The sequence below is a fragment of the Melanotaenia boesemani genome, chromosome 3, assembly GCF_017639745.1.
Source record: "Melanotaenia boesemani isolate fMelBoe1 chromosome 3, fMelBoe1.pri, whole genome shotgun sequence".
NCBI lineage: Eukaryota > Metazoa > Chordata > Actinopteri > Atheriniformes > Melanotaeniidae > Melanotaenia > Melanotaenia boesemani.
Window position 1 is genome coordinate 30,290,016 of NC_055684.1, and position 64,256 is coordinate 30,354,271.

Sequence of the window (64,256 nt, forward strand, 5' to 3'; positions counted from 1 at the left end):
CAATGACCCTATACATACAGCTGTAGTCATAAAGAACTATCTTCAGCCTCGAGAAGAGCAGGAAGCACAGCGACAGATGGTCTGACCCAATAAAGCTCCCATCTTGTAGCATCATGGAGAAAACACTGAGACAGCCTAAATCTTCATATGAAGTGTGAAGAGTTCTTGAAAAATATTTGACCACAGGAGCAATACTAAACACAAACACAAAACAATCACATCAAATATTGAGTTAGTTAAGGTTTTTCCTATATGACACAAGTCAGAGGTGTCATGTTGTTTGAAAACATGCTTATGTGTGCAGGTGTATAAGTCAAATGTATCCTCCACGTCAATCAAGCTGGTTTCTAATTAAGAGTTGCTGTGTGAGGTTAGTGATAGTTGCTAGGGAAGGAAATCACTATCAGTCTCCCATTTTCATATGAATGAGCTCATTTAATTAAAATGAACAACTAATGAGAGCCTATATCAAAATAATAGAATGTTTTAACAGCTATGTAAGAAGTGAACAAAAAGCCCACAAGGATGACATATAGGACGAAAAAAGCTGAGGAGAGAGACAAATGGACTGAAAGGCACGGAGATTAACTGGTTCTAAGCAGGAAACAGATAGCTGTTGTCTTTGAACCTGTAACGTTATTTTAGCTCTGACAGAAGTTCAAAGAATCTGGAAGCCGAGATTCGGTTAGACTTTGGTGCACAAAAGGAACGAGGAGGAGGAAGACAGAGAATAAATGTCGACTTGCATGTTGTCTGGTATGTGTGCAAAAAAGCACAGAGGGAGATCTCAGATGAAAAGCAGTGAAAAACTCCCGTCCATTGTCAAGTGTGTGTATGTGCTTGTGTGTGTGCCTGCTATAATTTCTCCATTTGAAGGTTAATTAACGCTTGGAGTAAAAGCTACAGGACTGCAAATCAAAGACAGTAAACAGTCTTCCAACCGCCTCAGGGGATTATTAGAAAAATAAATGAAAGCTGCATAAAACAATTAAAATATTTGAAATATGAACTTTGAGAAGCTGCTTTTTCCCCTTGCGTGCCTTTGAAATAACTAAAAAGATTAATGACAAGTGAAATAAACTTACAGCAAAAGTATCATAAATACACTCAATGTGGATGCCACAGCGACAAGCTGACAGCCACGCTAAGATTTGAAAATAAATATTAACAAAACTTAATGTTTTCTGCAGACAATACCAAACAACATTCTCTCTTTAAGAAAAGGGTCATTTACAACATCTTACACAGCTGTATTAAAGTCATATTTTCCCAATGAGAACAAAGAACAGACAGTTGGCAAAACCAAGTGTAATTTGGGCCTCTAGATGCAGAGAAATTTGTGCATGTGATGTTAGTTAGAGTTTGCTGCCTGTATCAACACCCCCAGTCTGACAAACCAGAGGGATACCAGCTAATTAAGGGGACAGACAACTGAAGGGGTATAACAGAGGGAAGAAATCAAATTAAATGCTAGAGAGGATTAGAGAGAGGCAAAGTACTCATTACTTTTTCTAAAGTTTAGATAAACATTTTGAAAGAGAATGGGACTAACTGGAGCTGATCACAAAAAATAAAGGCAGAATCAACCAAAAAAGGCTATTTCTGAACAATCTTTGTATCCTATGAATCCCTCCATCTGTTTTGAAATGTTCCACTTACGTCTTTATCCATTTTACTTGTCATTTTCTCCCTTTGTCTGTCTCTGTCTCAGTTTTATTCTCTCAGAGGAGCTGTCCTTGTCCCAACCCCAGAGTTCTTATCTGATGGGCAGTGAGCCACTGTTTTCATAAACACAGTTTTTGGATGGCGAGCTAACATACATACATAAACAGCAGCGCCACAGGCTTCGGTGTCAGATCTCTTTTAAACCTCCGTCACTCACTCTGCTCCTTTAAAAGCCCCGTCAGCCAGTGTTTGGGCCAATGTGACAATGCTGGGCTTTCAGAGGGGTCTCAGAAACTAAACCATCATTAGGTCCCTTAGCAGATACAGGGACCCTCAGCCCAGGATTAACTCTGTATACATGCGGGTCCATTACATCACACAGTGCAGTCCTCAAGGCTCAAGTATGGTTTCATCTGATAACCCTGTATTAGATTAAAAAAGGAAGCCATTTAGAGATTTTTCTTTTTTGTGTGTGTGTGTGCATGTGTCTGTGTGCGTATGTTTGTGTGTGTGTGTGTGTGTGTGTGTGTGTGTGTAATATGCTGTCACGAGTGGCAGGCGTCAGAGGAGGTGAGGACCCAATTGCAGGCAGTCAGGCAGGAGGCAGATTCGGTGCAGGTAAAAAGGTTTATTTCCCAGGATCCAGAACAGGTAAAACATAACAAAAACCAGAGGGAACAGGCAAGGGTGAAATGATGATGAATGGTGAGGATCCGACCACGAACAACAGAAAACCAGGGGTACTTATACACTGAGGGAGTAACAAGACACAGGTGAAGTGGATGACTAATCAGACCAGGTGAACTAATGCGGCAGGAACAGAAAACCACAGCACACAAGGGAAAAACTGAACATGACCAGAAATCCATAAACATAAAGTCCATAACTGTGACAATATGCTACATTAGTTCATTATTCTATGAAAAGCTCCTAAATGGGTTTTAGCTGGGATACAACAATCAAATTTTCTTTATTTTCTTCAAGTTTTCTAAAGCACGTTTAAAAGTATTTTATAAACACCACAGCTGCAGTCCATGTAGCAGTTGTTGGAGTATCATTGTAACTGAAAGCAGTCACAAGGACCCAACCAGTTGAGCAGGAAACAGTCACTATGGCAACTTAAACATGTTAAAAACTAGTTATGTGCAATATAAGGAAAAACAGGCTATTGCAATGCCCCTGAAGAACAAATGTTTTATTGGATTCCATACACTTTCACACCAACACCAGTTTTTGTCTTTAATAGCAAAATGGTACAATTGCTGTTCAGTCTGAAGTCCACTGACTCTAGTTGAGAGTTTTTTATGGATTCCAGCTCCGATGGGTGCTGATGTTAGCATTATATGCTAAGTTCCTCTATGTAGGAGTTAGGGGTATCTGTTTTTTATAGATTATAGATTCCAAGCATCTGAATTTCCCTTTACTTTACCCTTCTATACTAAGAGCACACAGACTAAGGCTACCATCACATGAACAGTTTATCTTTTTAAAACCAAGATTTTCCCCCTTCTGCTCCCCCCACAAAAGTCATGTCCACCCAGCACTTTTTACAGGAAAATCTGTCCACACTGTAGAAGTCTGGGAACTGCTGGTACCATTGGAAGATGAATTCGTCCCATTCCTGCCTAATGATTCTTTGTTGTATTTTCTGCTTCCTGACACACCAAATGTCACCTGTTGTGCAGCTGTCTATATATATATATATATATATATATATATATATCTATATATATATATATATATATCTTATCCTTTATGGGGATACTAAACGAGAATTTTCCTTTTGCAATGAGAAGTCCTTCAGAACATGATTGAGTATACCAGTACAAAAAGATGTGTCACAGTTTCTGGATGATTTCCAAATATGCTGCTTGAGTATTTATTTCTTTTTTAAATTTAGCATGTACTAACTTGACTGGGTAATATTTATGAAGAATTTTGAATGACACTTCCTTGCCTTATTTATAATTAAATATTTATGGGAGATCATTCAGACTTTTTTTTTAGTATGACATTGCGCAAATACAACTGCTGATGCCTCTGGACACATCTTCAGTGATGTTTGTAAAATGTTTTGTGTGTTTTAGATCTTTCAACATAATACACCCTCATCCAGGTAACCCAGCTGAGGCTGATCAAACCTTTGCTTGTGTCCAGATGGCTACCTAGCTACCCTTTCTCCAAGGATCTCCTCTCTCCTCTTTCTCTCTCCCTCGATGCCCATATTGCTGAAGATTTTTGCAAAAAACGGGCCGAAAAACCTCTGCAACCCACCTTCACTGGAGGCACCTCACTCTCTATCCAGCCTGCTGATAGTCGCTAACCAGTCACACCAGCTTTTTCGCCAAGGCTTCTTCCAGGCGGACGTCTCATAGGACCATCAGCTCCAGCAGAAGACAGTCTTGGTGTGCTAAGGTTTGCAACTGCAACTTCCTTTTGGGATTAAGGAAGTATTTTTTATTCATTTTATGCAGACACAAGAACAATGTTTGGACACAGGGTGGTGGCCGCGATGAGGCTGGGGAACTTCTGCTGCCGCTTGAGGTCCACCAACAGCTGCCAGTCTCTTGTGGAGGTCAGGATGCCTACAGATGTTCTTCTAGCTGCAGGGGTTGCCTGCTCCCCATCTCTGACAAAGGCAATGACTCTCTTGGAGGCGGTACTGCTTTGCCCACTCAACCCCTGAGCTGATGGCTTCAGCGATGGTCTTAAGGACTTGGGCTGTGTCCGAATGTGCACCCTACCCCCTACATAATGCCCTATATAGGGGTCATGCCATTTTGTAGGGGTGTCCAAATGTCTAGAGCGAAAAAAGTAGGGCACTCAAAATTACCCACAATGCATCTTGAAAAGCAGTGAGCATCGATTGTCACTAGATGGGTCAATATAGACCACAATGCATTGCGGGCAGAAGCTCAACATGGCACAAGGAGGCAAAAAAACATTTGTATTGAATAGATATGCAAAAAAGAATAAAATACAACATAAGGAATTAAAATAAAAATATTTACACACAACTTTAGGTTGGATTTGGAATGACACCTTGATGCACGTTGCGGTTGCTGTGGTGATGACTGGTAGTCATGTGGTTTGTGGCGAGGAAAAAGTAGGCAGCTTCGTGTGCGAATCACCAAAAGAATGAGTGCACTATGTAGTGTGCTAAATAGTGCAGCCTTATGTAGTAAATGAGGGGTTAGGGAGTAGGGTGGACATTCGGACACAGACTTGGTCACACATCTAACAATCCCGTCCTTCTCCAAGTGCCATAGTGCAGCCGCTGACGATGCGCTCATGGTTCTTCACTTCATTAGATAACATCCGCAGCCACTCCTGAAACTGTCATGCAAGGTAAACTATTGATTGGTGTCAAATTTCCATTTTATTTTTGTATGTGGACACAAAAATAAAAACATACTAACGTAGAAGTCACCTCATGGGATGTCATTATTTTAAAACATTCAAAAAGTTTTAAATTTGCTTGGTAATTTAATGGAAGCAGAACAGAGAAGATCAACAACAACAACTATGGACAAACTTTCCAAAAGTTAATATTTAAATTTCTTGTTTGTTTCCTGTTAAGTTTATTTAAATTTGTCAAGTTGCATTTCCATAACAACTGGGATTCCAGGTTGACTTATGTTTGTTACACTAACTCATTAAATGTAAAGACTGTCAACTTCAATTTAGTTTGTGCAGCTCAACTATTATAAAATGATAGGATTTTGGTCTAAGATATGTGTCGGTACAAAAAATGTTTTCAGTAATCAGGTTAAACCAACACAGTAATGCATTTGGAGGAAAAGCCTGAAGCTGTTCCCTTTCCAGCATTTTGTTACTGCTAAAAGGACTTCAGGCTGGAGGGAGGGAGGTTTAAAATGGTGGGGGTCCAGCAGAAGAATTGAGGCTGATTGGGTCATGTGATGTGTAGGGTCATGTGAAAAGTCACTTACACTCTGGATAACCTTGTAAAAGATGTCAAAGACTTGTCAACTATTCTTGGATCTTCATGCTTGTTTTACAGTTTAATGAAATGTCTTTAGGGAGCCTGGATGAGTCAATCTGGCCTGCTGCAACCTAGAGGTAGATGCTATGCTTAGATTAGTCACCAAACATCAGAGTCCTAAATAGAATAACCCCATCCTAACTCACTCCTCATGTGCCAAGCAATTCATGTCACTAGGTTTGAGGAATGCACTTAACTAAAAGTTAAGTAAAAAATAAATGAGAAAGTTGTCAGATGTAGTAAATAGAATAAATTTTCATGGCCTTAAATCAAAGTAGCTGATGGGATAAAAAGGTTTGTACTTTCAACAACAGAATAATTCAACTCCAGAAAAGAAAAAGGAGAAAAAATGTCTATAGATATCTAGATAAAAGAGAGAGACAAGCTAATATGAATTGCATTTAAGGCTTTTGGTCCTGAAATTCTGAGATGCCACCTTTCAGTCCATATGGAAGCAAACTGTTGGAAAACATCTGCATATTTCTTAGATACTATTTGAACTTGTCTTTTTGATCACAAAGTAAATAAGAGTCTATTTTTTTTATGTACACAAAACCAGTGTGTTTAAATGGTTTAAAATAACCCAAACTGAAATAAAAAAGGGACACTGTAAAATATTTGTTCTATATTAGAATATAGAAATGTTCAATGTTAAAACTGACACATTTTAATATTTCATTAACAAAAAGACCTAATTTTAACATTTACAGCAAACGGATGTTTAAAAAAGTTAGGACATGACAACAAAAGGTTGGCAAAGTAAGTGGTACTAGAATAAAAATGATGGAGGAACATATCAGTATTTATTTACTTAGCAACATGTCAGTAACATGATCGGATACAAGGTTCAGCAGTCTGCAAAAAATATCTACAAATTTTAAAACAATTTCAGAATAATTTCTCTAATCATAAATTTCTTAAGACTTTGGATATTCCATCATCTACAGTATATAATATCACCAAAAAAGCTTCAGAATCTGGAGATACCTCTGTGTGAAAGGGTAAAGGTTGAAAATATCTTGTTTTTTTTGTTGTTGTTGTTGTTGTTGTTGTTTTTTTTTTGTTTGTTTGTTTGTATTTTTCTGGCCTTCTGGCAGAACTGAATAAAAAACAGACATGATTCTGACACTGAAATTATTGCATTGGCTTAGGAACATAATGAAGCTAGCCTAGAAATAATTATGCAAGGAGGTTGATGCTAACATCTTCCAGAAAAACAAATTGCATTTAAAATAAACCTTTTAATTCTGATAGCTGAAATTTTCATACAAACGTAAATTTACCTGTAAAATATGTTTCACTTTACTTTCCTAAAGACATAGAGCAATATGTACTGTCAATGGAAGGGTAAGTGTTGAAATTAGCTAATTATAATGTGTACAACAGCAATATAGTTATTATGGTAGTAATGTTTAATAATAATAATGGTAATAAAATGAGAAAAACTTTATTTGGATAACATCTATTCCTTTTGATGCAAGTGTTTCTATAGTTCACATATCAAATAAAGGGACATTTCATTTATATCCATAAAAAACAGCAATGCACAAGCAATGCCTTGGATAAATAAACATGCTAAGGTGGCTTCCACACAATGATGTTGTTGATATTTGTAGTTATTACATGTCTGTTTTTCCAGACTTGGTGAATCGTGCTCACATGTTGCTGCTGTGCTTTTTAAAATAGAGGCTGTAGTTCGGCTGTGTATTTCCACCATGACCTGCACAAGTCAACCATGTGAGTGGAACAACTTTTTCACAACAGGGGTGGAGCCGGCACTAATAAGAGACATCAAGTTTTATAGTGAACAGTCAGTCGCCTGTGTTGCTGCAAATGTCAGGAAACCATGAGGGACAAACACTATCTGTAAATTCACAGACGAGAAACATCGCACATTCCTTCAAAGTTTGGCCAAGAATAATACTGCGTCAGTGGCACTTTCTTTTTCAGAGAGACAGCTGATGTGTTTAGATGTCAGCAAGTCGCCCAACACAACCCAACCCAGTCTTATTTTATTCCCACTTCCTCTGACGCTGTCTTTTGTATGCACAGACCCTGACTTCTAACTTAAGAAATAATGTTTTTTGTTTTGCTCAAATCAGTATCTAGCAACACATCTTAGTCTGTTTTTGCTCTTTATATTTCAAATGCATAAAATATAATTCCCTTTCAAGTTATAAAAAATCATTTTAATGATATTCAAAATTAAAACACATTTATTATTAATGTAATGATTCATAAACCCTGGTACCAATAAAATCATAAAATAAAGACACTGCTGAATGAAATTCATTTCAATTCAGTTCAACTTTATTTTTATAGCACCAATTCACAATTTCATCTCAAAGCCTTCACAGACAGTTCAACTCATTGCAGTCCAATTATAATACAATCACAACAAATCTATTACAAAATACACATTAGTCCCATTTATAATATCTGTGTTCATATGAGCCTTTACTTAAAAAAATTGTTTAGCAAAGGAACCTACCAATTACAACAAATTTTCTCTTTGATTCAATTCCTTATCCTGGGAATTCACAGGGTAGCAAGTGACATGGGAAAGAAAAGAAAATCCCTTTAATAAAAAGGAAAAAGTAGAATCAGACTCAGGAGAGCCAACCATCTATTGTACTGGATGTATTTGGATATGCAGTATTATACATCCTAATGTGTTCAATTAATAAATAACCCAAAAAAGTGGAGTCAGATTTATAGGGTAGGGTTGCACCTGTTGCAATGACAATAAAGTTCATTCATTCATTCATTCATTCATTCATTCATTCATTCATTCATTCATTCATTCGATTTTGCATTCAGCAACATAATACAATTACTCCCAGTAAAGTCAAATTTTTTTCTTGTTTATTTTACTTCTTGTGTCTGATCCCAGCTCGTTTTTAGCCAAATCAAATAAAAACTAACATGGCACTGGTAGCCAGAACAGATAACTGGATAGCAGTCCTCACTGGATGGCCCAATCATCCCAGTATGCAACACAGTATAATGTATTATTATTATTAATAGCAATAATAATAAGATTTTTAATAACTTATCAACAGACAAGCATGTCAGTAAACAGGAAAAACTACAATTATGACTTTGTAGTTGTATGCATCTACCAACCAATCTGAAGTTTACAAATACTTCACACCAGAACAGATTTATAGGTAGTCGGTGGGATTCTATAATGTGGGAAATATTAAATATGATGATAATCTCTTCTCCTGCTCCTGAGTTATAGCACTGAAAGACGACTGAAAGATCTTTGAGTTTTTGAAAATGACATCTAGTCACTTCATCATGTGAAATTTGTTAAATATATTCAAATTAGTTCACCCTCTGCCTTCACTCGTCCCCTGAATCTCTGAGTTGCAGTTGTAGGTGTTTGTGTGTTCCCCACCTTCCCTGAGTATGTACAAAGGTATGATAGACAATGTTACATCGATAGGCCACAGAAAACTAGCTGGCATTTTTCAAGGTGAGGCTGCAGGTGACCTCTGACCTGGATGACTGGACTCTGCTGAGCTCAGCTGCGTAATGATCGACTGTTATTCTTCAGCCATCAGCCTCTGCCTTTCACTGGTCGTCCCCTCATCCTGAGGTGAAGAGGAAGGAGATGAGAGGATGACAGCACCACTAAAAACAGACTGCTTTTTGTGTTGTGTGCATGTGTGACTGCCACGGTATGGAAACAGTACATCAATACATTTCTTTATTGAGGTGCCAGCAGTAATTTGCATGTTTTTTTTTCTGTCTGTGTAAATGAGACAGGAAAAGATATGCAAACAAGTAAGTGATGATGGGAGAACAATGGATGTTTTAAAAGATTTTCTTTCATGCTGGTGTACTGCTTATGCTGTAAATTGTTCCACACGGACTGCCTAATGAACCGAATATGCAAAGGAAATAAATTTATAAGTGGTGTGAATTTTGGTCTCTTCTAAAATAAAATAGTATACTCCAATCTCACTTTTATATGTAAAAATGTGACACAAGATTTAACTTTTAAGTGACAAGCTGACCCTACAAATAATGCTTGAAGGGGAACTATCTGGAAACATTTCTATTCAAAAAACTCTGAACCCAAAGAAAAGATGGCTTTCTACAACCAGGAAAAGTTTTTTTTTGTTTTTTTTTTTTACTTGACAGGGACAAAATATTAAAACAAAGTTGGAGAAAATATGCAACCGTTGCTATGTATGTAGGACTTCTAGCCATGACTAAAAATCCTCACACAACCTTGACCAAACTGATTAAGAAATGTGTGAAATTATCAGAAAGATAAAAAAAAATAAAGAGTTTAAAAAGTCAGCTCAATACTGATCTGAAAAGAAATTAATCTTCTCTTTCTCCTTCGATGAGAAATTTTGAGTTAGAATACAAATGGTAAACAAAGCCACTGTGACGTCACCACCGGTGTGTAAACTGGAGATCTGGATGTCGAGCTCCCCTTTTTTTACTTTCTATCAATGTACTGACTTAAATATTTCATTAGAAAGGGCTGTTGGAGGCAGAGATGTTTTAGAACTCCCCCCTAAATTGGTTGATAGTGGTACTGCACATAAAGGTACTTCCTACGTACCAAATGAATTCATGGAAAACTTGCAAGAGATGCACTGAAATTGTGAAACTGGAGGTGAGACTGAGACATGACGACACCCTATTGCTGGATTTGATTCAACCTCCCTCAACTTCTCAGACATTTCATTGACATTTTATTGAGACCTCAGAAAAATTGTCTCACCTTGTGAAAAAAAGGCATAACATCTCCTTTAAAAACACATTATAATAACAACAATAACAGAATAGCTGTAACCATAAATGGGGCAGGAGTCCATAATCCCAAAAGGACATGAACTATGAAACCTTACTGGTCTTTGCACTTGTTCTTTAATATTTTAATATTATCGGTGGATGCAAACGATGATCTACTTCATGTGTTAACTGATCAAAGCTCATTCTAAATAAATTCCACACAGAAAGGAACTAACACTAATAAAAGTACACCTGGTATGAAACATTGTAATTTTACTTGAACATTAATCTATTTCACCGTTTTATTGTTGCCATTTTATTTCTTTAACATTCTGGGGTCATAAAAATGACACATTGCTTCGAATTGAGAACAGTTTTAGCCATATAATTTCATTTACGTGTAATATGTAGGTTCACACTCAGGTCCATAATTCACAAAGCCATTTGTCAAGAACAAAACATGTTGACAGACTTATGCAGCCGATGGGAGGATTTGTGATAAGCTGCACCGGAAATGGAAAAGTCGCTTTAGAATAGCTGCAAAGGTATTAATTAAACAATACCCCTTTTAATCAAAGGTAATTATATTTGCTTGCAAGGGCTGAGAAGACCGAGGGTGCTGAGGGTGATTATATCTCTGTCTGTGCTCATTAATACAATCGGATTGTCTGATGGCAAAGTAGGCCTTCTCATATTTAAAAAAAAAAGTAAAAAAGAAAGAGACACTGCAATAAATAGCACTTCTTTTTGTTAAAGCAGTAACTCTAAACAGGTTTATAAAACCAACACTTGAATGGAGTTGCTGAATAAAGACAGAAATATAAGAAAGTATGTCTGGAGTAGCTTCCTAGAAAATGTGCATTTAGACAGTAAAGACAAGGAATCATGTATTTCTGCAAATGAGAGCATGTTAGCAGTCTTACTACCTCCCTACTGGTTAAATTATTAATTAATGTTGCAACCATTTATCAGTAAAATAGCTGCTAATTAGTCTTTTCAAGCTCCCCTGCCTTGAACCATTTTTCGCCTGCACTCCTCCACCGCCTTGTCAATAATCCAGCCACCATACTCTTCTTTCCTCTGTTTCGTTCCGTGCCTGTTATCTGCGCTCATCAGCGATTGTTTCCCATCTATAAACATTCAGCAGCTCAGACGGTGACCCTCGACTCCGGGTTGACCTCGAGGTCACCAGCAAAAAAGGATGCGGTTATTGAAGAAAAAACCATCATGACTGCGTCTTATCTCTTTGAAGGAAGAGGGGGGATGTAGAGGGAGAAGTCTTATGGGAAACCATTGGGACATATATAAGAATGGGGCCTCGTATACAGGTTGATCACTTTTTTGTGCCCTGAGGTGAGAACCCAGTTTCAAACTGCTGTTCCATAGTCTTGCTCTGTTTCCTCCAGCCACAATTAGCTATACAAACCCCCCCACCTATAAGCAAGTTCTGTCTTAGTCTCACAAACAATAGGGTAGCCATTTATATTCATTTTAGAGAAGAAAATGTAGTATGCATACCCGTGTCTGTATCAAACAAGAGGATATGTATCAAAACAAGAAAGATGAAGCAGTCATCTCCTTTTACAGAATAATAAAAGACTGAATAATGATTTGAAATCAGTGCAGATTATTTTAAGTACATGCATGTGATGATACACATTAACTGTTATGGTTCTGGAAAACATAAACACGAGTAATTATATTCTAAAAAAAATATTCTTACATGCACCTCAAATTGAATACACTGCACCAGTCACCCAAATATCTGCACTGTCATGGTCTATCTGTCTTATTATAAGGAAAATACTAAAGATTAGTGTAATGATAGACAGAGAAAAGAGGTTTATATGTAACTAGAATGGAAAACAAATGAAAGAGGGGCTGGAGCCAGAAAGAGAAACTGGAAAGACACAAGGAGTAAAAAGCGACTGATATTTTTTCCTGGTCTGCTTTTCTATAAGAGGAACGAGGGGAGATAAGACTAAAAGGACTGTCACTCAGAGGAACAATCCTTCCAGTGTCCCCTCTTGCTCCTGCTGCTCCTCCCTCCTCGCTCTCTACAGTTTCCACAGATTCCTGCTGAGATAGAGTTGCCGTTCACAGGGACAGTTTGCTGACATCATCTCCACATACAGCATCCTGCATTCTCACTCCCACAACCTATGACACCTGATGGACAGAATTCAGAACAGTACAGCTCCCAGTCATCAGCTGACATGAAGCATCCATCACCAGCAATCAGCATGTTGATGAATTTTTCTTCTACTTCATTTATTTATACTTTTTAAAAAATTCAAAACAGACAATATTCAATTAAAAAACTAATATCAATATTAATGGCATGCTGATGTCCCCTGGTCCTTAGGTTCATTAATATAATTACAAGAGTGTGCTTGTGCTAATCAAGCAATAGAAATGCCACCTGTGTTCAAAGCAAAGTGTACCTAATAAAATGGCCGTTGACTGTATATTCAAGGTTGAATTCTGTTGTGCTTATTCATTTAAAACAAATGCTTACAGGGCTCTAGCTAACATTGTACTGTTTTATCAGCTTTATCTATGACTTAGGCTTTTGGACACCAACTTCTTATTTCATGTATCAAACAAAATCACAATGAAAATTCAGAGCAGACGTTTCACTTGGATTTATTCATCTTTTGGAAAAATCAGTAATCAGCTTAAATCCTGCAAACAACTCATTAAAAAAATCAATCACCAGACAAAGATAAATTATGTAGAAAAGAAAGAATTTTGATATACATACTAGAGAAAGAAAAGTTTTTTTTTTTATTATTATTCAGTTTTTTTTAATCAGCAAAAAAGAAGGAAAGTTCGGACTTTGAAAGATGAAGCGAATAAATGTAAAGCACACAGCAGAGCAGCTTCACTCTTGTGATGGAATAAACGGGATTAAGTTCAGCTCCTTAAAATGGAGATAAAACAATCACTGTTTCACATGGGTTCAACATTCCACAATCATTGCATTTAAATAAACTGTCTCCATGTCCAAGAAAAAAAAAAAAAAAAAGGCAATGAAACTTAAATGATAAGCAGGGCCAGTATTGCATTTGCCACCTCTGAACCTTCCCTCTCTCAACAGCCAGCACGCCAACATAGTATTAGTCGAAGAATTTTACAACAGAGGTCACGACTGAACCATCTTTTTATGGGGATCAAAGACATATCGCTTGAAATGCAAGTGAATGCTAACAGGTTGGGAATCTGCTTTTGGCTCCTCTTCATTTGCTGGTCCGCCTTTGCTCCCACTCTTCCCTTTCTTCTTTGAGGTGGAGGATAATAACTGCTTGGTCTCTGGGTGAAGACCCTCTGAGGAAAAAATCAACAGGTAAGTCAGGCTTATAAGAAATTATAAGAAAAAAAAATTATGAAGGTATGTTCCCTAAATCTAGATCACACTGTCTGCTGTATAGTATTTAGGTTTTTTTTAATCAGTGCAAGTATATCTAATGAGCAGTATGATATAGATCTTTTCTCTACCGTTACAGTATGTGTGTATAAGGTGATTTATCAGTGCTGAAGCCTGTTCAATGTGCTGACCTCAAGATCAACTGATGTTTTTTTTTCCTTGCGTAGGTCTTAGCAGTTCCTCGAGTCTCTGCCTTATGTTCACTGCTTTCGTCCTGACTCTTAACATGTAATGTATCTGATCCTCCAGTTTCCTGGACTTGGCATCTTTCTGAGGCATGCACTGAGAGCTCTCCATCATACATGCATTCTTTTCTCTTTGCGTTTTGTGGACAGAACTGGCTGCTGATTTGCTGCATGTTTTGCACATGAAAGGTAAGAAATGTTCTGAGTTCACTGCTTTATATGCTGGCTGTCTGACCTCCTGTACAACGGCGCCAGCATTCTCCTTGTTATCGTTATGCCAGGGTGAGGGTTGTTATGGTTGCAGCGCAGCCAGAAATCTCCATGTTATCTGTGATCAGCTGAAAATGTCAGTTTTCTACCACAATGCATGCTCGTACGCAGACATCCAGTTACAAACAACCTGAGATCAAATGACACATGAGGACTGGATTCCACATGTTTGTTCACACATGCATTTGACCATTTTTCTGTGTACAGATCAAAATCAAAAAACTGCATGGATTTAAAGGGTAATTGGAATCCATGTGAAGCATAACAGAGGTGTTACTCGAAGCATCTAAGAAGCTCCAATGGGGTCCACTTGATGCAAATGTCATCATCTGAGTGTGTGTGTGAGACTCTCTGCAGACCAGTCTTGTACCCAGTAATTTGTTGTGACAGCGAGCTAATTGTGTTATGCACACATACGGTATACCTTTGAGCTGACGTTCATCCACTATGGACACTATCACAAGAAGCTCTACTAGTCAGGGTTGAATGCAGTTTTCTTTGGACACATCCACAACATACTGCTGCTAAAGACCTTCTTTTTTAGTCTAATAAAGTACCAAATATACACACCATGAGCTTCAAATATGGGTAAAAAATGGCTTTTGTTGACAAATCACTTTGTTTTCTGTGCTTAGAACAGATAATATGATTAACAGAGATAATCTTGCTATCCTCCAACTACACTAAAAAACTGTAAAATTTATGTGAGAGAATCAATTCTGTAATATGACAGCAGAGGAGGTCAGTGACTGATGCATTTCACAGCTCTTAAGGGCTTATATCAGTGAAAAGCTACACAGACTTACAATACATGTGTGGTGGAGAAAAAAAAGGGAAATCAAAGTAACAAAGGAGGGGCTCAGTTGGGGCCCTGACCTAAATCCAAATAAGACTGTGGGTGACCTGAAAAGCGCTGCAGACAGGAGATACATTTTTTTAACTTTATTTTTGTTTTGTTTGTAATAAGGGAACAGGTGAGGGGCCATATACACAACAATATAGACATCATTGTATAAACGTAACTACAGAACGGGGATCAGAGAATAATAATGCAAATGTGCGAAAATGAGGACCATAACACAGACCCTACTGTATAGCAGATGTTTCAGATACAGAGTAATATTATAGGTCTTTGTATTTGTGACAATCCCAGTTTTCCCCAGAGTTCCCTCCATATTTATATAGTTGAATTGTCTCCATGTGGTGAATGAAATTGGTAATATTTATAAAGAACTCAAAGGCAGGAGCATTTAGTAAGTGTCTTTTTGCTTCCAGCCAAAAATTTCTTATATGTGTCACTGTTATTTAGTCCTTTAGGGAGATTACCAAGATACTGGCAGGTAAAAGAAAAATCTAATGCCATGTCAATGCTACTTCAAGGGTTTGGGCAGGACCAGAAGACATGGCAATAATCTGCAGAGACCACCCCACATTCCTTCCATCAAGAGAACTGGAAACCATTTAATCTTGATTTCTGTTTTGGAGTAATAAAAGATTGAATTTGATTCTTTCAGCAATAATCACTCCGTAATAGAGAATTTATATTGTGGGATGTATTTTTTCCGAAGTTGAACCCAAACTTCTTCTGAAATTGTCACGTTAGCTTCTTTTTCCCCATCGCTGTCTGCTGAATGCTTGCTCACATATGTAAAGTTTTTGTAAAGCTTGTGTATGATGCTTATTGTATTTTTAGAGAAATACATATCCACAAACACCTGTATAATATGTGCATTTACATCTAGGTTATTTCTTCTATAAAGAAGCTCCATACTGCAGTAAATGTCTTAACTGTCTACCTCAGAGATCCTACACAAATCATTAAAACTTATTAAATCCACAATTTTTTATTATTTTACAGAAAGATGCTATTCCTCATTTCGCCCATAGTTTGTATTTATGGTCTTGCAATGCTGGAAGGAAACATGGGTGGTATGCTGGCCAGCTCAACACTCCTATGTCCTTGTAGAGTTGAAATCTTTTGACCACCTCTGCCCACTTTCTCAAGAAAAAGCTTACACAGGTAAGCTTTTTCAGAAAACCTAATTCCTGTTACACCAGCACACAAGATACCTAATCTGAGCTGCCAGGTAATAATCTAAGAGGCAAGGCAGAGCCATACCTCCCTGCTCCCCAGGCAGTTGCAGAGGTGAGTATCTCTTTGACAAGTTTTAATTAAGGAGACTGGGGCCACATCCAGTCACGTTTTTAAGTTATTCATTTTTAGTTTTTTCCCCTCAACAGTTTCTGATTTTAATTGTGTGTGTGTGTTTTGCTAAATAAATGAGAAATCCCTTAACAAAAGAAAATGGAATCATTAGCAGCTGCTCTAGAAATATTGCCAGGTTGACACAGATGATTACAACAGAAAATATCTGTTGGTAAAGTCTTAAATAAGATGCACTTGTTTTTATTCATACACTTAATCTTTGAGATGTGTCATATGAAAATGGCACAGGAAAAATTCAAGACAAATTAAACACCTGGCAAGAAGCTCGCCAGTGCACCAATACACTTTAACCTGTCATGACATTCACAAAAAAAACTGCTGAATGTCGGCATTATGTTCATTGCTGAATATGTGTGTGTCAGTTATTCTGAGACTTTTGAGTATGCAGGAACAAGACAGCAAAGAGGATGTAGGTGAGGTTCTCTCTCTAAAATGTTTTTGTTTTCTCTTCCCTCCTGGTGTGGAGTCGTGGGTTTTGAGCAACAGAAGGTAAAATAAACACAGATCAGACTTCCACCGGAACACAGGCAATCCCCAGAGGAATTCTGGGAATGTGGCTCGGGATGTCAGGCCTGCCGTTCTTACCACATCCTGAAAACTGTCTTTCGAGCCCCAAAACTCAAGGAAAGCCATAGAAAGCGTTTTGGATTTGTGTGCTGATGATGACGGAAGCTCTAACCAACATGTGATGTGGGGACCTATTTAGGTAGAGTTTAGTACTGACAGATTACCGTGGTTATAAATCCTTACCTTGTATGCGAATTTTGAACTTTCCGCTCTGTCCAAACCCACCCTCAATAACACCATTCTCGCCTGTTGACAATGTGACTTTCAAACCCACAAAGAGCTGCAGGTTGGTCTCCTTCTTGAACAGGCTGCGGCCAATCACAGTGTAATCGTCTGTTACCTGAACACAGGACAGAGGGAAAGAGTCTTATAATCTGCAAGAGTGCAGTGAAAACAAAAAAGGGACAAACTTAAAATGCCTTGTTGTGTTGGTTAAATCGTGTGCATGTCTGATCTGATTGCAACAGAGAAAATATCAGTGTCTTTCTCCAATCTGTTGCTCCCGTGGATTGCCTGGATTTTATTCTGTCATTTTGATGCTTGAGGAGGAGTTGTGTCCTATCAATTGGCATTTAGCATCAGCCACATTCTTCAAGGCTCCCCGTCTGGCTGTCTCGCAATTTCTCTATCACCGTTCTGCATATTTTATGGTATATTTGTATTTCTTGCTTATCAACCATCACTAAGTCGATCTAACCCGCTACTAATCTGATAACAGGAGGGCACCGCTGTGTCTCCAACTTGCCCCCACCCCTAGCTCTTCCTCTCTCTTCTGCTTAACCCTCATTCATTCCTGAACATTTGACCCTGGTGTCCCTCAAGCGTGACTGATCTGCTGATAAAAAAAAACATACAGTTGCTGTACGCGTCTGACAGACCATATGAATTGTGACTGGACGAGGTCATCATATCTCAACAATGACAGTAATGTGCTCATTTTATGAAAGCAAATTCTTTGGTCTTGGAACAGAACTGTTTCTTTCTAGGAGATGTAACGTCACATGGCCAACATCTGACCTCGAGCACACGCTGTTCAACTCTTCATCAAGTGAGTGATGCTGTCAACAGCCTGAGGTGCTAAAGCAGGAAACTAGTTCACAAACTTGACCCCTGAACTCAATCTGACCCAGCATGAGGGTCCACACAGAGAAACTTAACTGTAACATAGCCATCATTATAAATATCTACAGTGAAAACATTACTGTGAAAAATTAAAGGGTGTTAACTCTGAAAGACTACCAAATCAAATGATCAGTTACGTGAATTGGACAACAATAAAGGTTTTAAATTAGATGTAAATCCTGGAGATCAGGATTTAGGACAGAGTGCACCAGCAAACACACAAGAATGAAAATCAAGACAGGGTATTTGATAGAAAGACAATGAACGTGAAAGACGTTCAGACCCAACAGAGAAACTCACAGTTATGTGGATATTCCTGTGCCACTCAGGTGTGTCCAAACAGCGCCAGCCTTTGACAGCTAGACAGGACTAGTGACTGGCGTCAGTCGGCCACCCACACACACCTCTGTCAGAGCACATGCAAAGACATGCGTACCACCCATGCCTCTAACACTGCTCACCAGGCCTGCATATGTATGATTGTTTGTGTGTACGTGTCTGTTTATGAATATACAATAGGGGCTCTGTTTGAAAGGCACGCTCCAGTGCCACCAGCAATGAGAAACATCCAAAGAACTAGAGCCAGAAAGAGGAGTATAAGGTGGTAATGAGGGCAGAGAAGCAGGGACACTCAAAGTTATGCTGAAGCTTCACAGATCTTTTAAATGACGAACAGGCTGTTGGACGTCCACTCACCCGCTCTACCTGTCCCTCCTTTTGTTTGGTCTTGTAGATGCGTAGACGAGGCAAAGCAGTCTCAGCATAGCTTTTATCTTCAAATCCCTGAAGCAGGCGGCCCTGGAAAGCCAGCCGGCATGTGTTGGTGTGGATGTCTGTGTCCAGCTTAGAACCAATTACCAGACAGAATGCAGGGCACGTGACAGGCCGCTCAAACTCCAATAAAGCCCACTGCTCTGGGTCAGGCCCCGAGCTCCCTTCTCTCTGGCCAGCAATATACTCATCCTGGTAGAAATACTCTCTATCTAAGGTGAAGGGTGTTTCTAGTGAAGAAGGCTCCGTTGGAGTTGGTTTGGTGTCAGATGAGGGCAGGCCAAAGAAGGTCACCTTCGCCATGACTGTCTCATGACCCACTGTGATGTGGAACTTAGCACGAGTGGCAAGAGAGCCCTTGAAGTAGCCTATTTTCCTCACAGAGATGAGAGCTGCAAACAGGGTGCGCAGGGATCCTGGAGTGCACACCACACCGCGCTCCAACAGTTTGGGGTCGAACTGCGTGACACACACACCCACACGATCCCCCTGCATGGCCCCAGACACTGGCTTCCGAAACATCTGCACCGACTTTATTTTCTTGGTCACCTGATGTCAGAGAGCATAAAGGTACAATAAATAAACACACTAAACACACACACTCACACAAACACTTTGCTGATATCAACCTGATCCTGAACTAGATAACAGCAGACAACAGAAAGCTATACAACTCAGAAACAAGGATTCTGTTGCTCATACTTCATAACTCAAATGCTATTTGCTCACAAAATGAAAGGAATGCTTAAGTGGTAATCCAAATATATTCAGGGATAAATACGCCTACATGAAAGCAAATAAGATATTAAATATGTACAATTTTAAGGTTTAGGTGTTTCTTTCTATAAAAGCTGAGTATCAAAATATTGCTTTACCCTGCACAAAGACATGAGTAAAGACAGTAAATGATCCACATTCTAGGTTTTCATTTACAAAGGCTTTAAAAAATAAAAGCCCCAGTAAAGTGTATACAAAAGCAGCCTGTGACTGCATTCCTCTGCCGAGGCTGAATAAAAAGCTGATGGTTCAAGATCCAAATTTAGATTGCCATCAAAAATCAGTCCTTTCCAGGTTGGGGCATGCCGTAATTCTGCCTAAAACTTTCCGAGCAAATCTATCCATGACATTCTGAATAATCCTGCTAACAAACAGACAAACAAACAAACTGAACCAACCATTAACAGACATACTGATGTCATATTCATTTAGAAAAGTCCATTTCAGAGATAAAACTCATAGTTATGTACATGAATAAAATGAAGCACTGATACATTAATATGAAGTGCTGTGTTTTGTCTGATTTAATAGAATATTTTAAAGAAAAAAAAATCACAGGTAATCTAAATAAGGTTTATCTATCTGACCACCTATCTATATGCAACTGGGACATCGCAGACTAGACTGCTTGTCTGACAATCTTCTTTTTGTTGTTTTTACACAATGACATAAATCACCATGTTAATCAGCCAGAAAACAAGTAAATATCAATTTAGCCATCTGCTGCCACCAAGAGGCGAACGTGATAACTGCAGACAAACCTGTGGAGCCTGGTTCAAAGTTTACATCTGGTCTGAATTACTCAACTTCTATCCTGCCAGCCTACCCGCAGCCCCCTCATCCTCCCTTTATGCTAAACTGGTCAATCTGTCCATACATTTACCCACAGCTGACTCAAATTCTGAACTATGTAGCATTTTCAAATGTAAGGAATGTTACCTGCTTCTAAGTTATTGGTTGTTAGAAATTACCTTTAGCACTGGGATTTCCACAGTATCGTTAATGGCCAGTGACCCCTGCAGGATGGTTCCAGTCATGACTGTTCCCTGGCCACGGATGGAAAAGCAGTGATCCACAGCCATTAGGAGGTCACCTCCAGGGTCTCTCTTTGGTAGGTATGTCTGTTTCTTTAAAAGCTGGAGGGAAGGGAAGCTAATGTGATGATACTGCAAGGAGATTAGGACGTTCATCTGGTGACTGCAAAGGCCACAATATATGACTGAGGATAATTTCCTACTGATCAAAACATTTATTGGTCCCACATTTAAACAGGAGAACAGGATTTAAACAAGAGAAAATGGTCAGAGCATCTGTGTATTCATCTGCACTACAGGGGCAAATGGAAACAAGGCCATAATATTCCCATAGTAAAGCAGAGGTCTGTCACCCTCAGCATTGGATTCAGTTATTCAGTTTTTGTTTTATTTTGTTCTTTTGTCACTCAAATGGGCAAAAATTAACAAGAAAACTGGGTGCAAAAACTATAGTCAGGTCAGGACAGTGTTGGTCCATCAGAAATACTGACCATGCCACACTTAATACGTAGTATCTTGGTCATGATCGTCTAAGATAACTGAAAACTAGATATGATCATCATATTTAACACTTTTCCCACATATGTCTTTCAACTCATGGACTAATGTCCTCCATTGAGCATTGGTGTCATATATGAAAGTGCAGACAGAAAAGGGCAAATGGACATCAATGAGCCTCTGGGTGACAAAATGGACTGTGTGTAAGGGCAAGCCGGTATAACAGAACTCGCCACTCTGACAAACGGTTCTTTCATCACTCTCTTAAATTTGCAACCCGTGTTTGGTGTGTATAAGTACACACCGGGGCTGAACTGCTTCAGATCGGTATGTGTGAATTACCAAGGAGCAGTGGTGGGTTAACGAGGGCGTCTCTTTGCAAGCTTCCAACACTTGTTCATATATGAGAACTCATGCACAGCTTTAAGCTTCATTAGTAACAATTATGGGGGACCAGTCTGGTTCTACACTTTACCTCAATTAACTGTGGCACTCCCTGTGGCTCCTCTGTGTCGGGGGCCTCCGGGCCCCCAGGCTTCGCTGCCACAGCAATCACTGGACATTCCTTAAATCTAGACACCAGAAAAACATTCATGCTGGAATTGTTTGAAGGCATGACAGTGAGATATTTTCAGGTAAAAAAAAAAGATAGGAGGCCTAACTGACAGACTCATAAATACACTGAAGAAGACAGAATTTGTAATAAGAGATGGAGCCTGGCCTGCTGAGGGTACATGCATGTCCTGAGTGAGTCTATTATCTTTCCAGGTCTACATTTCAAGGCTTCAACCTCTACATCTACTAGTTGCTTATTTAAAAAAAAAAAAAAGGCAGACCTGGTGCTCTCCAGCGTTTTGTGCAGTCTCTTGGTCATTTTCTCAATGGCACTTTGTCTCTTGTTGGGTGGCAGTAGGTCGATTTTATTCAGGACAACAACCATGCGAGGACAGGTCACCTCTCCTATCAGCAGACACTCTGCAGTCTGAGTCTGTACACCTTTTACCACATCCACAACCAGTATCATCAGATCAATGATTTGAGCACCTAGAAAAGTCAGATTTTACATAAGTGTAAGAGAAACAGAACAATATTGTGCTTTCATGTAAAAAACATTCCAGATTTCCTGTTTTTTTACAGCAGTTTTTACTGAAGAAATATGTAAAAAATGGAAAAATCTCAAGCATGAATCCGACAACAGCAATACAAACAGGATTTGGACACAGATGCCCAAAAATAACAGTACAATAAGGAGGAATTAGAGGAGGGTGGGGGTGCAGCAATTCAAAAAGAGAGTAAAGAGCTAGAGGGTTGAAACTAGAGCTGTAGCTCACTTGGTTGTCTTTCCTTCCAGTCTTTTCTTTTCCTGACTTTGGCAGTCTCTCTTTCCTGTGCTCCCCTTTTTTCTTTCCTTCTACTTGGCTCAAGTCTCTTTCCTGTGCGCTCCCCACTTGGGACTGGAGGGGAAGTTCAATATATACCCTAATCTACAGTCTTTTTTCCCTCTCTAATATACAGCATGTACCACCCCTGTGGCTCACAATTTTGATTCGCTATGCTCGGTACACACCGCAGTGTCAAGTGTTTGATGTGCCTCAAAAACACCAACACATTTATCACAATTTGTTTCTCTGTGCTGAACCCCATAGTGCGTTTTAGAGTGCAGAAATGCAACACCACTTTAACATGTTTTTTTTTTCCAATATTCCAAACCATCCAAGACTTCATGTTTCTTTCAACCAGAGAGAGAATGCACCCCCTGCTGGATAAGCCAAATCTGAGTTTGATTACAGAGGATGTAGCTCCCAGGATGATACTGCAGTGATGCAGGTAAAAAGCTTGGGCTGATATTGGGCCAGAATATTTTTATCTTTGCACCCTCCCCAAAGCTGCTAAATATACACTTAGTTAACCAGAGCTGAGTTTGTTGTGGTCAATGGTATGCAGCTAAACAGAGAACTCTTACATATCTTACAATGTTTGTCCACCGGTTCTGCATTGAGTGGACAGTCCGCTCTGTCACTTGAGCCATATTTCCCACGGGATATGCTTGTAGTGTCCTTTGTTTTATGAGGTGTTTCACCAGGATTAACCAGATGTAGTGAAAAAATCTTTTCTTTTTTTTTTTTAACAAGTAATATAGATTATATAATTTGGTCCCACTTTACAGTACAGCAACAAAAGAAATGAATATCAAGAATACTAGTAGGCTAAATTCATTTGTTTTTCCTCAAGAGTTTTGAAAAGAAAAAAAAACTTTAGGTAACTTACAATAGCTTCTGCTATTACTATAATTTAATTCACATGGAAATCTAAATTCTTCTCAGTGTGATTTGTGGTGGTTTTGAACCCCCAGATATTGAAACAGTTGTTTCTTAGTAATATTTTGATCATTTTCCGCTTGATTTGGATTATTTCACAGCTATTTTGGTTGCCTTTTGTCACCTCTTTTTGTCAAGCTGTCTTTTTGAATGAATTTAAAGTTGTTTTGGTTCACATATGGGTTGTTTGCATTTTTTTGGAACCATTGTTTCTCTTTGATATATTATTGTACCCCATTACAGCTGTTTTGGTACGAGTGTGGTCACTTTGGGGCCATTTTATACCTCATCAATGGCTCCTCTGCTGCTTTGTCAGCCTTGCTTGGATTTATGAAGGAATATAGTTTTGAAATCAGACAGGAACACCTGAGTCCGTGAGACCCTGTACATGTACCCACGTAATCAGTCAGTTTTGTTTGTTTTTGTTTTTTTTAGCATTCCTACTCAGATCTAGTACTTTTTGCTCAGCATTAGAGCTTACCTCCAATTATAGTCCTAATCAGAGAGGCGTGCCCCGGACAATCCACCAGGGTGAACTGAAGGCTGTCATATGGCTGTTGATCTCCACTGGCCCGCAGATGATCGGGAAGATCCACCGTGAAGGAAGAAAAGCCGAGATCTAACGTGATTCCTCTCTCACGGGATTGTGGGTTTTTGTCGAAAGCAGCCGTGGAGGCTGTGCTGCTCAGCGCTCTTGCGAGCGTAGTCTTCCCACTGTCGACATGTCCGAGCACCCCAACATTGAAGTTTAGCGTTCTTGTACGGCTGTCAGGAGTTTCAGACATTTTGTTGACTATCTGATTAAATGTTATACACCATGCGTGTTTTCCTTTACTCTGGGCTGGACCTTGAACTCAGCACGCTACGTTGTTTGCTTTTCACAAACTCTTCCGACGCTGGCGGAAGACAATGAGACCCTTTTAGTATGTAAGTTTCTGCCTTAAAAATTTTGTTAACTGGAAAAAGGACTTAACGTTTCATAGTTACTGCTGCGAGAAACGTCTTCCCTGGTGTCAGCGAACTTCATCCTCGGGGCAACAAGCTGTAACGGAACATCTTTTAGGATCTTAACAAAAGCAAAAAGGAAGTAAACCCTTTCCCCATTAATTACAGTTTGATAACAACATAAATATATAATATATAAAGACTATATATAGAAGCACGTCTGTGATTTTGCAGTAATCTATCGCTTTAGCTACACATTGGCAAGTCATTTGTTTCTACTACGACCAAATAAATGATACACAAACGGAAACAAGGGGCATGGTTGTTGCGTATAGAAATAAGATTGACATAAAAAATTAGCCAATCATATCTTTATGTGTTTTCATAAGGTCCAATAGCTTTTCACAAAAGCCCAAATAGGCGGTACTGTAGAGTATCACTTCCTCTGATTTTCCCTAGTAACCCACATGGAAACCGATTTCCCTGTGTTTTGAGTTGTGGCGCCCTTTGCGGCGGTAAAAAATTCTCGAACGTAAAATAGTCGTTTTATTAGTCTCACAGTCTTTACATCACTTATTTACCTAGTTTACACAGCTATGAAAATCGAGGAGGTAAAAAGCACCACAAAAACTCAGAGGATTGCCTCACACAGTCACGTCAAAGGACTCGGGCTAGACGAGGCCGGGAATGCTAAACAGACAGCATGTGGACTAGTGGGCCAAGAGGCTGCAAGAGAGGTAATATTTTAATATTTTAACCAAACTTTTACTATTCGTCTGTTCTTACAAATTAATGAATTAAAGTGATTTTATTTTTGAAAATGTGTTAGTTCACGGCAGAAAATTCCGTACACCATAAGCTAATTCATCTAGCATAGCTACGTTCCTGATTCAGTCTCAGGTCAGAGATAATCAAATGAAACATTCCTTATATAAACCGAATTTGATCATATTTTACTTGTTCTGTAGGATTAGTACCTTTTTTGAGAAAATTTGACCATTTTCCTCAGAAAGAGAACCGTAAAGAATTATAATAATGATTTTTAAATGGAACGTTTTTATCGTTTATTTATATATATATATATATATATATATATATATATATATATATATATATATATATAATGTGTGTGTGTGTATATATTGTTTTTTTCTTCTCACTTTTCAGGCTTGTGGCATCATTGTTGAACTGATCCGCTCAAAAAAGATGGCAGGAAGGGCAGTTTTATTGGCAGGACCACCTGGAACAGGAAAGGTGTGTATGTGTAAGGTGTTGAAATACTAGGTAAACTTAAACATGGCTTTAGTTGCTGCTGCAAATTGTCTTGTCTGCTATTTCTGCCTGCCTCCCTTCAGACTGCCCTCGCTTTGGCTGTAGCACAGGAGTTGGGAAACAAAGTGCCTTTTTGCCCAATGGTCGGCAGTGAGGTGTACTCATCTGAGATCAAGAAAACAGAAGTGCTAATGGAGAATTTTAGGAGGGCAATTGGTGAGTGTCACTTCAAGTTGTTTGCTTGTACCCAACATTTAACTGTGATAGAAATATGTTTCTGTTACTTGGTTAAAACCATAAGAGAAATTTAATTGGCCTTCCAGGATTTCCCTGAAGCCTAAATTTCAGGTAGTTTCAGAACATTAAATTTATACAGGAAACTCAGCAAGAATAAATACAAGGGTCAATGTTAAAAAAAATATATGAGGAATCAGGTAAACTGGAACAATAGCTGTTCTTGAGGTGCACTAAGAGTCAAATTGGACATTTTTGATGTGAAAGGATATTACATTTTCCATGGTCCCACATTAACAAGTCGTTGGACCTGAACAACAAGGTGTCCTGCTTGGCCTGTTGTTGTGAGTTGTAACATAACACTTGAAAGCAGACTTATGTGGATGATTGTTGAGAGGAGAGGAGAGGAGGAAGGGGGTTTGTCTGCCTGCTGATGGTTTCTGTCATACATGGAGGAAATTGAGCTTATGTAAAAGTAGAGGTGGTCATCAACACATTTGCTCCACCCCTAGAACAGAATCTGCAGGGAGGAGCACATTTCATCTGAAGTTTGTCATCACCTTGTCAGTAACAGTACTGCAACACAGTCCCAGCCTTAAGCACTGCTCTTGGACCCTCAGCTCTGAGGATCAGGCACCTGTCTGCTGCTCAGTGCTGAGGGTCCATTGACTTTGTTAAAAAAGTGTGATCATGTTACACTGACTGATGCCCTGGCATCTCACAGGCACACACACATGTTCTTTCCCATAATAGAATACATTATTCTGTAGTCTGAAAAATGTAGCGGTTAGCTATTACAGGAATATAAAGGCCCAATTGAATTCTCATTCTAAAGTGTGCACGTGTGTGTGCGTGTATCTAACTGTAGTGCTGCCCACTTTTAGGACTGCGCATCAAAGAAACAAAGGAGGTGTATGAAGGGGAGGTGACAGAGCTGACCCCCTGTGAGACTGAGAATCCTATGGGTGGCTATGGAAAAACCATCAGCCATGTCATCATTGGCCTGAAGACTGCCAAAGGAACAAAGCAGCTCAAGGTCAGACTGGGAGATTAAATCTTTAGTTTTCTGTAGTTCTTCCATCACTGGCTGTAAAGAAACTCAAGCAACATATTATTTTGTGCACAAACAGTGGGATACTAAATAAAAAGTGAGAAATGCTAATTCAATAAGAAACATCTTATTACAGGGCCTTTTTGGTAAAAGTTGTCAGAATTCTCTCCCTAGAATTTATAATAAGTGTAATATTGTTATGATCTCTGTTCATTTTGTCCCTAGTAATCAGGCTTACCGCCTCTTGTAAACAAGATGATTTCATAGATGGTGAAATGACCATTGCGTACCTAAAAGAAGCGGTTGTGTTTTCTTAGCTGGATCCCAGTATCTATGAGAGCCTACAGAAAGAGCGTGTAGAAGTTGGAGATGTCATCTACATAGAAGCTAACAGTGGAGCTGTGAAGGTAAGCTTTTTATGATTGTTGTTTCTTATTACAGTTGTTGTTGTCGGTGCAAGACTTAAAATCACATCAAATTAGTTCCATTTATAAAGCAGTTTTCCTACCAAAGGTAACACAAAAACCACATCCGTTATTGTCTGTCTCACACGCAGTCACACAGATATCCACACACACACATGCACAAACAGAGCAGTTAACCCCCCCCCCCCCCCCCCCCCCCCCCCCCCCCCCCTACACAAACCGTAACTCCCTAATTTCAGTCTCTTAGAATAAAGATATTAAAAGTAATAATTCTCTGGCTTGATGCTGTTGTTAGGAAAAAATGTCTTGGGGATCCGATCACAGCATGAGCCAGCCCACCCATTTCCACAAACGCCTACCTCTGCAACCACCCAAACAAGGGCAGGCCAGAGTCCACACCACAGCCATAGGGCTGCAGTGCAGGACCCTCAGCCACATGGTCAAGGGCGATCACAGTGGCAACAACCCCCATATTGAGCAGGCAAAGCTCCCGGTGCAAAGGATCTCCACGAGTAAAACACTGGAGTTAAATAAATAAATGAATAAATAAATAAATACACCTAAAGGATAAAAAAAAAATAATGTGCTAAAAAATAATAAGATGTAATCAAACGAAATAATATAAAAATAAAACCTGAATTAGATAAAGATAAAAATAAAATTCAGTTAAAAGCTAAGCTAAGCTAAAAAGGTGGGTCTTGAGCCTCTTTCAACATTCAGTTAACTTGACTACAAATCCATTCAGTCTCTATCCCTTCCTAGTATAGACTAAAAGTAAAAAGGAAAAAATACTTGTCTAGTGAAAAATAAAATGTATTTAGTGATTAAATTATTTGTACCTGTACCAAATTGGTTAATTGTTATGAATTTTTGTTGAGCAACAGGATTCACCAGCTGGAAAACCTTAAAGAGTAAAACATAAACAACCAACACTGAGACATTGTGTTAGAAATGGGATTGATTATTTATTCATTTGCTTTCACAGCAACAAAACATTTATAATTGTGAACATTCACATTTTTACTTGATCTGCTGGTGTTTTAGACTGGAAGTCTTCATTGTCACCTAAGCAGACACAACTGGTCCTGACTTCCCATTAGCTCATCTATGGATGGTTGCATGTTTTTGACCATTGTTTTATCGGGAGGTCCTGTGCTGCCTATGCTCAGATGCTTTCCTCCAGAATCTTGATGTGGCCTCATTCAAAGGTCATATAAGGATTTTTATCAGGGCCATACTGGAGAATCAGACTGATGATCCACAAGGCTGGCTTTTTGACAAATTCTGATTCCATTTATGTAAAACAGACAGACTAGGTTGTCTAATGTTTTTAAAAGCTCACCTGGACAAAAAGGAAAATAGATTCTGGAAGCTAATGAGACAAAAATATTTAGACACATGGATATTGCTTTTCTTTAAACAAATGCTAATGTATTTTACTACAAGAATATAATCATTACAGTGAAGCATGGTGGTTGGATTATAATAAGATTCTGAAGGGAAATGTCAGATAGTTGCACAAAAACCTGGCCTTAGGCAGCAAAGAACCATCCAACAGTAATCAGAAACATACAGCCAAAAAGAACAAAACAAGACAATCAGAGAGCAAGATAAACATTTTAAATGTCCCAGATAGGATCCACATCTAAATTCCATCCATTAACATCAATAAAACTAAAAACTACAGTGATGGAAAGGGAGTTTTCCAACCTGAAAGATCTGATGATCATTGCATAAGAGGAATGCTTGTGCATTCTTGCTTGTGTTGTTCTTACTCTCAAATGTAAGTCGCTTTGGATAAAAGCGTCTGCTAAATGACTATAAAATAGAATAGAATGTAGAATACAATGATTAACTGGAGATATTCAGAAAGGTTGGTAACCATTTAAAGAATCATTTAAAATAAATGCTGCCGTCTTTTAATGAAAAAAGTTGCCTGACGGTTTTTTTTTTTTTATTATTATAGTAGACGTCAGTAACACCATGTCTTTTGTCACAATCTGTATTTCCAAAAAAGAGAAATGTGTTGGCAGTAGTTATGAAAATTTACATTTAATTGTGTGTTTGGTATAAACTGGTTGGTTTTACAGTAGAAATATTGCATTTTCTGAAAAACAATTTCTCAGTTAGACAAACCTGTCATGTTTTCAGTCCTCCACGGTGGCGTTCTGCTTTCATCTCTCTCAGCCCTGCATGAAAGCTCTTCTGCATTTCTCCTGTACGCTGGAATGAACTTCCCTCATTCTTCTAGCTCTACTCTCGTCCTATCTTTACATCTCCCCAATACCTTTTTTTTCCAGCAGCAGGGCTTGTGGCCTGTGTTGACAGGCTGCGATGACGGGTCTTTTAATCGGTGCAGGTGGGCCGAGGGCTCAGGTCGGCTGTAGTCGAAGGTCAAAGGGGGAGGACGGGGTGACACATTTGTTACTGTTGACAGCAGTCTCATGACTTGCCTTCTGAAACTCTTTGATCCCCCAGCCAAATGCCCTCCTCTCTTCGATGGACTGGCAGCAGGATCACACAAACACCTGCTCTCCCTCCTCCTGTGTGTTGCCTTTGGTTTCACTGTAGGCTGCAGTAGTGATTTTCTTTTTCTTGTTTTTCTTTTTGTATTCAAAAAGTGCTTAATGTAGATGTTGTTTCAAACTATCTCTGCAGAGACAAGGTCGTTGTGACACCTTTGCAACAGAGTTTGACTTGGAGGCAGAGGAATATGTTCCACTGCCCAAAGGCGATGTCCATAAAAAGAAGGAGATAGTCCAAGATGTCACACTGCATGACCTGGATGTGGCAAATGCCAGACCACAGGTACATAACATGGTAACATCATCTGTTAATGAATACATTTGCTAACATGTAATAATCAAACATTGTTTCATCTCAGGGAGGTCAGGACATTCTCTCCATGATGGGTCAGCTGATGAAGCCCAAAAAGACAGAAATCACAGGTAGAGAAAACTTCACAGCTGATTAGATCTGAAAATCAGAGGGGGGCAGTAACTAACCGTCTGCTGTTTTTCTGCTTCCAGATAAACTTCGTGCTGAGATTAACAAGGTGGTTAACCGCTACATAGATCAGGGTGTGGCTGAGCTCGTACCGGGGGTGCTGTTTGTGGATGAGGTGCACATGCTCGATATAGAGTGCTTCACGTACCTCCATCGTGCACTGGAGAGCAGCATTGCTCCCATTGTTGTGTTTGCCTCGAACAGGGGAAACTGTTTAATCAGGTGAGAGGTGTAAAATCTGTTTAATAGAGAAAAACATGTTCTTTAAAGTAAAACGGAGCAATTTTTTGTTGTTGTTTTGAAGAATTTGTTGTTGTTGTTTACCAGGGGGACAGAAGACATCAGCTCTCCACATGGGATTCCTTTGGATTTGCTGGACCGAGTTATGATTATTCGCACCATGTTGTACACGCCGCAAGAAATGAAGCAGGTGAGTCTCATTATTAGTCTGCTGCATGAAAACATCTCCTTGTTTTACTAATAAGGCCATGGTTTGCAGATCATCAAGATCCGTGCTCAGACTGAGGGGATCAGTATCAGTGAGGAATCTCTCACACACCTGGCAGAGATTGGCACCAAGACCACCCTCAGGTACTTGCTTAAATTCTCTGTGTTCCCAAATCATAATTATGAGTGTATTCTGTAGTTGAAGTGTTTTAAGACATCAGCAGGTTTGAAGCAACAAAAATCAACATCTAAAAAGAACAAAGAATTTACAATAAAAAAAAAAAACTCTAAGTGGGAACAGAATCCGGTGCCAGAGCAAAAGGTGCAATAAAGCGTTTGATGGAAATACGTAATTGCTAGTTTTAGGGAACATTCACACCAGACTTTGTGATTCCAATATTAGTTTGTTTGCTCGGGAAGTCTGGTTCATTTGGGGAGGTGAGAATAACTTGAGTTTCAAGTTGTTTATTTGTCACATGCACATGTGAGATGGCAGTGAAATGCAGTAGTACATGCATCCGAGGCTGTGCACACCCATTTACCACTTGTAAAAAAATAAATAAATAAACAGTAATAAACTAAAAAGACAATAAATATAATGAGCCACAGTGCAATGATTGTGCAGTGATGTGCACGTTATACAGACTGACAACATACACGTACAATATTTATAATGTAAGTGGTAGTGCTAAATATAAACCTTGTTAAAGTGACACAAGTGATTGACAGTGTTTTTCAGCAGAAGGTAGGACACTGGCCGGTGTCGCTACAGGGTTAACATTTCTGACAGCCTAAGAGAAGAAGCTCCTCCTGAGTCTGTGTGAACCTTAGGCACTGGCCAGAGCGCAGCCACTTGAACAGACCGTTGGTAGGATGATGATGGTCTCTCATGATCCTGTTTGCTGTGCAAACAGACTCTGATGCAGATTAAAGAAGCAAACTCTGGCCCACTTACAAACGTAGGTCTCTGTCTGCTTCAAGTGAACCAAATACAGGAGGCAGACAAAAATGCCAAGGATATTGTGGGTTCAATGCAGTGCGTTGTGGGTAAATGCAACCAAACCGTACGTGTAGGATGAGAGGCGACGCTGGCTGGTAGAAACAGCTCGTAGTCAGACGTGGTAAAAGTTCTGAGAGGAATATGGTCAGCCAAACGATCTGATGCAGCTCCATGTTTTGCTTTTATGTGGTAGTTAATGCAGGGAGATTTCTGTTTCCCTGCATTAACCAATAAATGAGCACGTTTTCTTCTTTGTTTGTCTTGTCTTAAATTCTAGTAATTCTTGATGCATCACAGTGTCTGGCAAGGATGAAAACAGGTTATTTAAAAAGTCAGATTCGTGTAAGAGTGGAGTGTGAAAGCAAAGTCAGACCGGCTGAAGGTTGCAGCCCCCAATCAAAATTCAGTCCCCAATTATACAGCATCAGGTGGACTATTAGGCGTGGATGCACCCCTACTTCAGCACTTCTGAAGTGTTGGGCTGCAAAGTGGTGTGGTGGTTAGCACCTTGCCTCACAGCAAGAAGGTTCCTGGTTTGAGCCTCGGCTAAGGGGGAGGGGTTTGAGCTGGGCCTTTCTGTGTGGAGTTTGCATTTTCTCTCTGTGGTATGAAATAAGTGGGTATAGAAAATGGGTGAATGGATGGCACTATTTAAGTAGAAATGCAAGAAACCTGAAGGGAAAAACAAATGCTCTTCTTAAGTTCCTGTCTGTAATTCTCTGTTGTTTGCCATGATGCTCATGTTTCTTATTTCCTCTCAGGTACGCTGTACAGCTGCTGACCCCAGCCAGTCTGCTGGGCCGTGTTCAGGGCAAAGAGACCGTGGAGAGAGAGCAGGTCGAGGAAATAAATGAGCTGTTTTATGACGCTAAATCTTCAGCCAAAATCCTCCAAGACCAGCATCACAAGTTTATGAAATAAAATAGATTTTTTTTTTTTTTTATAACTGTCTACAGGGCCCTTAAATCACTTTTTCTTCAGTGCTTGTTCTGTGCTTTGTCAGTTTTGGTTTCATTCATCTCTCCCCTTCATCCTTCATCCATCTAGTGTCTTTTCCTCGCCTACCACACCACTGACTGTAGAAGTTTACTCAATTTAAAGTTTTATTTGTTCTATTTGTTGTTGACAATTTTTGAATAAAAAAGAAGACATCTCATCAGTTCTATTTAATTTTTTGGGGGGTGGTTAAATTTAAGTTTACTGCATTACTGACCCTTCTTGCTGTTAAAATATTTCACAACACAGTACGTTTTTTTTACAGTTTATTCAAAAGTATCAACCACAATATTGCACCACAAGAAAATATTGTGTTACTACTTAAAAACTATAGGTCAATTGATTAAATGATCGTTTAGAAATGCAAACATTCAAACAATAATTGATAGCTAAATATTTTACTTGAATAAATTAATTTAGTTACGTTCCACCACAGGAACAAAATGTTCATTTCTTGAAGTTAAGTTACTAATTGGTGTTCTTTGGCAGTAGATATACCTTAGCTGGACATTTGCAACATGAAGCAAAAACCAAAACTAAAGCTGTGTCATTCAGTTTTCAGCTGGACTACGGTGGGAAAAAGACAAACTTTTTAACATGGAACAGGTTTCATCCAGCCATAGAAGGGAAGTTTGCCTCTACTTCCTCACTGGTCGAGTTGAGCGTGTGTTGAAAACAGTCTCTGCTCCCGACTTCACTCCACTGAACACTGAGGGAGCCGCTTTTCCCATCTTCTCTGCAGAAAATGGAAAATCAATTTACGTTTAGTAGTAACATCTGTTAATGTCCACTTTGTATACAATATACACATGTTCAGTCCCACTGGACAAGAGCAATGTAGGAATCCTCCATCATTCCATCCCCTCTTTTCCTCTCTGTATATGGAGTGGAAACTTGAGTATCATAAGAAACGTCCCCCGACACACACACACACATATGCACACACTGCTAAAGCGTGATATTAGCTGAACCAGACAGAACATTCAAACTGCTAATTTTCGTGGTCATTTGTAAATCAAGTTACATGTCCTCACCACACTCCTCCATCACTTCAAATGTCTTGCTCTTCACAGGCCCACCACTACCAAGTTGACTCTTTGCTTTAGTCAGGTCCTCTTCTTTCACTTCAGGACGTTGCATTTGTTCATCTTCCTGACCAGACTGAAAGGCAGAAATAAAAAAAAGAAAGTTGAACCACTCCACGTCTGCAACAACTGCTTTTGAAGGTGAAAGAAAAACTCAAGCTGTGATCTTACTTGAGACATGATGGTTGAGTGGCTGAAGATACTCTTCTGCAAGAAATACTCTGCTTTCTATGAGCTGTCTGTTTTCTTGTAAGTTCACAACACACACCCACATATGGACACAATCTGGCAGTGATTCTCCAGTGGACAATAAATCTGTTCCTAAGAATAATAAATGATGTCATACATGAAGAAACTCCTCCTCTTTTCTGCCTCTGGTTTTTATCCTCATCTCCACTTTTCCTGCTGTTTCATTAGGAAATGAGATCACAGCTGGAACTTCTGGCATTAACCTTCATTTAATAAAACCCAGATTTGCAAAAACATGACTTAATTCAGTTTGTGTCATCCTTCCTAGTCATAATGGAAGTATTTTTCTTTTCTAACAACACTAGCAACAAGCCAACCAAATAAAACTCAAAGTACAGAAGAGCAAACTTGTGGCATCAAACCTCCTGACTAACTAAAGCACTTTTGACTTACAATATATAATTAAAACTAACTGGGAAGAGAACAAACATTGCCCTGCTGTAAAAGGATGCCATTCCCCCATTTCCGCCCATTTTCCGTAACTACATAGTAATCTAGCCCCTTGGGGTCCTAAATTGAGTGGCTAACGCTGCAGCGGAAAGACCAACAAGTAAGTGTTTCTCAGCAACACATCAATCACTCAACTCAAACCTACAACAATCTTAGATTTATTTTGGACTTGATTAACTTATTTTATTCAACTATGACTGTATATTAGTAAAATGACTCCAGTAATGGCTGAAATCTTCCCCAAAAAATATAGTAAATATAAATAGTCAGTGAGAAGACATTTTTTCAGCCAAGACAAGGTTTACATGTTCTCCCTGTGATGTGTGATCTCTCTCTGGGTGCTCTGGCTTCTTTCCACTTTTCAAAAGCATTGATCAACTTGTGACTCTATGTTGGCCCTATGAGTGAGTGTGACCATGCATGGTTGACTTGTCTCTGATGCACTGGTGATCTGTCCAGGGTGTACCCTTTCTCTTTCTCTTTCTCTAAGTACAGAAAATGGATGGAGAGATGGATCCAAATTTACAATATATATATATATAAATAAATAAATAAAATGCTGATATGGTCGAAGAAAATTCAGCTTGAAATTTTTAAATCTTTGTGCTGACAAACTACAATAACATTAATCTACTGCAGCTCATACTTTGGCAAAAGAATGACAAGTTTTGGTGATTTTACCTTTCAACATTTTATACTTAATTATGGTGCATTGTTGAAACTGTAACTAGGCCTGTAACACAAACACACAGTATTCTTAGAATACATCAATCTTTTGATCCTGAGCACATTCTGACATTTTCATACTTAGGAATGATACAGTGTAAATACAGAAACATTAAACGTAATACACAAAGTTCATCTTCCCAGTCTTTCACACGGCCAGTAACTGTCTGTAAATCTGTAGTTTTCCTGTTGTAGATGGAGCAGACGTTTCCTTTGGAAGTTGCAATCATTTATGTTTCTTTTTGTATCGTGGCAACAGCTGAGTCCTCACAAACTGAACCAGATGACTCTCCGTGAACAGAATGGTCACAAGCACGAGGAGTAGACATACTCCTCCCACAGCGATGTGGACCAGCCTGAACAACCAGCCGCTGTCGCAGCAAAGAACAACCTGGAAAACAATCAAACTCGTTAGGTCACAGAAATGCAAAATTACATATAGAACAGATAGGTGGACTGAAACAGCAGTGTAATGGGTGTAACAGTCAAGATTCAAAACAGTAAAACATTTTTTCTTGTACCTCAGAAACTGATGTAACAACTGCACTGACAGCAAGTGCCAGCAGCAGGAGTGGAGAGGGCAAGAGTCCTCGCAGAGGTTTCCACTGACTCAACTGAAAGTAACGGTGTATGTAAAGCAGGCTGTGCAAGATACGAAGGCCCATGTTGAGGCAGTTTGCCAGTATGAATCCTACACCACCAGCCCACCATGTCAGCATGTAGGACAGGAAGAGGAAGGACACAGACAGAGCCAGCATGACCAGGTTATACCTGAGGAAAAAAAATATGTTAACTAAAAGATTATGTGCTGTGTAATAAAAATAATATCAGTCTGTCTGAATTCTCACTTGTCAACCTCTCCTTGACTCATAGCTGCAAATACGAAGCACTCCGTTACTCCATTTACTGCAAGCAGGAGGACATAGCAGCTGTAGTATCGCAGCAAACTGGGCCCTAAAAAAATCATGAAAAAAAAGAAAAGACATCAGAAAGGAATGATATACACTATTTATGTATTTGAAATGTGTTTGTGCCTCATATACCTTCCCCACTACTCAGCAGAGAGCCACCATAAATATCCAGAGCTAAGTGAGAGTAGGCATATCCAAACACTGTGATAATCAGACCAATCACAAGGACCAGTTTCAGCAGACACTCTAGCACCTCTGCTGCGATGGCGATTTCTTCCTGCATAGAAATCCACAACAAGAGGTAAAACCAACAAGAACTACAGTGAAATCTACAAAGACCTGGTTCTGTTTATTCTCCCTGTCCAGACCTGTTTTTGACTTCTGATGTCACGTCCTCTCTCTAACACTTTGGCAAAAAAGATGTAGAAACTTTCCTCAATGGGCAAGAAAATAAAGCGTGCCACCATGGAGCCCAGGTTGTTCACAATATCGTAAACACCCTGGTCTCCAAAGCTGAGTACATTTAAGAAGGTCATGACATAGCGCTCCCCCTCCGTCAGGATCTGCTTCAGGAAACTCTGCTTGAAGAAGCTCCATGTGAGCCGAGCTAGAGTCCGATCCACCAGTGGCTGTAAACACAGCAGAGGACAAGAAATATCAGTCCTACAACTACATGTTCTATGATTTTTAACCATTAAACCATTAGTAATAATGCATAAATATATGCCAGGATTACCTCTCCATCAGTTCTGTGAGGCAGCAAATCTGCAACATGGTGCAGTGGGAAACTCTTCTTGACTGCCTCTTTAGAGCCCAAGAAACGAATGAAGTAAACAGCGTAGCATAACATCAGACATCCCGTGTACAGCAACTAAAAGAAGCACATACACCAAACTCACTATTTAGATGTATTTATAGAAATAATGCAAAAAAATATAGCTGCTAACTTACATGGGCAGCAGAGAAGATGTAAAGGCCCCATTCACGAGCAAACACCACCAACACCACAGTTACACTGCACTTTACGATCATAGCTAAGCTCTCAGCGACCACTTTCAGTCTGACAAACATGTGACTCTGAGCCAAAACCCACAGTGGCTCAGCCAGGAGCTCCTGGACTCCTGATATGGCAAACAGCACCACTGCAGGACCATAGTAGGGGACATTATGGGCATCTGGGACCTCCAGGAGCCACAGCCAAACACAACCAAGAAGGAAGGCCCATAAAACACCCAGAGGCACTCTGAAAATGAGAAGATTATTACAACACAGCTGAAGAAAACAAACCATGCCAATTATGTTTTAGTCAACTCACGTCAGCCATATTAGGTTAATAACTTGTCTCCAATTGCGGTTTCCCCCCGACTCCCCACTCAGACAGGCTCTCCGGAAAGCCTCCCTGGATAAAAATACTAATGTGGAATACAACAGAGTAAGCCTGTTTTACAAAGAGAGAGAGAGAGAGAGAGAGAGAGAGAGAGAGAGAGAGAGAGAGAGAGAGAGAGAAATAATACACAGGTTAAGGTAGCTAGTGCAGTGAAATCCTATAGTAGTGTTGCTCTCTCTCGGTTTCAGACACCCTCACAGCAGCTGATATCTTTACCTGACGTTGACAACCCCGATCAGCTCTTTGGACACAAACCGCAGAGTGAATGCGTTCAGCAAGAACGTGAGCACGCGGAACATCACCTGAGCGTTAACCAGTTAAAAAATAAATTAGCAACCGAGACACTGGAAAACATGTTAGACAGGGCTCATTTCTGTATTTATTTACCTGTAGCAACACATTATACGATGCTAAAGTGGACGCATTCTTCAGTATGTCCTGCGAGCTCATTTTAGACTCTTAATAAACTTCAGACAGGAATGAAGTTCCTGCTTTCTACCATAGAAAAACATTATAGAATCATTCTGAGAGAACGTTAAATGTCAACTGTCTAAAATGATTAAAATAGCCCTGAATTCAAGAGTAGAAAATAAAACTTCACAATTATCAGGCTGCATTAGAAGGCTACCATCTGTAGAGCCACTACTTCCTGAAACACGGTGCAGAGACACGTTGCGCGATGACGTCAAAGACGGTTTTATGTAGTGTTACCGCTAGAGAGCGTGACTCTCCTTCAGATAATCCATGATTGGCGTTTGTGCCAGATGTGCACGACAGATGTCTATGTATCATTCAAATAGTGGTTACCAATAATGTTATTACAGTTTGCTCATTATACAATAATAAATAACAACAATAGCAACATAAGAATACAGTCTAACGGCTCTATAAACTATATTAACATTTAGGTGCTCTATCAAAAATGACCTATGGGAAATTAACTTCTGGCAAACTGTCAACCAGCATTAGTGTATTTTTTTTTTCTTTCAGCAAAATAAATAAAAGTCTTGCTGTGGATGTTTAAAGACTAACTTTAGGTGTGATTCATTTATGTATCCACTTTGAAGGATAGTAGTTTAAATAATATTAGTTTTTGGCGCATCATCGCCAAGTTTTAAAAACCACGTCAGACCAATAACAGAAATTAAACTAAGTGAATACAAACTTAACATAAAGTTGACATCTGCAACCACAAAAGTCCAACTGATGACCCAGTTAGTGATGACCCATCACTAACTCCAGTCCTCGAGATCTTCCATCCGGCAGGTGTTTCTCTGCTGCGACACACCTGACTCAAGTCAACGGCTCATTAACAGGCTGGTGCAGAAATTGACAAGTTGTTGGAGAACCGTTTCATGTGAATCAGGTGTGTTGTACCAGGGAAACTCTAAAACCTGCAGGATGACAGAGGACCCGAGTTAGTGACCACTGCTTTCCATCAGTGATAGGTCATCTCTGATGGTTCTGGTTTTAGAACTAAAACATTTATTTTTTTCATACTGGCAACAGACACAATGAGAAAAGAGTTGTAAGTTGATGATTTTTTTAATTAGATGTAAAATATGGAGACAGTACAAAAAAGTACATCCTTAATGAATCAATATACATGTTCAAACAATATACATCTAGATTGTTTATACACAACATCTCAACAATGCCCCACTAAGTGACTACACTCATGTAACATTACCGAACTCTCTGGCTACACGCAGTCCTCCCCAGTCTGCAGACAGGATCTTTCTATATAGCTGAGAATTGCAGTAGATGTTTAAATTTTGATCTGTACATGTTCACTCACCAATGTAAACCAAACTTCTTCGTACTGTTACAGTTCTTCTGATTTATTAAGTTAAACGCTGGAATTAAGATGTTTAAACAGATAACATTCATTATTAATCTATATTTTGAAGATGGACAGGTTATGATTGTTCTGAATCATAAACATGCAGTCACTTCATTTACACAATCTACATCTGAAAAACAGTTCATTAATTTCTTCCCCTTTATATATTTTTTTAATCAACTGACTTGAACTGCATGTTATAGGGACAAAAATGACAGCAGATGGTAGCATCAGGTGGAATGTAAAATTTTTACCTTCCCATCATAATATTATTATTCATACATGCTTTGACAGCCTCCACACTTAACAAGCATGCATACAAACACGATAACATCAATATATACAGTACAATGGCTCATTTCTACCTCTATATGTACCCAAGAATATGTTGTGCCTAAAATAACGTTACACAAATACTGACAGAAGAACAGCCAACTCATCTGCAAGTATAGGAATTGTCCCACAAACAACAACAAGGTCTCCAGAGTCAAACTTGTGTTACATCCTTCACTTTTCTAAAAGATGCTCCATCTTGGGGTTTATGAAGGAAAAACCAGCAAAAGCAGACTGGTCCATGGAATCTATGAAGTTCTTGTCGCTGTAGGAGAGCCGCGGCTTCTCACTGAGGAACTCCCGATCAAAGTTGCTGCAGTCATCGGGGGCTTTCTGTAATTGAGGACAAACAAAACTCAGCAAAATTATAAAAAGGTGATGAAAAGATTACAGAAATATGTAAACACACCACATGAGCCATAGTTTCTAATGATTTTAATCCTCAGGGAGAGGCATGGAGCATACCACTTTGGGTTTGAAGGGGGGTTCAATCTCTCTCCTCTCCAAGGCCTGCCAGTTAATGGTCTTGAAGAAAGGATGTGATCGGATATTACCCACAATTCCAAGCCTGCGTGTGGGGTCTCTCTCAAACAACTGCGGGAAAGTAGAATCCAAAGCAGTTAGGTTAGGGAAGGATGCCCTAAACACGAGCAGTTACATACTCTGTTATCATCCAGCTGGGTTTTTGAGCTATGATATTTGTGTGATGGCATGAAAAGAAATACAGTGGAGTTATGCTTGAAAATGTATTTAGAAATCTTAAATAATAAAACAACAGCTAGACAGTTAAAATGTACACAATTATATCTGGACAAAAAGAGGTATTATTAAATATTTTTATTACAATCTTTAAGTTAAACATCCATTTACCTCAAAAGCCATTTGCACCTAAAATAATTAGTTTTCCCTCTCGTTACAACCAGCAAAGACTTTAGTGCATCCAAAATCAAGCATCAAAAACATCTGACGAATTATTTTCTCAACTATAACTTGTTCTAAACTGTAGGAGCTCTCCAACTATAGAAAAAAGTCATTAAAAACATTTAGTTGTCATTTTTGTCATAGCTTATTTTTTCAATATTTTATGTTTAATTTCCTTCACTTTGTAGCGATATTTATCATTACTATCAATATTAAATACAAATTGCTGTTGGCTTATAAGCTACTACCCCTGATATATGTATAAATGATCAAAGCAAAGTTTTTATTAATTTATATTTTGTGATGTTAAATTGACATCCATGTGTTTTTAGTGGTGTATTTGGTTTTGTCAGTTGTTCGAACTTGTACATGTACCGCTCAAAACAGAGAACCAAGAGGTCTTCCTGTCTTGACCAGTACTTTGTCTTTTTCTGTACTTCATATTATTTGTGTCTTTTTGTGCACTTTGAATATTTAATCTGGTGCTAATTAAACTAAAGAAAAACTAAACTAAGCAGTTGTCAAATCGTTGGAACTTTGGTCCCTGCAAAAGTCTTTTTTAGATTTTAATGATCAGATTAAAAAATTTAGGAGGTGATGAGCTTTTAATTATTATACAGTTTAAAAAGATTATTTACAGTTGCTTGAATCATATTAGTCTGGTTTGATGCCTTGAATAATTCATTAAATTACTCCTATATATATTTTAGAGCTAATAATTCCACTACAACCTAATACTTAAAAAACATAATCCCAGATTTTGTAGTTCCTCCCTCACCGTGTCACCACACGGGACAGCTCTGAATTCTTTCTTTGTCTTTCTCTATATAAACGTTCTACCAACTGATCCTTATAGCTTGTATTGGAGATACCAGTACAACAGATATCTCTAAAAACGACATTTCTCTGAGCGTTCTCCTTTGTAAATTAAATCATAGCAGCTTTGAAAGATTCCAGTATCAGTTACATTTTTGTGTCTTTTTACTAACCGGTTCACAATAATCTAAAAAGAACTCATTTAAAGTGGATTAATAAATTCATTACACTCACAATGGCCACATATCCTCAAAGTTTCATGATTGTTAATCATTTAATTGCCCACATTGTATTTAGCAAGAAATGTATGGTACAAACCCGCTCAAGCAGGTCTTTGGTCTCCTTGTTTATCCAGCGGGGGTAGTGGGGAGTGTCCATGCGGATGGACTCAAACAACTCATCCTCGTCATCCCCATGAAATGGCGACTGACCGACCAGCATCTCGTACAGCAACACCCCGAATGACCACCAGTCAACAGAGAATGAGTATTTCTGTCCCAACAGGATCTGTGTTTAAACACAGAAGCATATATGAGAAATATTTTACACATGCAAGAGAGAGTGATGAACTCAAATCAATTTCAGAACAAGAGAGCATTTCTAACTTTGGAGCACTTTACCTCTGGGGCGATGTAGTCAGGAGTACCGCAGAAGGTCGTGGCACGATTCTCTCCAAACACATTCTCTTTGCACATGCCAAAGTCAGCAATCTTTATGTGCCCTTCATAATCCAGCATCACATTGTCTAACTTAAGATCTCTAAAAACAAAACAGTAAGAGAAAGATTAAAAATAAATGTGAGTTAATTTCAAGATAACTGACTGTGACCTTGCAATTTCGTAATTTTGTTTTTTGAGGATGATTAATCAAATTTTAATAAATTTTCTGGTTTTGATGATTTATTTTTTATGAAAATTTATATGCACTGCAAATTCTCTCCTTGGGCTTCCATCGTTAGCCGCGGGCTCAGCCCTCCCTCCACAGCACAACGGTGTCCATGACGTGTACGGTGAAGTGAACTGTCACTCACGTCTGGAATTAAGCTGTGCATATAACTGCAGCGATAAACGCTGCAAAAGCAACTTCAACCCACAAACTCTCATTATGAAACAACCTTCATCAGGGGGATTATTTCTGCAGTGGATCCTGTATAATAAGGATCCAGATTGAAAGAGGTCACAGATGCAGTTGTGCTGCATATGTCTATGCAAGATATGAAGTCACTTATACAGTAGAAGTTATGACGTTATTTACTTTTTTCACTGTCATTCATTCATATAGAAAACAAATTCATTTTGCATGCGAAAGCTTTACATTTAATAAAGTTTTAATACGTTTAAAACTATTAAAATTGAAAATTTAATTTAGTTTGAAAAAAAACCATAGATTTTAATTTTAGGCGATATCGTCCAGCCCTAGGATGAGGGGCACCACCAAATAACCCTTTAAAGAACTGCTTATACTTTATTATTCATGCTTATTTAATGAAGTTCCTGTAAAAGTTTTGCCAGCTGAATTAATTCTTTAAATTTCCACTGCATTTGGAAAAGTATTCCAGACAGAAAGAACCTTATAAACCATTATGAAATGTTTTTAAGAACCATAACACAGCATATTTCAAGTACTAATAAGATGCTGTTCTTGTTGATATACAGTACGAGTCAAAAGTCTGGACACACATTCTCATCAAATCTAACAGGAAAGTGTGCCCAAACATTTGACTGGTAGTGTATTATTTATCATTTTAAGAAAGCAATTATTTTCAATTTATAATTTAAGTATATTTTAAAAATCCAAATCCAGGCTGCACAGTGGTGTGTTTGTTAGCACAGTTGCCTCACAACAAGAAGGTTGTGCATGTTAACATGCATGTTAGGTTAATTGGTCACTCTAAATTCTCCCTAGGGGTGAGCGAGAGTAGTTGTTTGAGTCTCTATGCTGGCCCTGTGATGGACTGACAACTTGTACAGAGTGTACCCTGCCTCTCGCCTTGTAACTGTTGGGATAGGCTCCCGCCCCCATGCGGCCCTACACTGAAATAAGCGGTATAGAAAATGGATGGGATACTGCAAAGATACCAAGCTTTTATGAGATAGGTATTCAAAGATAACACTACACCCACTCTATGTGTTTATAGAAATTCTAGCTTGTACTACTCTTCCATTATTACGTAGCAGCATGTTTGTACACTATTTTCTTCTTAACATCACATCTGAGCAGCACCCACAATCACAGTTTTCTTCACAGTCTTTCCTCACAGCTGAATTGCCACACAGTGGAATGAAAACTTTCAGAAAAAAAAAGGTGTCAAAATGTGTGGGATTACTTAACCAAGTAATTTTAGAGTCTCTACAAGTTCATTTTCACATAAAAACATGCAGCTGAACTGAGATCATTGATTGAAAGTGTTTTAAGTGTATAAAAAGTCAGATATACTTGATATTTTTGTTCTGACCTGTAGATGATGCCTTTGGAGTGCAAGAACTGAAGACCACAAATGATCTCGGCAGAGTAGTACCTGAAAGGACAGATGACAGAGACAGACAGATATCAGCCAATCATCTCTGATGAGAAGCTGCAGATCTTCACTGGCTATCTCATTATATATCTCAGGAGTTGGCAGCTGAACACAGGTGTCACTGAAGACTTCTTTCAGTGTAACAGCATAGATCTGAATTATTGAGGAAGACATTTGTATGGAGTAGGAGACAAGTGAATAACACTCTCATAATGTGAAACCCAAGAGCTACTGTGTGCCGAAAGATCACTGACCTGCTTCCCTCGCCATGTGTCAGGTGAAACGATTGAGTGCTGAAAGCAGACTGAGTAACCATCAGTCTAACCCTCTGTAAATAACCCATTCATAGGGACTGAATACACTGTCTGGTTAGCAGCTTGGTAGGTCTTACTTCACATCATTAATCATAAACAAAGCTCTCATGAGACAGGTTAGAAAGTAGAACTGCACTTTAAACAACAGAATAAACAGAACACAAATGTAAAGGAGGCATTGGACTGTTTTCCTCAGTTAGAACCAGGGGGAGTTCAGCTTTGGGAGCAGATGGACTACACTCTCCCTGACAGTTTAGCAGGTCAGCAGTATCTACTGAGTGAACAGGCTATGCTGGTAAAGAGGTCATCTGAAACTGTCCAGTTCAGTCACTGCCAAAGGAAAAATGTTGCATAACTAGTTAGAAGAGATACTTTCCATTCCTGTGACAGCTTATGGAGCATCACACAACAAAATAATACATAAAAACAGAGAAACAAAGCCAATGCCAATATTCTTAGAAACAGGACAGTTTTCATTATGCATAAGTACCGGGTGATAATAGAACAGAAGTTCAGCAACAGACAAAGTGCAACATGCAGAAAAAAAGAAGTGCATGCACCAGAAGTTCCATGTAGAGTTTTATAGACGGGTCTCTTTAACAAACTACAAACAGCTAAAGGAAGGATGCAAATAGTGTCACAGAGCTTTCGAAAAAAAGAGGAAACTGTTGAAATCATCTCAGAGCTCTTTCTACAGAATTTTTTACTGAGTGACTTTTAAGCTGTCGTGGCTAAAATACCCTGCTACATGTGCAACAATGTTCATGACAGCTCATAACATAAGCTGATGCTGCATCTACAAGCAGTCTCATTCAGTTTTTGAAAAAATAACACAGTGCATACACCCACATTGGAAAGATGCTTCATGTATGTTGATACACTCATCTAATTTAGGTGGTTTAGGTTAATAGTCAAGTTTCTACTTATATGGAATCCTAAGAAGATGCAGCATTGAAGCACAAATGCAAACATATAAATAAATACTTTGTGTGATGATGAAGCAGCCTAATCCCTCTGTCTTTCTCACAGAGGATAAATTATCTGGGATAAATGCAGTCGCTGAGTGGGGAGTATTTCCCGGCACAAGATAAGGTATCAATGTTTATAAACTAGAGTTAGAGTTGGATTAGTAGTTTACTACAGGAGTGACTTTGAGAACTCAGAGCCAGATGCATAAAACTGTGTGTGTAGTTAATAACTAAAACTGTGTGTATGCACAAAGGCATTTATACGCAAATGCATTTTTTTTTTGCCAGTTTTACCAAGTTATGCAAATGAATAGTTTTTTCAGGCTCATGGGTCTGATTAAACCATAACTAAATAAACATGGAAATGACAGCAACAACAAAGAAGCCTGATTTTATCAAATGTGAAATAGACTCACTCAAGATGATAACATTTAATAAAAAATCTGTTAATTAGTAAATAAAGATAGCATCAAGGCTACGCATAAAAAATTGGCAGTCTGCCTTATCTACAGCTGATGAACATATTGTATGTACTGTAAACCGTTTAGTGTGGAGATGATCACAACCAACACACAAATGTAGAACTGGTGCATTGTACTGTATGTTTCCCAATTCCAAAAACAGCATTTGAAAAACCTAAAGAAGTGCATAAACCACTCTTATGCCAAAAAAAACCTTCTCTTTTGAAAGAACATTTAGCAACAACTTCCCCATCCACCTTCGCACACAACCATGACGCACAGCTGCAGTTATTTACAACACCCAGAATTAATTCAGAGAATATAAGAAAAATATGAATACATAATGAATAAATAAATAAAAAAATATGTAAGTAAATCAAAAATGGCTTTTCTTTACTATTCTAATTAAACTGTCTTCATATTTCATGTTAAATTTTGTTGCCATTTCACCATTTCTGGACCACATGCAGACATGGCATATAATCTCCACACTTTCTGAACAACAAAGAACATCTCGTGTGACTGAAAAGGTATGTGCATTGCCTCTGCTGTTTAAATAAATAAAAGCAGAGAAGCAGGACCTGTTTTAAAGTAAAGAAAATTATCTAAAGTAGAGTTGTAAACATTTATTTTTTAAAGATGACCAGAAAACCTCTACAGTCGCTCTTGCCATTACTCTGAAACATAAAATATTCACACAAACCCACAGCTGAGGATGAAAACAGCCAGTTATAGAACTTCTGACAGCTTATGAACCTGATTTTGGACATGCCCGATTTAAAGGAATCCAGTTTACACATTTAAGTGCAACAAAAACCTTCACACCTACATTTTTATAATTCTTTTACATATGAATGCATTGTGTACTTTCCTCTTACCATCGTGCAGCATAATCATTACTTTTTATCTCATTTAAGCTTGATCTGTGTGTTTTTACAGCACCTGCTGAAGAAATGGTAACAAATTTGTTCATGTGATACTTTTTTAAACTTTAGTTGGGGGTTGAGGTGTCATTAAGTTTTGAATTTTTTCACACTTTTTTTTTCACGTTTTTTCCACCAGCTTGCCAATGTTATGTTGGAGTAGTTCCCATAGAGCGATAAGAGGTGGGTGGTAATAACTGCTACCTCCCAATAAACACACAACAGCACACAGACGCTAAGAGTTTTCACTCCTTACGAGGCCTGTCTGTATTTAACGAGCGCTAATGGATACCAGCCAGCCTTTAGTGCATCTGCCTTCATTATATTATGTAGTGAAAAAAACACAATGGGAAACGACAGTGTAAGCATGTTCTATTCTTCACAAGAATCACCTTTCAATCAACACACTGATCCAGTATAAGTGACTTCCTGAACTTCTATATGAGCTCTTAGTAAAGATGGCAGGTATGACTCACGTGGCTCTGTAAAGTTCAAAGCGCCCTTTCTCCTGAATGTGGAACATCAGGTCACCTCCATTCAGATACTCCATCACAAAGAACAGATGCTCCTGTAGACAAGATTTTACTTAGTATCAAGAATGCAATTACAATCAATGCTACAGAGTAAAATGTGGTCAAATGCCTTAAAGATTTTAAAAGGAAGTACCTTTGTCTGGAAGGTGCAGTAAAGGTGTGTGAGGAAGGGGTTTTCCCAGGCTAAAGCCAAGACTCTTTTCTCTACCATAGTACATTCTACATCGTCATCCATGAGCACAACATCTTTCTTCAGAGCCTTCACTGTAAAATACTCTCCATGTCCCTTCAGCTCTGCCAGGAGAACCTTTTTAAATAATAGAGATATTTGTTAATAAAATATATGTATACTGGCCACAGCTCACTGTTGGATAATTACATCTCCAAACTTAAAGCTACATTATCTATATATTTCTATAAGAGGTTTACAGTTTCCATTGGCAGTTTACAAAGGTGTAAGCTGGACGGTACCTTGCCAAAGCTGCCTTTTCCTAACACCTTGTGTAATATAAAGTTGTCCACGTTGACACGGGTCAAATGAGTAATACGAGACTGTGGCCGTGGGCTGGACCCTTCCCACAGTCTGCCATATGGAGAGCCATCTAATGGGCAAAGGAATTACCAGACATGGCAGTTATTTATTCACACATCACTGTTTAGAGCCTGTATGAAGACATGTAAATAAGTGTACATTCAGAAATTTCACACTGACCAGTGATGTCGAGTCCAGCAAGTTTGTTAACTTCATCGTATATTCCTATGTCAGGCAGAGGAGGCAAGTTCGGATCTGAACGGCGAGTGGATGATTTCTGATGGAAGACAGGAAAAAAAAAAGTTCATTAATAACCAAAAACATCCACAAACATATTTTCCCAGCTAGCTGTGGCATTTGGAGGGCAAACACATTGAATCTGTTTCCACTTTAACGGGACTGTGACTGTCCCCATAAACTTCAACAAGAGGCTTGTACAGACAAAACAAAAGAACTGGGAATTCCTGAACAAGCCGGTCAGCAAATGTTATGAGGCAAGAAGCTCAAACTAACATGAAGGTCAGGTGTCACGCTAAAAAAAATGCTAACACACAAGTTTGCTTAACACACTTAATACTCTTATTGTAAAAAGAAAATGGTAATCAAGGCATTACAATGTATGGAATCATGTTTTGTTCTGTCTGATTTAGGATTGATTTTATTGTTGGATGAATTTTAGAAATTGGTGCTAAAAATGATGAATTTAGGAGTGATATGGTGTCAGGTTCATAACTTGGAGATGGAGCTCATTTGGAAGCATTGTTAGGTTTCCTGCCTTCAACATCAGGATATTAATATGTTTTGGAATAATTTTTGAGCAGATCGGTTTTGCCACCAATACAATGTCTTAACAGTCTTTTAAAATCCTACAGGCTATGTGGCATAGTTTTAATAAATCAACACTATTCATTTATTGTTTTTGACCGGACCACACACATCAGTGTCTGTAAAGAAAATGTGAGCTGTGGCCAGTCTTTTAGCCCTGAGCTCAGTGCCCTCAGAGGAAAACCTGGCATATATCCATGCAGGTGTTGCGTTCCCATCAATACCGACTGGGGCTGGGCAACATGACCTCAAATCATGATTAATTGAACATGTTACCTCAACTATATTTTCATAATAGAAGGGCAGAAGCACACATAGTTTAACTATATATTGTAATTTTATCAATATTTTTAATAATATTTTTCAATATATTTAACAGAAGTTATTTAAACATTTGGCATGAGCAAGATTACATCAATTACTGGTTCTGAATGTCGGTTTTGATAAATTTTTCGATTAACTGCCCAGCCCTGTGCTGGAGTCAATAAAAAACCCCACAACTACTGCAAAGTTATTTAAAGTGGGACTGAATGCCAGTGAGACACCTCCCAGCTGCACTCAAAAGTCTGATGTTAGTGGGTCATCTGACCAGTATAAAAAAAGGCTTTTGAGGGCGGTCATCCAATTTAAGGCTTGCATTTGTCCTCCATTCAAAAAAAGATATATGCAGCTTGAGTCACAGTGTAAATAATTTCTTTTAAATTAATTTAATTCAAATTAAAGTTTTAAAATAAGCTATGAGCAGTTAATGTAATGCAAATATCGTAAGTACCTATGAAGACATTTCATTGGCATTTTTCCCCACTTACTGCTATATTCTTTGATGCACAGTAGCTAAAAAACACTCTTGGACAATATCTAAGTAAGTGCAACTCAACTTGAGACTCACCTTCAGACAAATAACTCCTGAAGAGAAAACAATGTTGATTGTTATAAGTATAAATGTCTCTAAATGTTTAAGAAAACTGTCCAAGAATCTACTAGATGTAGGACTTGGCATTGCTCATTAAAACCCATCTTAGTATAATAAGCATTATGCTATACAATAATCAGATATCTGCATTGTCATGAAGGGATGTGGTTCAGTACTCAACTTTTAATTAGGCTTTTACAGCTAAAGGCATCTGATTTGACTAAGCACCTCGTAACTTGTGACCATGTCCAAGAACTCACCTGACTGACTTGTGTTAATGCTTCAGCTAGTAGCTTCTGATTGATACCACATAGGTTGGCTACTTTATCTTGACACTTGTGATGGACATTCATGGCACATTCTGCAAAAAAATTAAAACAAGTCTGTCAAACATGAAAGTACGCTTACACACCAGAAATTACCCATTCAATCATATCTGCAGGGTACCTTCACACTTCAGGCCCTGTTTAACCAGACCCCACAGCAGGCTTCCACAGTGGTCACAGAAGGTGGGACTCATGTAGTTGTAGCTCTTGAAACGGTGTGGCATGTCAATTTTGAACCGTTCCTTCTGGAACTATAGAATGAACAAAGACACAAACCACTTAAGAGCTTAAGCATAAGTGTACACAAAGCAGCATCAGTCTATGTATTTAATTCCGACCCAGCAACACAAGATGTTTAAATAACTACTGTTACGAAAAGAAAAAAACAAAGAAAGAAAAACAATGTGAGAAAAGCCCACACTAAACTACAAAACTTGGGGCATACGGAGAACACTGTTACATACCACAGTATCCCGACTGTTGGCAGCAGTACCGGTACATCTGCCGATGATTTTGTCTATGCATTTCTTGTGAATAGCTGCATTGCATTCTGTAAAAGAAAAGCAAAGTTTAAAGATAGTTGTACTTTGATTCTCTGCCTGAGCATATGTCATGCGCACAATGGCCACAATGAACATGTACACACATTTTTATACCATCAAAATATTGGCCTGCTATTTCAATTACAGCACAAAGCACTGGTTTTTACTTGATCATTGTACACTTACGTCTGCATTTATAGCCTTGCTTGTTGAGTCCCCTGTGAGAGACAAACAGATATTCTATTATATCTTTCCATTCAAGTTTCTTTGGTTATGTGAATGACATTTAGATTAATTACTTGTAAGCAATATAAAACTAGGGTTGCCAAATAAATACATAAATAAAAATGTATACTTGGATACTCATCAATAAGAATAAGAATTATCTTATAATTATACACTGTTGTCCATAAAGTTAGAATAATTTTCTATTCCAATTTTATGGGCATCAATATATAATAATTATCAGTGCCAACAGGAACATTTTAATTTCCCTCAGTTGACACACTTCCTTACTGTACAGTTGCAGACATCCAGACCCGCCCCTCACCACAGGTGAGCGCTATTTAAAGTTACAACACTGAGCTGGCTGCTGCCACCAGCATAAAACTAAAGTAACCTTATTTTTATTTTTGTCAAAGCTTCAGACTGCCTACAGACTACATTTTACAACCATTTCTTCTTTTTTTTTTTTTCTTTTTATTTGCACACAATAGCGGCACAAGTGTGAATTGGGTTATGCCTCTAGTATTTTTTCCTTTTCTTATTTCCTGGTTCATCATATATATTCATTCGAAAAAAGAAGCAAAAATGTGAGCGTTTGTGTGTGTGTGAAGGAAACCAAAGAGCCTGTCTCATAATTTAATGTGTGGGTCATCATCCATTTGGTTAGCAGCCTACCAGATCTCTAACATCACAGTCCTGAATTAATGATGAGGATTAGATGTAGACTCAGTAGTCAAGCATCTAATTCTACTAAAATAAAACTAAAAATAATGTATCATCTAACACATATCAGATAATAACTTTTCACATACATCTTGGCTGCCTCTCTAGATGATAGGGAGTCTGTAATAAACCTAAAACTTGCCAAACTCAAAGTTACCAAAATCCTGGCCCTTTTACTGTGGCTCTCATGTTCAGGATTTTAATAAAATAATTTATATTTTACATCTAATGGAAATATCTTGTTTTGTGTCAACACTGTGGCTGCTGAAGCAGACCACACAGCCTGTTTTCGGCAAATTCAGTTGCAACATTTGTTGTGCCAGCATGTAAACTTGCCCGTAACATCTGTTAGTTTGTTCGCAATCCTCTCTGTGGTTTTATCTTGAATAAAAATAACTGTTTCATCTGCACATCAAAATGCCAAATTGCCCACACACAGTGGGTAAATCAATAATGTACATGCTGAACAGAATTGAGCCCGATACAGTCTAATAAGATCATAAAGTAATGCATTGATGCATGATTGCTGTGCTTCAACAGAAAGGAACAGAAAATGACTCTTACCAAGGACGTAATTACATTGTTTTTTCTCTGAAATGCGTCTACATTTTTCTTGCGTGCCTTGTAGAAAAAGAATAAAAACATACCAAAAGTGTCTGAAAAAATATCTCAAAGCCACTGAATCTAGTTGGTAATAAGTTTATCACAAATGTAAATTGATCAGGCATGTGTGTAGTAGAGAGTAGGAGAGGAGTAGGTGCTAAATCGAAGTGCTGCACACAGCTGACATTGTGTGGGGTAATCTTGACTATCCATTATAACAGAAGGGGTAGGTAACTTCAGTAATCATGAGCCACAGTTCTGTAAGTTTCAGATGTTGCACTGTTTCAACACACCTATTTCAAATGTGTTAGTCACTGAGCAGAAGCAGATGAGCTGTTGAATTTATTTAAGTTGAATTAGATGTGTTAGAGCAAGGAAACATCTAAAAAGTGCAGCTCTCCAAGACCAAACTTGCCTACCCCTTCAACAGAGCAACAAATAGTTGCTGTAAACTTTGACTAGCCATCATGGGAATAAAAATAAAAAATAAAAATAAAAAAAATAAATAAAAAAAACCTAAGTAGTTTAGATGCTTCTCAACATTTGTAAAAGTTCACATCACGCATCTTCAGGTCATCTCTCTATGCTCCACTTGCTTGTTTGCCTTAAAAGCATCACAAATAGTTTAACAAATGAGGAAAAAGGGTGAAGTCCTTAATTCTCTCTGATTGTCTGAAAAAACAATCTAGACTGAGAACAACTTAAATCTAAAAGACATCTCAAAGTCAGTTATATCAGCTGTATATCCTTCACAAAGGTTTTTTTTTTTATCTCATTATACAATTCTTGTGCTGCAGTTTATGAACCAGCTTGAAGGTGTGTTTATAGGACAGTGTGGACTAACCAGACAAATTCTCTGCACACAGAGCAGAAAGTGGGCTGCCTGAAGAATGTGGCAATGAACTCATGGTTCTTTATGAAGTGGATCTTGGCCTGCTTGATGGCTCCTCGTCTACGATTCAAGGTAGGAGCCTCTTCCTCCTTCACAGACTGCTTGCTCTCTTCAAGATATACAGAGCAAAGGAAATTAATAATTGTGCAATACTGGAAAGGAAACAAAGGTCAGTACATAGTTAAAAATCAATAGTCTTAATGATAATCTGTAGGGTTCCGTGACAAATGTTGATATTTGTGAAGGATCAGATGAAATTGCAAAGGGAAATCAAGGGCAAGTGGCTGGCCAGTCTGACAATATGTGTGGATGAGAAGGGTGATTTTCTGGTCGGTCTGAAGGAAGAATCTGACCCCTGATTTCCACCAGATGCATGTGCACCATGTTTCGGCTGCACCACGGTTTTATTCCTACCTTCATGGCGTGTCAATCCACACCAGGAGCATGTCAGGTGTAGCGCGCCCGCAAGTGTAGTACGCCTAGCAGGATTCGTGAGATCACGAAATCACAGGAGAACTGGAGAATCTTGTGATTCTCCACTTCCAGGACAAACGTCTTGTTTGTCCATGATGAAAAACAGAAACACTGAGATCGCCTGACCAGTTAAATACGTAATATTTTCATGGTTCAGCAGCACAAATCTGCATGGGGGCTTTTATTTTGAAAAATACAGAACGTTTTTACACTGCTCCCATGTCTGATTTTCTTTCTGCCCCTATCTGAACTGCTGAGTTTGATGCGTTCTGGGTTTGTGCTCCATCAAAAATAGACTTGCCGCGTAAGTTTAGCGGAGAGGCGTGACAAGGCATTTCTGGGATGCTTCTGATGTGCTGCGGTGCACCCGGTGGGAACCAAACCATTGACTAAAACGACAGTGAATAACAGCGGAGGCCGCGGCACAGCCGTAACATGGCGCACACGCACCGGGTGGAAATTAGGGGTAAGTTAATTAATCTAAGAAACCAAAAAACTTAACAACAAAATAAGGGCAAAAAAGGAAGAAAATGTCTCTTTTTTTCTCACCTGTATCCACACCTTCTAGAAAATACTGCACTGCCATCATCACTTTCCCAGAAGGATGGAGATCCACCTGAACACAAAATGCACACAGTTAAACACAACCACTAGACTTTATTCTAAGGGACAGAAGAAATTATTTCATACTCTACCCAGAATTCAGCACGTCCATTGGCTTTCTTGCAGCGCTCAGCAAGAACAGACACTCCGACGGAGACCTCAGCCAGTGGCTCCTCTGCTGTTTTCATCAGCAGTACCTCAAGCACTCGACCCTCATAGATGTGTGCATCAAAGGTGGCTTTCCAGGCCGGGTACATAGTGGGCTTCCTCTGAACCAGTGTTTTACCTCGTTCTAAGTGGAAGGTGGAAACAAAGAGGAAGAACAAAAATACATTTGTTATTTTTGGGCACAGGAAATTAGAAGATAACTTTTTCTGTCAAAGTGTCAACTTCTTCAAATGGCAGAACAACCTACGCTATCAAACATCTCTCACCAGTTGTCAAAGCTTCTTTCATCTTAATTGCACAGAAAGGGGGGTCAGCCGGAGGAGGCAGGACACCCAAGTCATAAGAGTTAAAGGCGATTCTCAAGAAAGGTGCCATGGTGACGGGTACCAGGATCACCTGTTCACAAAAAATGGAGAAAAACAGAGTCATCTTGAGGGTGTTAATCTATTACATGCTAATTACATACACAGTTACAGTTAATCTTACCATGACATTTTATACCGCTTATGTTGCAATATCTCATGCAGTTAAACTGTCAGTTTGATCTGACAAGTCCACTGTTAGACCAAACAATAGAGAGTAGATGGTAAACTTTGTGTCTTAGATGAAACACATTCCTGTCCCTGTCACCCTGCGACACACCTGCACCCATGCAGTATCTGCGGTGTCAGAAAGGACAGAGTTTCAACCTGCAGTGAAACTTTGAGACATTTAACCTCAGTCACACCCACATGAAGTACAGACACAAAATTATTTAACCACTTCATTAGCATTTCCATTTTTTGTGCTGAGGACTGGGTGGCTGTTGCAGACTCTTAATTAAACTTCAAAACTGGTTGTTGGACACACAAATAAGCAAAAGGGGATAATGATTTTAAAATGTGTATTTTGTATGAAGCATTTATCTTCCAGTTTGACAAACTGATAAATGTGATACATTAAAAGATAGCTGGTGTGTTAAAGGTGAAGTGAATGCTGACATTTAAACAATGGTGAACAATCAATATCACCCTCCATGTCCGGCACAAGTTACTACATGCATCATTTGCCACTTGCATAAACTTGCATGTGCTCCAGACACAGCCGCAACATTTCTGGACCCCCATTAACCTTAGATGCTGTCCAGGTATGTTCAGGGTGTATGTCAATACTGTTCTAGTAATTTCACACCTCTAACTATAAACTACAATATCAGATAGGCGAGAATCACTGCTTCATTTTTTCTGTGTAGATTGCAAAAAGTCCCAGCTGCAACAGTGGAGGTATTTGCCTGTACTACAAAGGCAGAACGAGTCTCAACATGTCGTTAATCCAGATACAATCATGCTGTGCTCCACAGTCAGCCTAGATGGTATTTAGATCCCTAGAACTGTAACTGCCCACAATGCAATGGGAAAGGAACTGAATTAAAAACAAAACAAAAAAAAATCTGTCAAGTAAAAGTATATGCTAAGAGGGAAGGGTGATGAACGACAACATTCACCCACTCACTGCTTCTGTTAGCTGCAATGTCACGGTCTTTGGTGTTAATCAATATTAGGCATACTGTGTGATTGAGGGCAAAAGTGATTGATTGTCTCTCAAACTATGTGTGTGCAGTTTCACTTTGTCCCATCTATTAAATCCACTAATCATGCTCTCTGCTTTTAAATACTATAACTTAAAAAGTTCTAGTCACATACAGTGACTAATCTAAATACAGTCTACTTCCTTATATTTGAATTAATAAATAATGTAGAAACGTTTTTGTTAGCGTACTGTTACTATCACTGTACTAAACACTGTCACATCCACAATCCAAGCTTAAATGTTATGTAATTCTAACTAAAAACGGCATTTATGGATGTCTGCTTGTATTTGAGCAATGGTTTCTTTGACTAGAAGAAAATCAACTATAATGCTGAGCAAAATTATAATATAATAGTAGCACCAGTATCTCATCTATGTACTAACATTACTTTAAAGATGTTGAAATTAAAAAAAATAAACGAAGGGAAAAGTAAGACAGGTAAAGAATGACAAAAAAGGAGCTTGCATATGGAGGACTGAAACTGTCAAAATAAAAAATATATACAGAAATATAAAAATGGGTCAATAGACACATTGATATGGCAAAAGTATTTAATTTTCTTTTCCCCATTAAGAAACCTAGAAAATGTGAGATAAATGTATATTTCTATTGTCGTATTGTAACCTTGTATTTCCGTAACCTTGCATTTATTTACTCTTCCATGTAATTTTAAGTTTAATATATTTATTTTGTTTATTTTTTTTTCCTTCTTCATTGTTATACCTGTATTTAGACGGATGTTTTAAGCATGTAGATCCCTGCAGACATGGCTGACTTTTAACAGGAGACTGAACAGGTTCTTTGGCATATTGCTCTTGTATCTGGAAATCCCACAGCCACTTATGACTGTTAACTGTTTGGTGTGGATGCAGTAACTAAGAGGCTTGTCCAGCTATGGACGTGCACAATTCACTGGCTGGAGGTTCTGGTAAAATTGGCTGTGATGTTGCCTGGATCATTGAGATTAAAACTTTTCTAAACGTTCCGCAAACGTTTTCTGAAGGTCGCAACTAACCTTCAGAGAACCTTCCCTGAACCACTGTTTCCCTTTCTTTTCTCCACAGTCCACACCAGCTGCTGCTGTCTGACAAAAAAAAAAAAAAAAAAAAAAAAAAAAAAAGGCTGAAGTACACCATAGTAATGATGTGTTTGTGCTATAATAACACAAAGTATTAAGACGTCTGTGCATGAATTTTGCCAGTGGAGCTCTGTATGAGAAAACATCACAGCAGCAGCTTTATTTTTTTTAGTTATCGCAAATCATATCGTCATCGCAATTTTCAACAGTCTTATCGCATATTGCATGTTTTCCTGATATCGTGCAGCCCTACCACTTGGTGGTTATTTCGTTTATAATCAATACAGCTCTCTTTGTCAAGTACCAGTGACCCATTTCCAGCAGCATCCTTCAGCTCTTCTCCAGCCAGTTTGGAGCAACATCACCTCAGTTTTGTCCTGTTTATTTCGGCTCTACATCCCTAAGCAGCGTTATCCATCCATTACCTGTGCTTGCTTTATCCAGTTCAGTTAAGTGAATAAAAAGCTCATTCAACTCAGATAATACACGTTTTTTCTCTTTTTTTTTTTAGTGCTCCAACTGCACAAATACTTATCTGATTTGTTGTGGAAAGACTGATAAAACCCAAGAAAGAGGCACATCTAACAGCTTGAATGAAATGCAAATTAATAGTCAGAAATAAATCATTCTAAACATCTGTGCTCTTTTACACACTTTGAATTAGGATTTTAGTTTGACCACCAGGCGAGAATCTGCCCCAAGACACGCCTTGAAAGACCGCCCCCTCATTTACATATAGAGGCAGAACTGCATACAGAAATTAAAACGGATTGAGAAATGTGAAAAGGAAACACAGAAAAAATACAGTTGGAGAAATAGAGGAAGAAAATGCAAGATTGGAAATGAGAATGTATATATGACTGAATTAAAAGTGTCAATAAATGAATCAATGAATAAAATGTTAAATGAAAATAAAATACAAATATTAATATTTATGGGGATAAGAAAATGTAAAAGATAAATAATACAGAAATTAAATATAGGCATATAGATAAAGGAAGAAATTGTTTTTTAAAAAAAGCACCAAATAAAAAATAAAAAAACTAAACCTAAAATTACACGAAAAGTAAATAAAAAGGAGTATTAACACAAAGTTAAATTAAAAACGATGAAAATGACAATAGAAATATAAATTTCTATGTTTCCTGATGGAAAAAAATTATTGGTATATCAGTGTGTTTATTGAGCCATATCTTATATATATTTCTGTTATTTATTTAATTTCTTTTGGGCAGTGTCAGTCCTCCATACTTACACAGTTATCTATGTAAATACAACCCTTGACAATTCCCTGAAGTTTACACAGTCTTTCTTCATTTAATTATACTTTTAGTGTTAATGCCAACAGTAGCAGATATATACAGGTTCCTCTTACACAAATAGGCTACCGAGAGTCCTGTGACAGATTTCAACTTTACTTCAATCAGTGTCATTATTTTCTAGGTGAGTAACTTAAAACTTTAGTCCGTGCATCTGATTTTCTTAAGATAACAACGGATGTGGGTGAATGTCAGTTGGTTGTGCGCAGATGTCACCTTGCATCTGACTCACGCAGCAGCTTGCAGCCAGATTTTTATGAAAAATGTTTTTTACACCCCCGTCCATGCTTTTCAGACCCGCTCGCATTCCTCTCTATGTCCAAAATATCATCATAATCCATATAGCCTTCTACATTCACCGAACTGTTACCAACAATTAGTTGGTCAGCAGCAGATTTTGACACAAAGCAACTGTCAAAATGAACGAGAGTTTAATTACACCTTCCCCGTCAATATGAGGTGCCTTTCTTTTTCTTTTTTCCCCCCACTACGTTGACCCCGTAGTGCCATCAAGTTTGGCAGGTCGCAGAATCCGTCGTTACATTTCCATTATAAGTAAATAAATAAGGAGGCGACAAGAACTACTCGAAAAAGTTAATGAAAATAGTTTTCCCGCATTAAGAGCAATGTGTTGACACATTGCTATTTAGCAATGTCTGCTTTAAACGAAATTTACATACACAGAAATGGCTAACTTTACCGCCAACGGTTATGAGCAAATATGTTAACGTTACAGTTAGTTCCTCCACGGATAAAAGACGAAGAAGTAGAAGAAAGGTGTAGGATTGTTTCGGGCCGGGGGATCTTGGGATCGCATTCTGTAAAACGCTACAGTCAAACACTGAAACTCTTAAAAAGTACCTTTGAAAAGGATAAAAAATGGCAGTCTTACCTCGTCTTGCAAAGTCAGCGCTGACTCTTTGTGACTACAACCCAAAGAAAGTTACTGTTTTTGTTCCTCTCTTTTTTTTCGCTCTGTGATTCCGTCGATTGAGGAAGTGTGGCGCGCGCTCGCAGAGGCTTTCTCTGCAAGTTGTGACGTTTACCTGGTATGCACACGCGTACTCAGAGACACGCAGGGCGTTTCTGTGCCACAGTGCTGGCAGCGTAGTCCACCCAGTTGCCCTAATTGAGGTAAATGTCGTTTCAGTTAACATATTTTTCTCATAGGCTGCACTGTTCAGCAGCCCAAACACACAAAGCTGTTACAGATATATATTTTCATACACCACGGGGGTGGTGGTGTAGGCTCAACCCTTCTAACCTGTTGATCACCTGAGTTGGAAAAAAAAGTAAGAAAAAAAAACTGCCTAGAGGGCTATAACTTCACCTAAACATCTGCATTGCTGGTGAGTATGCCCTAGATTACGTCCTGGTATGTGGAGAAGAGGGTTTTTTTTCCACTTGAAATGTTTGTGTGGCAGGGGGAGTGGAGTCACGTGGCAGGGACTGTAAGCTGCAGGGTTAGTTCTTCTGAGGTTTAAGCAATAAGGTTTTGATGGTGAGGAGGTGGTAGATTTTGCTCCTGCAGCCAGAGTATATTGTCTCCTCTAAACTAGCTCATGCACTCCAAATTATCCATATTGTTTATTTGTTTCCTGCCTGTATCCACCCCCTCACTCAGATACACACATACACACAACCAAATATGTACACATACGTTCAAATGAGCAAGAGAGAACACTGATTTCTGCCAAGTGAGCTATTCAGATATGATTATACTAAAAAAATATTGGATTAAATTATAAGGGACCAAAATAAGGAATCGCAAATGCCTCCAGAGTGAATCACAATTAGACACATTTAGCAATGAACTGCATTTGATACTCTAAGTAAATACAACATATGACAGAACCTATACAGTAGGAAAAGGCTACTAGGGTACAGGTGTGCCAGTATTCCCGTCTCATAGAACTTGCATAACAGGCACATTCTGACTCATGGCAGACACAGGAAGTCTGCAGTGAGGACTAGGTGTGTGTGCTACAAACTTTTCTGAGTCTGACTGACACGCCTTCGTAGCTCAAGAAACCTGGTTCTTCTTTCTTCTTCTCTAGCACACACCCACACATTCATCCACACATAACCACTGTCATGATCCACCGTGGGATGCACAGGCTGGAGAACAGGCGGATGTTAAATCCAGCATGCAGAGATTGGAGAGAGACTGATGAGCTGCATAGAAACTCCCTGTGTAGTGAGATAAGGCATTTGGTTCTGTGGGCTGTAGAGGAACTAACATGGTTTAAGATGAGCTTGCTTTCACATAGTTTTACAGTATGAATAAGTTAGAATGTTATTATTGCTCAATGAGTGAGTGGTGCCTGCAAGTGTGTAAGCTTATGTACATATAAAACTGTCCTCAGCAGTGATCAACACTGATAAGCTCATTAAAATTGATCCAACAGAACTGACTGGGAAAAGTACATTGAACCTCTTGGATGAGCATCTAATTTAGAGGTGAAATTAGAATCAGACATTTTTTTTCTCAATTTGATGGCAATCAGATGCGAGTGGGCGTTCTGTTTTATTTTAAGAACAGATTCACAGAGCTCCACAGTGCTTGTCTCTTAAAGTGTATTATGGCTTGAATGAAGGAGTTGTTTGTTTGTTCTGAAGATCTCAAAAAGAAGCAGTTGATTTTCAACCAGTTATAAAAAAAATAAATAAATAAAAAAAAGCAAAACACTGAAGAATTTTAGACTCCAATAATCAGTCAGACTGTTTTTAAACACAGGAAATCAAGACCATCATTAGCTTCACCAGGAGTAGTTGATCAACAGCGATCACTCCAAGAGCAAGGCGTGTTCTAGTCTGCTTGGTGCTTAAAAACCAACATTTAGGCAAGTAAGCTTTCTCTCTTTCTGGCTGATGTTACTATCTACAAATCAACCTCACTGAACAACAATGATGAGCATGGCCCAGGCTGCAAGGAGAAAACCACTACCCACAAAGGTCTTGTGTTTCAGAATGGTCCCACCAGACACCAGATGTCCATGGATGCTGGTTTTATGGCTAAATCAGGTCAGTCTGTCGAAACCTTTGTTTAGTCCCCCCCAAAAAAAGACATTGAAATGTGAGTCGCTGTTAGATGTCTGGTGCGGACCAGGTTCAGACCAAAGTTAACCTCAGCTACACACAGTTAATGACTTTTGAATATTATCTGCTGCAGGTCCTCATTATGACCACATACAGTTCTGCTTAAAAAAAGCGGAATTGTCCTTCTAAAACAAAGAATTGAAAAGATGATAAAAATTTTATAAAACTAAATGCTTGACAAATAATATAATGGGAAAAAGTTAAATAAAGAAGGAAAAACCTGTTACAAATCCATTTACGTTTATGTGTTCAGTATAAAATGTATTTTTAGAATTTCTCTATAAAACAAACTCAATTTCAGCCTCAGATCACGCGGTTACAGCAACTTAATAGAATAATCTGAGTGAGAACAGCTGCAGCATATAACTGTCTGTCCGTCTGTCTGTCCGTCTGTCCGTCCGTCCGTCCGTGTATAACACGTGGAAATATTTCTTATTGTCTAATGTCCTAACAGGACATCTTGTCTTTGTTGTGAAAAATATGTCCTCACCTTTTACGATTATTCCTGTAGCATTTTGGTGTAGTGGTTAGCACTGTTGTCTCATCTTTCGGGAGTTGCTGGTTCGATCCTTGGCTCGGTTGTGTGTATCCACATGTTTAGTAAGGTGCAGGTTCTCCCTGGGTTAATTAGGGATTGTGAAATCATTGTCTCTCCATGATGGAATGGTGACTGCTTCAGGATAGGCTCTGTAACCCTGCACGGGACAATGCAGGTATGGACAGTAGTAGGGACTTTTTTTTTACATAAACGTCTTTTCTATGTTGTGAAAAAGACGTCTTTTCACTTTTCAACCAAATCACATGTTGATTAGACGTTGGGCAGAGGCGTCTTTTTAACATCTTTTCGCTGTCTTTTCAACAGACTTGTGCTGAGTGGGGTTTGTCTTATTAGTTACAAGTTCTATGGAGAAATAAAAAAAGTCTAGGGGAAGACAGAACATCATTTGATGGTTGTTCTTTGTCCTCTAGAGTACACAAGCCTGCTGTTTCCCAAAGTTAAGGAACAGGACACTTTTTTGATGTGTGTGTGTTTGAAATTTCTAAACTATTGTCTTTCTTGTAGAAATCGTCAACCAAATACCTAATGTCTGTTATTTCATTGTATTATTGTATAAAGTACTGTAAAAAAAAGTTTTTTGATTCTAGTGAAGGTTATGTGTTTGAGTGTTTCTTTAACTGGAGCATTGACTTCTTAAAGTCTTTGGTGGTTGCTTGGCAACTGCTCCCAGCCGAGAAACAAACTTTTACATAACTTTAGGGTAGCAGTTGCGGATCTATAGAGGTTTTGGAGCAGGTTATTTATTAGCTATGAGTAAAGCTAGGCTGATAGTTTCACACTGCAAATGTGTCAAGTTTAAAAGAAATTGAGACATATAAAAGTGATGTCAGTCTTCTTATTGAATTATCAAAAAGATGTCTACAAAAGGCACAAATCTTAAATTTTTAACCTTACTTTAATGTTGTCAAATTACTTGAGATGACTAGAAAGATTTACATTGCTCAGTGATGGCTGCTGCGGAGCAGTGTTTACACCCCCCTCTCTGCATAATAGTTGCTGATAGAATAATTTCAAGAGGATGGTTGGAAAACAAAATGCAGACTCCATGTTTAGGGGACAGGGATAATAAATGTCTGTGGTGCAGAGTGTGCTGAATGCTGGATGTTCTTCCCTGTTTGTCCTGCTGAGTGAGAGTGGGCTATTTTAAGCTTTAGGGGAGGTGGAATAGGTGTAACATTGACTTGGCAGTGTGGGCTGCAAAGAGTTTGCAAAGTGGGACAGAAGAGTGTGTCCCTCAATACTTCCAGGTTCACTGCTTCTTTTTTCCTCTCTCTCTCTGCACTTCTCAAGGATGCAGAGAAACAATGCAAAGTGAAAGCCCAGAAATCTCAAGTCAGTGCAGTGGACTGAGCTAGTTTTTTTTTTCTTTTTTTTTTTTTTTGTACTTTTGTTAAATATCTAGCTATTGCATAATGAACTGCTCATTTTCCCCTGAGGATATAATGCCCACACAGAAGTATGTGTGGGCATTATATCCTCAATATATCCTCACATTGACACTGACGGCAGAGTGTGTCAGTTTGAGTTTGTCACTAAATCAAAAGTTTCATACAACTCTGATGCCATGGCATGATGAGTAAAAAAACCACATAGGAGGAAGTCAAGCTCAGAACATATTTCATCCTTTTTAGCAACAGCTGTTAATGATTCCTGAGGCCTTGCACATATAACAGCACTGAGTGCATGACCTTATTGAGTAGGCTGTGTGAACGATTGATTATTTGTTACTCTCTGCATTGCTCCTGCCTGCAGCCATGTAGAAGAAAGACAGGATTATGACACTGCTTCTGATGCACTGTAAAATAAATCCTATCACACTAAGCACACAGAAAGCTCTCATCATGTGTTTTGATAGTTAATTAGAACATAAAGGCTCATTAAATTAGTAACTGAAAGTTGTGGCCCTTGTTGGCTATGATCAATTAACACAAGTAAATTTCCCTGTAGCAGAAAATGTAGCAGAAGTCAAACTGCATGCATGAAAGACTTGTTTTGCCTATGTTAGCTGCTGTAACATTTAAATTGGGTCTGTAACTTGTTTTGCTTTTGGTGGTTGGCATCTTAGTTGTGCCATTTGCAAAAGTGCACTCAACCACAGACAATTAAGAGATGCATTAAATGATTCACTGAGGAGGATGCAGGTGCATGAAGTGGGGGAGGATTTAATTGATAAATGGTCATTTGGAGGGAATTTATGTTTTGCCAATTAGTGACACAAACTAAGAAGACACAACGGATGAATGCAACAGCAGAGGAAGAAACCAGAACTGGGGCTGGAAAAGGAAAGCAGAGTGATGAATCGTCTGTCCTCTATATAGGACGAGGTGATGGCAACTTTTCGACAGGCCTAGAAAGCAAACTTTGAGCCT

General features: G+C 38.7%; 5 protein-coding genes across 6 annotated transcripts; 1 reads left to right on the forward strand and 4 right to left on the reverse strand.

Annotated features, from left to right (window-relative positions):
- Positions 1-13,056: 13,056 nt before the first annotated feature.
- Positions 13,057-24,831, reverse strand: eefsec (eukaryotic elongation factor, selenocysteine-tRNA-specific). Its single transcript, XM_041981152.1, has 7 exons — positions 24,104-24,831; positions 22,141-22,348; positions 21,780-21,876; positions 20,744-20,908; positions 18,921-19,544; positions 17,286-17,442; positions 13,057-13,753 (listed from the first exon to the last, which is right to left on the reverse strand). The coding sequence occupies exons 1-7, from the start codon at positions 24,405-24,407 to the stop codon at positions 13,572-13,574; spliced, it is 1,737 nt and encodes a 578-aa protein (XP_041837086.1). The 5' UTR covers positions 24,408-24,831; the 3' UTR covers positions 13,057-13,571.
- Positions 24,832-25,006: 175 nt separating this feature from the next.
- On the forward strand, positions 25,007-33,161 carry ruvbl1 (RuvB-like AAA ATPase 1). The gene is made up of 11 exons (XM_041981154.1): positions 25,007-25,304; positions 25,735-25,821; positions 25,923-26,055; positions 26,958-27,109; positions 27,442-27,531; positions 30,208-30,357; positions 30,434-30,497; positions 30,579-30,777; positions 30,883-30,985; positions 31,055-31,146; positions 32,764-33,161. Exons 1-11 carry the CDS (start codon positions 25,164-25,166, stop codon positions 32,921-32,923), a joined length of 1,371 nt encoding a protein of 456 aa, XP_041837088.1. The 5' UTR covers positions 25,007-25,163; the 3' UTR covers positions 32,924-33,161.
- A 70-nt stretch (positions 33,162-33,231) lies between these two features.
- Positions 33,232-34,393, reverse strand: mustn1a (musculoskeletal, embryonic nuclear protein 1a). The gene is made up of 3 exons (XM_041981155.1): positions 34,255-34,393; positions 34,033-34,159; positions 33,232-33,734 (listed from the first exon to the last, which is right to left on the reverse strand). The coding sequence occupies exons 1-3, from the start codon at positions 34,261-34,263 to the stop codon at positions 33,637-33,639; spliced, it is 234 nt and encodes a 77-aa protein (XP_041837089.1). The 5' UTR covers positions 34,264-34,393; the 3' UTR covers positions 33,232-33,636.
- A 1,049-nt stretch (positions 34,394-35,442) lies between these two features.
- rft1 (RFT1 homolog) lies at positions 35,443-38,460 on the reverse strand. The gene is made up of 10 exons (XM_041981153.1): positions 38,194-38,460; positions 38,023-38,108; positions 37,735-37,857; positions 37,371-37,662; positions 37,156-37,290; positions 36,788-37,048; positions 36,552-36,696; positions 36,357-36,462; positions 36,030-36,279; positions 35,443-35,899 (listed from the first exon to the last, which is right to left on the reverse strand). The coding sequence occupies exons 1-10, from the start codon at positions 38,254-38,256 to the stop codon at positions 35,735-35,737; spliced, it is 1,626 nt and encodes a 541-aa protein (XP_041837087.1). The 5' UTR covers positions 38,257-38,460; the 3' UTR covers positions 35,443-35,734.
- An 875-nt stretch (positions 38,461-39,335) lies between these two features.
- prkcda (protein kinase C, delta a) lies at positions 39,336-59,596 on the reverse strand. 2 transcript variants are annotated; one of them, XM_041981160.1, is made up of 19 exons: positions 59,122-59,596; positions 56,848-56,912; positions 54,529-54,658; positions 54,187-54,386; positions 54,041-54,107; positions 52,970-53,126; positions 50,761-50,792; positions 50,497-50,582; positions 50,154-50,283; positions 49,967-50,067; positions 48,149-48,245; positions 47,908-48,038; positions 47,570-47,743; positions 47,380-47,471; positions 44,175-44,237; positions 42,340-42,478; positions 42,038-42,226; positions 40,448-40,576; positions 39,336-40,315 (listed from the first exon to the last, which is right to left on the reverse strand). In XM_041981160.1, the coding sequence occupies exons 3-19, from the start codon at positions 54,635-54,637 to the stop codon at positions 40,157-40,159; spliced, it is 2,055 nt and encodes a 684-aa protein (XP_041837094.1). In that variant the 5' UTR covers positions 54,638-54,658; positions 56,848-56,912; positions 59,122-59,596; the 3' UTR covers positions 39,336-40,156. The 2 variants fall into 2 exon arrangements, with proteins under 2 accessions (XP_041837094.1, XP_041837093.1); XM_041981159.1 differs by lacking the exon at positions 56,848-56,912.
- Between the last annotated feature and the right edge of the window lie 4,660 nt (positions 59,597-64,256).

Excerpts from the sequence above, each read along its gene's own strand:
- eefsec (XM_041981152.1), bottom strand. The coding sequence starts at position 24,407 with ATGTCTGAAACTCCTGACAGCCGTACAAGAACGCTAAACTTCAATGTT. Across the intron at positions 21,877-22,140 it reads AAAACGCTGGAGAGCACCAG|ATTTAAGGAATGTCCAGTGA; the intron begins GTCTGCCTTTTT and ends TCTGGTGTCTAG. Across the intron at positions 20,909-21,779 it reads GAGTGCCACAGTTAATTGAG|CTTTTAAAGAAACAGACATA; the intron begins GTAAAGTGTAGA and ends CCTTCCCTCCAG.
- ruvbl1 (XM_041981154.1), top strand. The coding sequence starts at position 25,164 with ATGAAAATCGAGGAGGTAAAAAGCACCACAAAAACTCAGAGGATTGCC. Across the intron at positions 26,056-26,957 it reads GAATTTTAGGAGGGCAATTG|GACTGCGCATCAAAGAAACA; the intron begins GTGAGTGTCACT and ends GCCCACTTTTAG. Across the intron at positions 30,358-30,433 it reads TGGCAAATGCCAGACCACAG|GGAGGTCAGGACATTCTCTC; the intron begins GTACATAACATG and ends GTTTCATCTCAG.
- mustn1a (XM_041981155.1), bottom strand. Across the intron at positions 33,735-34,032 it reads TGAAGTGATGGAGGAGTGTG|AGAAGATGGGAAAAGCGGCT; the intron begins GTGAGGACATGT and ends CATTTTCTGCAG.
- rft1 (XM_041981153.1), bottom strand. The coding sequence starts at position 38,256 with ATGAGCTCGCAGGACATACTGAAGAATGCGTCCACTTTAGCATCGTAT. Across the intron at positions 37,291-37,370 it reads ACATCTTCTCTGCTGCCCAT|TTGCTGTACACGGGATGTCT; the intron begins GTAAGTTAGCAG and ends TGCTTCTTTTAG. Across the intron at positions 37,049-37,155 it reads CTCACAGAACTGATGGAGAG|CCACTGGTGGATCGGACTCT; the intron begins GTAATCCTGGCA and ends CTGTGTTTACAG.
- prkcda (XM_041981159.1), bottom strand. The coding sequence starts at position 54,637 with ATGGCACCTTTCTTGAGAATCGCCTTTAACTCTTATGACTTGGGTGTC. Across the intron at positions 50,793-52,969 it reads GTGTGCAGAGAATTTGTCTG|GGGACTCAACAAGCAAGGCT; the intron begins GTTAGTCCACAC and ends TGTCTCTCACAG. Across the intron at positions 40,316-40,447 it reads CCCCCTTCAAACCCAAAGTG|AAAGCCCCCGATGACTGCAG; the intron begins GTATGCTCCATG and ends CCTCAATTACAG.